Source organism: Haliotis rubra, unplaced genomic scaffold, assembly GCF_003918875.1.
Source record: "Haliotis rubra isolate DU_JTF1 unplaced genomic scaffold, ASM391887v1 Scf1507, whole genome shotgun sequence".
NCBI classification, from domain to species: Eukaryota; Metazoa; Mollusca; class Gastropoda; order Lepetellida; family Haliotidae; genus Haliotis; species Haliotis rubra.
Window position 1 is genome coordinate 76846 of NW_025765456.1, and position 72089 is coordinate 148934.

At 40.6% G+C, this 72089-nt stretch overlaps 4 protein-coding genes and 1 long non-coding RNA gene across 9 annotated transcripts in view; 4 read left to right on the plus strand and 1 right to left on the minus strand.

The window, feature by feature from the left end:
- The first annotated feature begins 3977 nt into the window (after positions 1–3977).
- On the plus strand, positions 3978–18449 carry LOC124270310 (sialate O-acetylesterase-like). 3 transcript variants are annotated; one of them, XM_046705351.1, is made up of 9 exons: positions 3978–4113; positions 4704–5035; positions 5395–5533; positions 6748–6871; positions 7045–7133; positions 13180–13310; positions 14321–14475; positions 16758–16950; positions 18137–18449. In XM_046705351.1, exons 1-9 carry the CDS (start codon positions 4044–4046, stop codon positions 18434–18436), a joined length of 1533 nt encoding a protein of 510 aa, XP_046561307.1. In that variant the 5' UTR covers positions 3978–4043; the 3' UTR covers positions 18437–18449. The 3 variants fall into 3 exon arrangements, with proteins under 3 accessions (XP_046561307.1, XP_046561310.1, XP_046561309.1); XM_046705354.1 differs by having other exon boundaries at positions 14321–14466; XM_046705353.1 differs by having other exon boundaries at positions 7048–7133.
- Positions 18450–24850: 6401 nt separating this feature from the next.
- Positions 24851–32992, plus strand: LOC124270306 (aromatic-L-amino-acid decarboxylase-like). Its single transcript, XM_046705348.1, has 12 exons — positions 24851–25074; positions 25798–25911; positions 26759–26878; positions 27827–27961; positions 28611–28754; positions 29528–29594; positions 30130–30224; positions 30395–30462; positions 31185–31275; positions 31970–32068; positions 32159–32260; positions 32684–32992. The coding sequence occupies exons 1-12, from the start codon at positions 24874–24876 to the stop codon at positions 32990–32992; spliced, it is 1545 nt and encodes a 514-aa protein (XP_046561304.1). The 5' UTR covers positions 24851–24873.
- Positions 32993–34055: 1063 nt separating this feature from the next.
- Positions 34056–41720, plus strand: LOC124270311 (sialate O-acetylesterase-like). Its single transcript, XM_046705355.1, has 9 exons — positions 34056–34141; positions 34819–35158; positions 35526–35664; positions 36624–36786; positions 37391–37476; positions 37833–37963; positions 38712–38866; positions 39338–39536; positions 41241–41720. Exons 2-9 carry the CDS (start codon positions 35072–35074, stop codon positions 41505–41507), a joined length of 1227 nt encoding a protein of 408 aa, XP_046561311.1. The 5' UTR covers positions 34056–34141; positions 34819–35071; the 3' UTR covers positions 41508–41720.
- A 1796-nt stretch (positions 41721–43516) lies between these two features.
- LOC124270312 lies at positions 43517–56790 on the minus strand. 3 transcript variants are annotated; one of them, XM_046705356.1, is made up of 4 exons: positions 56712–56790; positions 46606–46929; positions 45043–45816; positions 43517–44578 (listed from the first exon to the last, which is right to left on the minus strand). In XM_046705356.1, exons 1-4 carry the CDS (start codon positions 56733–56735, stop codon positions 43751–43753), a joined length of 1950 nt encoding a protein of 649 aa, XP_046561312.1. In that variant the 5' UTR covers positions 56736–56790; the 3' UTR covers positions 43517–43750. The 3 variants fall into 3 exon arrangements, with proteins under 3 accessions (XP_046561312.1, XP_046561313.1, XP_046561314.1); XM_046705357.1 differs by lacking the exon at positions 56712–56790 and adding an exon at positions 55650–55783; XM_046705358.1 differs by lacking the exon at positions 56712–56790 and adding an exon at positions 55194–55294.
- A 10697-nt stretch (positions 56791–67487) lies between these two features.
- LOC124270313 overlaps positions 67488–72089 on the plus strand; it is a 17664-nt gene continuing 13062 nt past the window's right edge. Inside the window, exon 1 of the long non-coding RNA XR_006896722.1 lies at positions 67488–67716. This is a non-coding gene — a long non-coding RNA (uncharacterized LOC124270313). The remainder of the gene's footprint in view (positions 67717–72089) is intronic.

The following is a 72089-nucleotide window of genomic DNA, read 5'->3' on the forward strand; positions in this document are numbered from 1 at the left end:
GGTGCACGCGTACATCCTAGTGTCCGCTGTGTAGATCGACGTTACTGGTGCACGCGTACATCCCTAGTGTCCGCTGTGTAGATCGAATCGCACGCGTTAGTGTCCGCTGGTGCGTTACGCGTACATCCCAGTGTCCGCTGTGTAGATCGACGTTACTGGTGCACGCGTACATCCTAGTGTCCGCTGTGTAGACCGACGTTACTGGTGCACGCGTACATCCCAGTGTCCGCTGTGTAGACCGACGTTACTGGTGCACGCGTACATCCGACGTTAGTGTCCACTGTGTGCATCCGACGCTTTCACTGGTGCACGCGTAAATCCATTGTCCGCCCGGCATGAACTGTTAAACACTCGCAGCTCGTAATGTGTGTCAACAGCTTCTCGGTTTTCGTCCATATCCATTGGTAATGTTCCATTTCAAGATTCAAGATTGATCATTTTCTTTCATCCAGTTCTGAATAATTTATTTCTGCGTTTGGATTGTGAATTCATTTGTGGCAAATTTCAGTGATGTCTGTTGACGACGTTTTCCCCCGGTCATGTCTGTGTTCTTTCTAGACATGTCTATATTGTCTTCCTTCACACTTTAGGGTAGCCTAGTGGTTCAAGCGTTCGCTCGTCACGCCGAAGACCCGGGTTCGATTCCCCGCATGAGTATAATTTGTGACACCCATTTCTGGTGTCCCCCGCCGTGATACTGCTGGAATATTGCTAAAAGAGACGTAAAACTAAACTCACTCACTCACTCATTCACCCAATTTCTTGAAGCATTTGTTTCCAGTCCATCATGATTTCCTCACTCCACGACATGCTCGACAGGACGATACGTTGTGGCTGGCGCGATCCTCTGTGATGTCTATTGCTATCAGTCATGACAGTCACGAGTATTGAAATTTACACCGTGTGTAAGCCTACCCACGTTCTGCATTACGTTCCAATAATGTGAACAACTTGGCTTTAAACTGTTCGAATTGAAAATGAAACGTGGCGGTTTCGAAATTCTGTTGGACACTTCGGTACAAAAAATGTACATTTCTTTCTGAGAGTGTTCCTGGTGCTTGAAGCGTCAGTTCATATTCAGGAAGTTTTTTTCGTTATCCGACTGCGTACAATCTGTTTTTGTTTGCGATCTCTGCTTGCAGGGTTATTAGAATTCCTACACCGACAAAGCATAGCCTTGTCCCACCAACTTCAGTTCAGTTTATTGATTTCAAGGCCTTGTTCTTACTTTGTGTAGTCCCATTCGCATTTGCAGGAGAGGCATCAACTCAGTAGTGTAATTAAGCCGTCTTAATTTTCCGTGAGTCCAGGCTTTAGGGGATCCAGGAACATTGGCGTCTTTTCGCGTCATTTTTTCTGTTTTATGAAATTGACACCCACAATAGGGACACACACACACACACGTATTATTTCATTTTGAGAAAACCAATTTTACTCGTTCATATATTTTAGAGTTGACAAATAACTACTAGTAATAACTAGTAGTCATTTGAGATCATTGGTGTACCCTAATTACTGCAAATAAGCATCATGGCAAACGGCGACAGTTAAGCAAGGCGTCCAAATGTACATTGGAATGCCTCAGCTGTGGTAAAATGCAACATACATTTAAACCTTAAAGTTGTCGCGTTTTGTTGACTGTTGCTAAATATCAGAATTTCTTGTTATAAATACGAGGAGGCCGACACTGTGATAAGATGACATTATCATATCTCCTTATTTCGTAAAGATAGTTTGTGACAATATCAAATACTTACAGCGAACTAGACCTGTAACGCACGACGACTCGGTTTCTAGGAGAGAGAAGACACAGAAATTATATCTTTCAAAATTATTTTAGAATCTGAAGAATATTATTTCTTTATGACGCCTGTCTTTAAAGGAAGTCATTTTCTGTAACATATTATAGAATGTCAAAGTGCTGTGTGTCATCAATTATGTACAATTATTTATTTGATGTTTTAATTAAGTACCAAGTTCATCTAAATCCGACCGTGTTAAATTGGAGAAAAGGCCACAGGTTACACAGTTCTTCAGACACCGAGGAAAGAAACTGATCCTATTTGGAGTATTTCCTCGTTAATTGATGAATTGTTTTACAAAACATATCTCCAAAGTTGCTGAAGCGTATAAAATGCCTCAGCTATGTACCAATAAAACACTTATTTCCAGTATCAGGATTGGTTTGATAGTGGTGACAATTATCCCAGTAGTTTCTCATATTCACGATGGTTCGATTGACACGTGTGGTGCCATTTTTGTGGCCCCTACTTGACCTTCACATTTGCACCTCTATCCCATATGACCCCTAACAGATACCGCTTTTGACAGTTGGCATTAATCTTGGGAGATATCATTGTGTGATAAACTAAAACATATCTACCATAAACATAGACGCTCTGAAATCATATGCTATGTCGAAAAACCATATCTGTCGATGAGGTCAGGGCACGATTTGGTTGGCTGGTTTCTTGTTCATTACTCAGCAATATTCCAGCTTGACCAGACCATCCAGTGACCAACACTTGAGCATCAATCTGCATAATTGGGAACCGATGACATGTGTCAACCAAGTCAGCGAGCCTGACCACCCGATCCCGTTAGTCGTCTTTTACAACAAGCATGGGTTACTGAAGACCAATTATTCTAACCCGGATTTTTACGGGTGTCAGGGTACGAAATCTCAATGCCATATGAACGTTGGATACTGAATTAATGTATATCAACCTACCGTTCTCATCGTTATCCGCCCTTTGCTTCACGAACTGCTTATAACCAAACGAGGTCTTCATAGAGGCTTTGTCTTCAATAATCGTGTCCAAAAGCCAACACTGTTTCGTCAGTTTGCGATAAAACATGGACACGCAGTTTTCTCTTAGTGAGCACTGAACTGCACAGTGAAGTAGATCAACATCCCTAAGTTCTGTATGAGTGGAATTTTCCACAAATAGATTTACAGAGAAAAGCTGGAATACAGATATTACCAACATAGCTACAGTTTGTGCTATGAGCTTCGGCAAGTTACTGAAGCGTGGGTAACTCGGAATTTTGTACATTTAAAAATGAATTGCCTGGGATGGCTACTACAGTTTTAATTACATGTCTTGGGTTTACAATTGATCGAAATTTTCAGTTCCTTAAAGGTTAAACTATAGTAAGGTATTCTTATCTTACGAGATAATTATCGTGTATCATATGGACTTTCTGTCAGTTATACGATACTTCCCAAAGGCAATGCATCTAAAAGACATGTGTGATGGGTATTACTGATATCACTGTCATTCTACTTGACTTTCCCGTGTGAACTTAAAGCTATATTATCCACAATATTTAAGGGGCTGTGGGATAGCCTAGTGATTAAAGCGTTCGCCCGTCACGCCGAAGACCCGGGTTCGACTTTTGTCGATAATATGGAATTCTGTTTCAACGCGGGCGGTAGGGTAGCCTAGTGGTTAAAGCGTTCGCTCGTCACGTCGAAGGCCCGGGTTCGATTCCCCACATGGGTACAATGTGTGAAGCCAATTTCTGCTGTCCCCTGCCGTGATATTGCTGGAATATTGTTAAAAGCTGCGTAAAACTAAACTCACTCACTCACTCCACCCTATCCAAGTTACATTGAGAAATGTAGACACAGAATATACGAATGTGGTCTTAATTGGAATATCTATTTGTATATCTCTGTGGTGTCTCTGGGCAGTAAGAAATGTCAGCGCGTCCCAAATGCGTTGATCGAGGCTAATGATATGGATCACTGGATTGTCTGGTCCGAATATTTACAGACCGCCGCCATATAGTTGTGGCGTTAAACCTATGTAATGATGAAATTGTGAAATGATTTATAAAGAAAGATTCTTAAATGCACATGTGATTCATCTAACTCAAGGTAAAGTATTTACCGACAATAAATAGAGCCTAAATATATAGACATATACCAGTGTTTAGTTAAGAAAATATAAATATACCAGCAAACACATCCACCTGTTGTGTAGATAGTTAACAAGGCCGCCTATGACGAAACATGTGGCGGTTTCCCACAAACTAACATGGAAGATAAAACCAGGTTGCACAGCGACGCGAAATGGACGACGTTGTTATTGCTAATACTTCTAGAAGGTAAAGTTAATTTTCTTCCTCGCAGCTAATTTTATAACGCGTAAGCCTGTAATTGTACTTCCGAATTTCACATTAGAATTGCTCCTCCATGCTTGTAGTAAGAGGTGACTAACGGGATCGGGTGGTCAGGGTCGCTGACTTGGTTGACACATATCATCGGTTCCCAGTTGTGTAGATCGATGCTCAGGTTGGCAATCACTGGATTGTCTGGTCCAGACCCGAAAAAATACATACCGCCGCCATATAACTGGAATATTGCTGAATGCGACGTTTAACAGCAAACATAGTACCGAGAGGGGGCCTGAGACCTGTGATGGCCGAGAAGGGACATCTCGCCTTCAATTACGCCTTCTCATCTCCTACTATCGCCTTCTCGTCTTGTGATATCGCTTTCTCTTCTGGTGTTAGCGCTTACTCCTCTCGTGATATCGCTCTCTGTTCTGGCGGCCGTGCTTACTCCTCTGGTGATATCGCTTTATCGCTTTATCGAGGTCACAACGGAAGGCGATATAGCGATGTCGCTTCATGACCACATATAAAGGCAAATGCGTGTAATTGTTCATGCTGATTGTGTAAATGTTACGTTACAGAGACAGCTGGCCTGGAATATGCTTCCTATTACCAGGACCACATGGTCCTCCAGAGGGCGCCCCAGAGAGCCTTACTATGGGGATATGGAAGACAGATTGGAGATCCGGTTACTGTTGATGTCTCTGGAAAAGGATCTGTTCACACAAGAATCATAAAATATACGAATGGAACTGGTGGTGTTTGGCAAGTTAAGCTACCGGCAGTTTATGATGCAGGACCTTTCAACATAACTGCATTCTCCCCAGAAGGAAATGTATCAATAGATGATGTTTTATTCGGAGACGTGTGGATGTGTTCCGGACAGACTGACATGGCCTTCCCAATGTCCAAGGTCGGTACAGATGAGCTTAACAACTAGCCTTCCTAAATATATTCTTGTTAACAGATGGCAATATTTTGCATTTTTCAAAGTATTTCACGCACCAAAGAGAATATTTAAGGTGTTTGAAGAAAAATAACAATATTTTGTATGAACTGAAAGCACAAACTAAACCTTTAAAAAGCAATGTAATTGACGAAACATTTTACTTCGGGCATCTGGAACAAGCAACAGGTGCTTTATAATAATTCAAGATACGGTTCTGGTCCAGAGTGTTATTGATAAACACTTTGCATTATATGTATACAATCACGTCATAGAAGACTATGATCATATGTTATATTCACTTTTCGTTCCCCTTTTATCACCAGGTTACCAACAGTACAAATGAGATCCATCGGTCAGCTGAATATAAGGACATCCGGATACTTAAACCTAAAGAGTATCAGTCTGCCACTGCTCTGGATGATCTTAAAGGCTTCGACATCAATTGGGCAGCCCCTTCAAATGGTACCAGTTCTTTCATGGTGACCACGTGAACATCCTGAGTTTGAATTGGTGCCAGGCAACCTACGCTAGGAGTAAGATTCTTGAAGGATGGGGTGGTCAGATTGATTGTGTCATCGGTCATTGGTATAGATTATTGGAACCAAAGGTTGGTCTTCAGTAAGGTTGGATGGTTGGTTTGTTGTTTGACGCCGCACTCAGCAATGTACCAGCTATATGGCGGCTGTCTGTCTGGACCAGACAATAAAGTGATCAACAGCATGAGCATCGATCTTCACAGCGTGCCGCGTGCCGCACCACCCGATCCCGTTCGTCGCCCCGGCGGCGGTCTGTAAATAACGGAGTCTGGATCAGACAATCCAGTGACCAACAGCATTAGCACCGATCTACACAACTGGGATACGATGACATGTGCCAACCAGGTCAGCGAGTCTGACCACCCAATCCCGTTAATCGCCTCTTAAGGCAAGCGTGGGTTGCTGAAGATCAATTCTAACCCGGATCTTCACGGGTCGGAACCAAAGGATTTTTTGTGACAGGTCATTCAGTAACAGAAGGGTCTATCACACGTGTTTGAGCATGTTTATATTTGATAAGCTCAAGATAGGTTTTAGGTTGGCTACAACAAAAGTAATGTCATGCAGTTCAATACATATGGCACAATAGATATGCCGTATGAGCCAATAAACTAAAGTGGGAGACACAAAGGAAAATAATCTGCAAACCCTCTTGTCTCTAAAATTATTGACAATTGTCCTAAAATGGACAAAACTTCTCTGTATTGTTGATGTTTATTCAAGTTGGTTCTGCAAACCCTCTTATCTCTACAATCATTGGCAATTGTCCTAAAAAATACAAAAATTCTCTGCATTGTTGATATTTATTCAAGTTGGTTTGTTGTTTAACGCCACACTCAGCAATATTCCAGCTATGTGGCGGCGGTATGTCTGGACCAGACAATAAAGTGATCAACAGCATGAGCATCGATCTTCACATCGTGCCGCACCACCCGATCCCGTTCGTCGCCTTCTACAAACCTGGGTTGCTGAAGACCAGTTCTAACCCTGATCTTCACAGGTTGATATTTATTCAAGGACGACATTTGACATATTGATAAGCGGAAGAATGTGTCAGTTTTTCGGAAACATGTGATATGTCAATGCATAACCAAAAATGAATTCAGTCTCTGTTTTCTTTCTCATATTCTTGAATTGTAGAGTCGTTGTACAACTTTTCGGCAATATGTTGGCTCTTTGGCGAATACCTCTACTCCCAGATAAGACACCCCATTGGACTGATCCAAGTGTCATTTCCTGAGGCCACACACTTTTCACCTGAGAGGTAAACTGAATGCTTCAAGATGAGACAGTTTACAATAATGTTTAAGTATGACGTACAAAGGCATAATTTAAACCCTTACAAACAACTAAGATACTTTGTTATCTTCTGTATTTTTAATTTAACATATTTGTAATTGTTATTTATTAAAAGATATTTTGTCCTGACATTTTCAGTAGTATTCCACCTATAGACCAGGAATCTTGGAATGGCATGATCTACCCGCTGTCGCACATGGTTACGTATGGTATCATATGGTATCAAGGTATTATTTTCATCACAGCTAATTCATTTTTATTGTGGGCAGTGGGGTAGCCTAGTGGTTAAAGCGTTCGCTAGTCAGGCTGCTGAAGGCCCGGGTTCGATTCCTCACATTGGTAAAATATGTCAAGCCCACTTCTGGTGGCCCTAGCCGTTATATTGGTGGAATATTGCTAAAAGCGGGGTAAAACCATACTCACTCACGCATTTCTATTGTCAAGTTCAACAGCAAAAAGGTAAAACGGCGTCTTTACGAAGAAACGTTATTTCAGTCAAGTGGTGTCTCGCTTTGTCACAGTTAAATGTCTTTCTGCGTACACAGATGTTGTTTTTTTCTCCGAATGTCAAAACTAATAGTGCGGAGGACAGTTTGGGATAGTACTCACAATATCAACCACCGGTTCTTTGTCTGGCACGCGGCAGAGGGTCAACCTATTGGATTTAGCGTTCTCTCGTCACGCCGAAGGCCAGGGTTCGATTCCCCACATGGATACAACGTGAGAAGCCCATTTCTGGTGATCCCCGCCGTTAAATTGCTAAAATATCGCTAAAAGCGGCGTAAAACCACAAGCACTCATTCATTTCTATGGTCATATTCAACAGAATAAAACGACAATATCTATGTCTATGATATTAAAATTGATGATTTTAGATGTTGTGTCTTTACAAAATACATCGTAGATATCGTAAAAAAAATACTTATACATATATTACTGTGTAAAAAGCCAATTCTTTTTATAATTCACACTACTGTGATATTCTCCCTCAATGTAACGCTTCACAATTTGCATATTCCAAAAACCAGGAAGTTTGAGAGGAACATATGTACAGTAGTTCTCTCATATCATGCCAAAGCTGCAATAGTGAGTGAGTGAGTGGGTATGTTTTTACCCAAATTCCAGCAGTATCACGGCGGGGGACACAAGAAATGGGCTTCACACAATGTACCCACTTGGGGAATCGAACCCGGGTCTTCACGGATCGGCGGTACGAGTCACCCACTAGGCTACGCCACTTCCCCTAAAGCAGCAATAATAATAAGGATGGGAGGAAAGGCTGCAAACTAGCTGCGCTATGTGAGAATATTTTTTCCATACTGAATAAATAAACTGACAAGCGCTTAATCAAACAAACAAAATGTTGAAGTTCTTAGAGTGATCTGATAATGAACTGACGAGAATAATTCTCTAACATCCTAGACGATCTTTGAAATGCCAAGAAGCAATTTTGTATATTTATGAAACGGGTTTCGAATATGTAAAAATCGATTTTCTTCTGACGATAAAGGTATCAAACACGACCAGATATAAGAGACAAATCGAACTTGTCCCAACTCGATATAGCCTATATGCCACTTGAGACGGCTTGAATTTCTCGTTAAACTGTTGTGAAAATACATTATTAATAAACTCAAGATAAATAGGTCCAGATAAACTTGACAACTGTCAATATTTTAGTAAAAAATATTTTCTTCTTCATGTAAATTATTGACGTGCCCTAAATGTGTTTTTTGTTCTGTTCATATTGTTATTGACTTTATGTCGGTTTTACTTTGGTAGATATTTCTGAAAACAGCTAATGAATGAACGCAAAACGCATTTCAACGGGTGATTAGTCTCATAAAACTAAGTGCATGATCAGGTATGTCTGTAACACATTCATTCATAGTAAAGGGACTCTTTGCATTCACCTTGTGGGCCTCAAGTTTGTGTAGGTAGGACTGAAAGTTGTATGTAATTAAGGAAAGTTGATTTAATCAGATCCGCAATACGCAACAAAAGGCAGTAACATAACTATTGGTTGGTATTGTTTCAGCTTACAGAGTATATGTAGGCGCGTGCCTGCGTGCGTGTATGTATGTTCAAGTGCTCTTAGAGATGCAGCGTTGATATTTGAAGCAAACCATCTACTATAGTCATTTGATCGAATTCAAACTAAATTCGAAATCGTATTAGTAGCTGAATTCTGGTGTCCCCCCGCCGTGATGTAAAAACCGGCGTAAAACCATACTCACTCACTCACTTTTTCAACACCGTTTGTGTGTACATAGTTTTTTGATAATAAGCTAAACATGACGGGCGAGCTGGAGTGAGTGATAATGTGTGTGTGTTTAGTATTCATGTCAAATTGAAGCATTGTATCTTAAGGGATTGGCTATATTACAGTGACTAAAAGTGAGTGAATGAGTTTAGTTTTACGCCGCACTCAGCAATATTCTAGCTATGTGGCGGCGGTCTGGAAATAATCGAGTCTGGACCAGACAATCCAGTGATCTACAGCATGAGCATCGATCTGCGCAATTGGGAACCGATGACATGTGTCAACCAAGTCAGCGAATCTGACCACCCGATCCCGTTAGTCGCCTCTTATGACAAGCATGGGTTACTGAAGGTTCATTCTAACCCGGACCTTCACGGGTAAGTGCCTAAAAGTCCTCCTTAATACAAGAAAACACGTATACACGTGCATACACATCGCGATTCTTTCTTCCACCTAGCCCGGGGCGGTGGGGTAGCCTAATGGTTAAAGTGTTCGCTCGCCACGCTGACGACCCGGGTTTAATTCCCCAAATGGGTATTATAGGTACATTTCTGGTGTCCCCAGCCGTAATATTGGGATATTGCTTAACGCGGCGTAAAACCATACTCACTCACTTTTATCTAGCCTAGTGAAGAGCATAATTAAGTATGTTGTTATCACATTGTCTTCCAAGTACGGATATCATGCGTTGCATAACACCCTCGGAATGTTCTCGAAATACTTGACGTCGGTAGTGAAAGTGATATTCACTCCTGAGAAGATACAGTCGTATTCAAGATAGTTCCGCAAGTGTTTACGAAAGTAAGATTGCTGAAGATCAATTCCAACCCGGATCTTCACAGGACCTTAAATTACAAAGACGGATTCATCTTGATATGTTACTCAATACATTAGAAATACAGCTCACTCTACCCCTATGTTTTGTGTAATAAAGTCCACTTTGAGGGTGGTTGTGATGATAAGTACTGGTTATAATGGACGAAGACATGGCGGATGTGGTTAAGTTCGGTTTCTAGGGCTTCCGTTGTCGAGCAGATGTTCTTAGCTCTCCGGGTGAGAGTGGATATGATGCCTTTCTTAACCTGTAGCGGGTGGTTGGAGGTAAAGTGAAGGTATTGGTCGGTATGGGTGGGTTACCTGTAGACAGTAGTGGAGAGCTTGTTGTCTTCTTTCTTTACTAGGACGTCGAGGAAAGGGAGCTTGTTGTCAGATTCTTCTTCCATTGTGAACTGCATACGGGGATGTTGGGAATTCAGGTGGTTGAGGAGGTGTTCAGGGTTGTCGTTGGTGTTGAGAACTACAAAGGTGTCATCTACTTTTCTATACCAGCAAATTGGTGCAATGGGTGATGTCAGCAGAGGCCTTGTCTTCTCTAGTTCCGTCATGTATATCTCAGTGATGATAGGGGAGAGGAGAACCCATGGGTAGCCCATGGCTTTGCTGGGTAAATCTTATCTGACCAGGTACAGTAGGTTGAGCTGATGCAGGAGTTGATGAGGCGGATTATACTGTCGATGCTGAGGTGGGTGTCTAGGTCAGGGTGGAGGTCTTGGAGTCTTTTCCGAATGATGGTAAGGGCTTCCTCTCTGGGTACATTGGTAAAAAGGTCTACGACGTCATAGCTAATTAGTTTGCCAGGCTGGGTGATTGAACTGATCTTGGTGCAGAATTCGGCGGAGTCGGAGACAAAGGATGTGGCTGATTTACCAAGGGGGGGCGAGGAGACGGGCAATGTGTTGGGTGGTGTTGTAGTGGACGGTGTTTCTGGAGCAGACTACCCAATGTACATCAACCTTGTTAATTGTATATACTCACTATGCAGCTCTGTATATATTCTCCTTGCTTCAGTTGTTGTATCACTTGCTTGATAACGGTGTTAGTACCTACACCGAAACGTATCATTCAAGCACTTCTAAAATGCCTTCAAAGAAACGTTATAATGTTCAAGATGTTGAAAGTTTCACTGGTTGATTTGAATCAGAAATCTGTTGCGAAGAATTCAAACACAGTTTGTTTCTATGTAATTGTCATGTTTCATATGAGCATCCAAGCTGTGTAGAAAACATTTGCTTACTGAATTTGATCTCTGTAATTATCAAATCGCGCCTTTGCATCGTGTAATTATCACGTTTGTATCAATGAACTCAGTCTCCATGTTGATCCATCGTCAATAAAAGCTGAATAGTATATCAGCTACGGTATCGATACACATGCGTGTAATCATTCAATCAGATTACAGTAATGAGATAATTGAACACCTCTTTCGACCTTGAAATAACAGCCTCCGGTAGAATGCATATGTAGTTACACCCTTGTTCAAAGGTTTGTCCCGTGACAAGTGTAAAATAAACAGATGTGCTGTTATATCATTGGACAACTTGCTTTATGGTGTCACGCCCCTCTCTGTAATGTTTATGCATGCATGTACATCTGTAATCTTATGAACCTCGTTTGCATTCAGTATAAATATAGGCACACCCACCTTCATAAATGTTGGGGTGGGGGTGGGGTGTCAACTGCAAGTTTATACACTATAATGATTCAACATAGTGTCACTTCGTGAATTCCGCAATACGTGTACTTTAGTTTGGATATTCATTCCTATCAAGGTGAAGATTATATTTACATGTACAGCAAACCATTATGTTTTATGTACTAGTTGTGTGCGTAAAATGTATATGAAAATATATACTATCTCTACTCAATGGTTGGATTTCAATCGCTCTGTTTTAATTATCGGAAAACACTAGAATGAGGACAAATAAACTCGCCAAAGTGTCTATCTACTCCTATTTGTCTTATGTGTATATTTGATAATCGTTACCAGTGTGTATGTTTACAAGACACAAACTGTTACATGATAGCTAGAGTTGATAAAGCCGAAACCCAGCATATCGACTGGTCAACGATATAGCCAATAATCAATCTCTACCCCAGCTGTTGAGTGACCAAACGTGCTCTTCAGAAACTTCGCCCGCGCCCCATCACCTGTCCTTTTCTTTGTGACAGGTATCTCATGATACGATTGGTCACAGATAACATATGACCAGCCACTATATTGAACAGTTGAGATACAGAACGTTCTATTCGGGAAATTTGATGACGCCCTATCACGTGACTATTTGTTTTATGTCTATGCAAGGAATATGTAGTATACATTTTTTATATGTATGTTGGTATGGTCACGTATGTTTTCTGCATTAAATCTAGATGAAACAAAGTGCCAATCGATGAATGTGTTGTATGTTAGTCACCGACTAGCGTTATTTAGTACTTTCATTAAAATAATTCGTATACACTAGAAATGTATAGGCAAAACGCAATTTTCGTCGAAGATTATAAAGTATGTAAGTAAATTCTTCTTTATGTCATTGTCATAGATGTTTTGTAAATTAAACCTCACACAATGATATGAAAGAGGGAATTTGTTTATGTGTGTCTCATCTCTTACATACAAAGAATACATGCATATTGTGACAAAATATAAATGTACAAGCCGCCAAAGATCTACAACAGAAACTTTCAATAAAATTACATAAAACTGAGCAATACACGATATGTATTCACACCTGCTTTCTTTCAACATTTATCTTTACGACACAATCAGGACTTGTTTGTACGACTAGACAGTTTCCTGTCATCCCCGAAACCTGCCAGGGAAATCAGGTGTGATTAGCACTAATTAGTCTCGGCACAGCGAGTGAGCAATCAGCGAAGGGTTCCAGGTGTTGAGTAGTGAGGTGGCTCTCGGGCTTAATGAGTTAACTAACAATTCTAGTTCAGGGCCAACAGACGTGCTGTTCTAATGACGTGTCTCTCCCCCTTCGTTAAGACGCATGTTACCAGAAAAAACAAATGGTAAACAATTTGATCTAAGAAATGTTTCTGAAGAAAACGTTTGTACGGAATCCTATAGGTAATCTGGTCCATCATACATGTCGGCATCGCATTGTCAAAACAATATTTCCATGTTATCATATATAATATATTATTCATATTCCATATTTCAGGGTCGGGCAATCTAAAGTCAGATTACAACTATGGCTATGATTTCATAGTCATGATGTCCAACATCAGAAGTCTCTACAGATCCAAGACTCTCAACGAAACAAGCAGCAGCATGCCTTTTGGAATCGTACAGGTCACTGAAACATTCTAATTGTACATTCACATTTTGCTATGAACATTGTACAAACGCACCAATGCAAAATTATTCACACTGTTTCACATTTTTTGCTCATCCTTCATCTAAGTGTCGCTGACGTTAGATTGTTGAGGAAACGGTGGCGTAGCCTGGTGGGTAAAGTTTTAATTCGTCACGCCGAAGAATGAGTGAGTTTAGTTTTACCCCGCACTCAGCAAATATTCAAGCTAAATGGCTTAACGCCGAAGATCCGGGTGCGTTTCGTAAACTGGGTACAGTGTATGAAGCGCATTTCTGGCCTCCCCTTGCCGTGATATTGTGGGAACATTGATAAAAGCGGCGTAAAACGGACGTCACTCACTCACTTGATGACTGCCCAGCGATGAATCTCGTCAGTATATCTCCCATTCTTGGTGAGCAAAGGTGTCGCGAATGCATTCCCATACAGAGGGCATGCGAGCTGTACACATGGATATTCTCTTTAGTGCATAACAGATTTTAAATACAATCTAAACAATCACAAATTTAATTTTTCGAGTGTAAGCATTAAGGTAACGTAAGAGTTTTTAGTTTATACCCTGTGGCCTGTGTGATTTGTCAAATTATAAACAAACGTTTTCTTTTTCCTTTTTCTGTTTACCGTTGCTCAAGACGTTACGTCGGTAGGGCCGGACATGCTCAACCTTTCCGGAACACCCGGTGTCACCAGTTATTTCAGTGGTCTATTCATATCGTTTTTACAGCTATTTTTCCCTGTTAGACAAAACTAATTTTGCGGATTTTCTTTTGCACTGACGTTTTATATTCAGTACATCAATAACTCTCAGTACATCACTTACCTCATTGGATCTGACAAGTTCTTTTTTAATCTGTGCTAGATTAGACGCCAAGCTATGTCAATTTGCTTGAGAATTGCCTTCTCAACGTACGACATAGAACTTGAAATATATGTGCAGTTTTCATGTAATCCGTACGTCTTTAAATGAGAGTTCTGTTTATTATTGTAGATGGGACCGATAACGGTACCTGCGTATGCCGGCCAAGCAGCCGACTTCAGGTGGAGCCAGAGTTTCGACTATGGTGTAGTTCCAAACGGAAGACTGACTGGCGCTTTTATGGCTGTAACAACGGACCTGGTTGATCCGCAGTCTCCGTATGGGCAGTAAGAGTTTATAAAACCCACGATACTATGGAATCCGAGAAGGGACATTGTCGCGTTGTCGCATTGTCGCCCTCTCAAAACAAGTAAAACTGAGGCAAAATAAACCAAAACGCGACACGCGACATCGCGACAATGTCCCTTCCAGGATTCCATACGATACGCAGCAATTTACGGTATCTGGTAACATGTCACAGCGTCCCGGGCCAGTTAACCTGGGGGCGATATATTCTGGCTTCAGTGTTAACAGGGTTTTACCCGTCAACCTATGTTGTTACTGTCCCCTGCTCTTCATGAAGTGAGCGGCGGGATAGCCTAGTGGTTAAAGCGTTCGCTCGTCACGCTGAAGACCCAGGTTCGATTCCCCACATGGGTACAATGTGTGAAGCCCATTTCTAGTGTTCCCCGCCGTGTTATTGCTGGAATATTGCTAAAAGCGGCGTGAACCATCCTCACTCACTCACTCACCCACTATTGCAACTACTCTACATATGTACCTCTCAAATTATGGTTTTTAGAATATGCAGATTGCTAAGAGTTACACTAAGGTGTTAAAAGCGGAGTAAAACGAAACTCACTTTCTCATTCACTCACATTTCATGAAGGAAACATTATAACATAGCATTAGCACATATGTCTTATCACGTACTACACTTAAACAACAGTAGTCAATAGAACAGCCAAACATGACACCCTTGGCACAGGACTGCAGTTAACATTCTTCGGGAACACCTAGTGTCATCACTAATTTTCAGTTATCCATTCATATCATTATCTCTTTATACCAAACAGAATGTGTTTCTGAGGATAGTCAAGATTGGGTATTACTTTGCACTGACATTCTGTACTTAAGTGGTAGATCTACTATAGATCTAGTTCCTACTAAAGATCCACAACCCGTGAAGGTCCGGGTTAGAATGAACCTTCAGTAACCCATGCTGGTACTCTGTGGTCGCCAGTGGTGGTTCATACAATCACAGCAATCATTATTTGAGAACTGTGTAACAATCAGATTGGTGAAGTAGTAATGGTGACCATACTTTCCGGTATTGTTGATATTCCTGTTTGTGTAGACCCCTGAAGGTCTGGGCCAGAATGAACCTTCAGTAAGCCATGCTGGTACTGAGGTGGTCGCCAGTGGTGGTTCATACAATCACAGCAATCATTATTTGAGAACTGTGTAACAATCAAATTGAGTAATGGTGACCATACTTTCCGGTATTGTTGATATTCCTGTTTGTGTAGACTAACGGGATCGGGTTAGAGGTGACTAACGGGATCGGGTTGTCAGGCTCGCTGGCTTGGTTGACACATGTCATCGGTTCTAATTGCGCAGATTGATGCTCATGCTGTTGATCACTGTGTTGTCTGGTCCAAACTCGATTATTTACAGACCGCCGCCATATAGCTGGAATATTGTTGAATGCGGTATAAAACTAAACTCTCTCACTCACTAAAGATCCACAGATACGGACTTGGGTTGCAGTGGTTGGTGATATAGATGTCAAACAGATGTGTCGCGCCAAAGGCAGCAAGGCTGCACATATGTGTCATAGATGTTGGCAGAATTGCCTGACACAAGTTGCTTAAGACTTGAATTAGACTAACGCTGGGTCTCTGAAATATATAATTTTGATAGAAATCCATAACTCTATTTACATTGAGAAAGTGTCCAAGTGAGGTTGAGTACAATCTTAGTGCTTTTGCATTACAGGAAGAGCCAGGAGGAAGCATATGGGATAGGGTCTGTGAGAGATTCCAGAGATGAATACACATATTGCAGTTGTCGCCTGGGCGGCCTGATGCATCTTCTTGTTAAGCTTTAATTACACTGAAACAGACATTGTGTAAGAATGGACCCGTGAAGATACGGGTTAGAATAGGTCTTCGGCAACCCATTCTTGTCATAAAAGGCGACTAACGGGATCGGGTGGTCAGGCTCGCTGACTTGGTTGACACATGTCATCGTGTCCCAATTACGCAGATCGATGCTCATGCTGTTGATCACTGGATTGTCTGGTCCAGACTCGATTATTTACAGACCGCCGCCATATAGCTGGAATATTGCTGAGTGCGGCGTAAAACTAAACTCACTCACTCACTGTAAGAATGTTAGGTAACGTTATCCTACAACTTAGTTTACGATAGATATAATGGAGTTATTATACAGTACCATCCGTACACTTAAATGTCCAAACATGACGAATATGAAGTCAATATATTTGAGTGTATCTACTTTTGCTTTTGGATCATGTATCCAACCATGTCAAATATGATACTTACAGAGATCATCCACGATGCAAGCAACCCGTGTCAGCCAGATTAGTGTTGGGAGCACTAAACATCGCCTACGGTGATAAAGACGTGGAATTCGAGGGTCCATATCCAAATGGAATAACTTTTGTCAGGAACGCAACCAAGTTGATGCGGATACAGTATAACCAGATCATTGTGGTGCGATCAAGGTCTGGATTTGTGGTATGTAACCACACCATTATTAACGAATGTGAAGGTCCGGGTTAAAATTGATCTGTAGCCTTCCATGCTTGTCGTAAGAGGCGACTAACGGGATCGGGTTATCAGGCTCGCTGACTTGGTTTACACATGTCATCGTATCTCAATTGCATAGATCGATGCTAATGTTGTTGATCACTGGATTGTCTGGTCCAGACTCGATTATTTACAGACCGGTGCTATATAGTATGAATATTGCTGGTAGCAGCGTAAAACAACCAACCAACCATTATAAACGGTCCAAGAAAATTTCAAAATGCATTCAATTTTTCATACATTTCATATATCACATATTATGCTTAGGACAAAATTAGATTACAGGCCACAATAAAAACATTGTTCAATCTTTTGCCCAAAACAATATTTAAGCTCATTATTTTAACTGAAACAGTATGTGTTTTTTTCAAATGTTGTTGAAAGAATATCCAATTTCTATACAAAATTCCCCCTTCAGAATATCAAATATCGGTTCCAAAGTGATTTGTGTATTTTTAAAAAAATCATCTATATCGCTAGTTATACCATATAACTGGATTGTATGATTACATTTGATTCAGTCAGAGATCACAGGGATATCTTGCTCTGACATGAGCAAATGAATAACACAGGTATGCCAGTTGTTTTTAGAACTAATTATATTAATTTTGATTCTGGGCATTCCATTTGGACGCCGAAAACACTAAAGTTCATGGTACATATATATGTTACAGTGAATATGTAAAACCAGGGATTATGTGTAATCACTGAAATTTTCAGTGATGTATAATGTCTGATTCACTCAGTGATTATACATAACCACTGAAATTTTCAAGGATTATACATAATCACTCAATAATAGACTATAATTTTAGACATTTTCCCTGAAATCACTTCTTGTGTAGTTTGAGGTATATTCATCCCAAAAGATGTTAAAAATAGACTTTTGTATTAAGCAGGATAGAGACGTTTTCTTTTGCTAAAAGTATATATATTCAGCATAAAGAAATTTAGACATGTTTCATGTACATAAGGAAATGAACGGTGGACATGTTTAGAGAACATCAATTCAATTTGTATATTGACAAGACCTACTGGATTAACGATTGCATTTTAATTGCGACTACACTAGCGACTATGACATGAATTTGTACATAACCGCAAATGCTTTCAGTTCTGCTGTTCGAGTGAGAGTTCGGAGAAATGCTACGACACAGACAAGCATATTCCAGCACCCATCCTGTTCCATGACCAGACATCTGTGACAATATCGTACGCTGACTGCGGGACTGACTGGGTTGTTGGCATCTCCTACGATTGGTCCGGAAGTCCGTGTGAGGCCTACGAGCAGTGCGCCATCTACAGTAGAGACTCGGGGTTACCTGCCCTCCCTATATCAACGGATGGCCTTGGTATACTCGGCCTACTTGAAACAATATATTTGTATCCCACAGGAAGACAAGTAGTGTTTTAAATGTGTTTCTGTCTATCTGGTGTTATTAACTGTTTTTAAAATACTGTCTCATATTTCTAATGTCTAAAAACAGTCCCTCGATTCCTAAAAGCAATCGAATCTGTGTCAGACAAAGTGAGTGAGTCAATAGTTTTACGCCGCTTTTAGCAATATTCCAGCAAGATCACGACGAGGGATACCAGAAATGGGTTTCTCACATTGCGCCCATGTGGGAAATCGAACCCTGGTTTTCGGCGTGACTACCGAACGCTTTAACCGCTAATTATATAAGCTACATGTACTTCACCGCCCATGCCAGACAGAGAACCGAAGTGGTTGATAATGTGAGCACTATCCCAAACTGTCAGGACTAATATTTTTAACATTTGCAAAACAAACATATGTGTTCGCAGAAAAGTGTCAAAAAGCGAGACCTGATTTAAAATGCGTATCATTGTTACTACGCCGTTGTACGGTTTGTACAACGTTGGATGTTGAAAGCAAAATAACTCAGTTTGTTATGCAAAGTATGTAGCTTAATAACTAGCTGGGAGTAGTTGTATTACACATAGACAGAGATATTGATTAATACACCCTCCATATACTGACGATCGGTGAGTGAGCGAGTATGGTTTTACGCCGCTTTTAGCAATATTCCAGCAATATCAGGGCGGGAGGCACCGGAAATGGGCTTCACACATTGTACCCATGTGGGAATCAAACCCGGATCTTCGGCGTGACGAGCGATCCACTAGGCTACCCCACCGCCCTTTGCTAAAACTGGCGACCGTTCAACTTATATGAGGAAGTACATGCGTTTGGTTGGAAAAGTAAGTTCCAGTCTATGAACATTATAGTGTCTTGGTGAAGAATAAATACACAGGAAAATTAAAGACAATGAAAGCGACAGAAATTGATATTATAATGCCAGATCCTATGAGAAAACGTACGACGCTGTAGATAGCACTTTTTGTTCATATACAATTTAACATCTACGTTTCGGTAATGATACCTTGAGGATTGATTGCCAATATGAGGAGGTGACTGGCTGATGCTACGTATCCGTGCGATGGGTAGCTAGCTACACCAGGTATTGATGTGGTGGTTCATACAATCACAGCAATCATTATTTGAGAACTGTGTAACAATCAGATTGGTGAAGTAGTAATGGTGACCAAAATAAATTGATTGTTCCTGTTGTTGAATCAGAATTCTTTAACCAATGCTGGTACTGTGTGGTCGCCAGTGGAAGTTCATACAATCCGGGCTGAGAATGTAACAATCAGATTGGTGAAGTAGTAATGGTCCCATATGCGGGCATAAGATTTCCTGTTTGTGTAGTACCCCTGACCCGTGGGCTAGAATGAACTTTAACCCATGCTTGTAGTAAGAGGCGACTAACGGGATCGGGTGGTCAGGCTCGCTGGCTTGGTTGACAAATGTCATCGGTTCCCAATTGCGTAGATCGATGCTCATGCTGTTAATCACTGGGTTGTCTGGCCCAGACTCGATTATTTACAAACCGCCGCCATATAGCTGGAATATTGCTGAGTGCGGCTTAAAACTCAACTCACTCACTCACTTCTGTTTGTGTGTATTCCCCACAGACTGCAAATAAATTGTTACCAAACTTCAATTTCATTTCTGATCAAAATAAATGAATTGGACCTAATTTTGTATCAAATGCCTTAATCAAATCATGTGTAATATGATTGTATCCCGGGGCTGTATAGTTGGGATATCTGTCTCCACGAACACAGAAGGCCATCAGTTGGTCCACAACATTGTATTTGGTGTCAAATGTACAATTACATGATAGTGCAGCAACGGCCAGGTAGCATCCCAGAGGGGTTTGTTGGTCTACCTGCCTTGTCGTTGTCTTGTCCAGTTGAAAACAAGAATTCTTCATTATATACTCCCTGCCAGGCATCCTTCTGTCGTATGTACAATACATGTATGGTCAGTCTGAAGTATCATCCACCATGTTAGCTTCCGTGGCCAACCGGACATACTCTAAGCTTAATTATAGTATGTTTGCATTGAAAACGTACCGATGAATTTCACTTTAAAGAACAAAGTAAATCGAATAAAGTGAAATTAAGATTGCGAATCCTCATAATTTTACCTTGCCAACTGAACATTTAAATCCTAGAATTTTATTCAACTTATGATAACAGTTGTTTAACAAACGATCATAGAGTCAAATCGCTATTATTGGTTTGTATTACAAGGGTGTATGCACATTAAATGAAACACCGAGAACAATTTGTATTGGTCTAAGTTAACGCTCATCACGAACCGCACGTGCACTTGCTTCACTGTTCCAACTACTGCGCTTACCCCCTTGTAATCCAACATAAATAATATGAGAGATGTTTTAACATTTATGCTTATTAATCAAAGCTAGTTCCCACAGTCTGATTGTTTTACAAGGCTCCCAGATAAGACAATATCTAGAGAGAGCCTCTCTTGCTGCAATCTGGTGACACAACAAACTCTCATAAGAATCACAAATTTTGGATTTGACAACATCATTCCATTTTGCTTTGGAGCATACAACACATGTTGTGATATATGTATTAACAACGTCAAACAAGCCATATTTGTTTACGAGCTTAACCATGTAAAGGATAGGTGACGGGGATTTACCTATGATGGTCATACATCTGGATTCAAATAGACGATGAAGAAATACTAGTAATTGCTTAACAACATAGGCATCGTTTAGACGGCAGATTGTACCAAACAAGATTTTTCTACATACCCTTGAATTGGCAGTAGACCCAGGGTATCTAGAACCACAGGAGAAGCAGTGCGTTTAGGCAGACCTTGTACCTTGTACTTCCCGCTATCTTGCTATTAGATCCCAAGAATGATCAACGTACCCGCTTCTCTACATTTCACAAATGGTAACTGACCAATATCGTCATATTGCAATGTCGATGTATCGCCATATCGCATTCGCTCAATTTTATCGCAATTTCGCGTTGTGCTATCACGATATCGCGTCCTGTTATCGCTATTTCGTTTTTGGCTGTCGCCATATCGTATCGTGTTGCCATATCGTAATATCGTGTCGTACTATCGCTTTGTTGCGATTTCGCCTACATTTTGCAGGGCGACAAAGCGATGGCCCAAATCAGCCACCATAGTTTTTGGGATGATATAATAATGTTATTAAATTATCCAGCATCTGTCATACATTACTAATCCCTACCTTTGCACAAGTGTTATTTAATATGTATGATATAATATGTATGAGAGTTCACATTTTTGGATTTATTAAGTAAGGTTCAAATTGTATTATTACCCACATTTTACAGATGATTAGTATATGCAAATAATTACTCTTCCAAATGTCAACAATCACATTTCAGCAGATGTAAACATAGGGTTATATTTGTTTTGTTTGCAGATATTTTCCTAATTTTACTTCCAATTTCAACAGATGTCGCCTAATGGCGTTTATATGTGGAAGTTAAATAATAAATAATTAGCACAATAAATTTGGTTTGTAACAGAATATTCCTTTTAGAGTGCTTTACTGAGTGTTATTGACTTTCAGTTTAGAATAACCAGTTTAGAATTTAATAGCAACACACACTAGACATGGTACTAACAAACTCTCGCCCAAAATGACTTAAATGACCTCAGTATGACTCCAGAAAGAAAGTTAATTGTGCTCGCCCAAAACGCAAACCTCTCAAACCGCATGAGAACTCGAAAAATGCAAACTAGAGACTGATTTGCATATCACTGTCCCCTTGTCGCATTATCGCGTTGTCGTTGTCGTTGTCGCAGCAAAGCGACCATGTCCCTTTAATGATTCGGAACCATACATTTAAATGGACAGATGACATTACAGTAAATTGAAATAGGTTGTATGTTTGTTGGTTAGGGCAGCTCTCAGCAATATTCAAGATGCGTGGCAGCGGGCTGTAAGTAATCGGGGCTGGACCAGACAGTCCTGTGATCAACATATTGAGCATCGATCTACGCAATTGGGATACGATGACATGTGTGAACAAAGTCAACAAGCCTGACCACCCGATCCCGTTAGTCGCCTCTAACGACAAGCATGGGTTACTGAAGACCAATTTTACCCCGGATCTTCACGAGTTGACACACGGATAGGTAAATAAGCAAAATACTTACATCAACAGTAGCTTAACAGACGTTTCTTATCTCATTCTCCCCTTTACCCCTTTAGAGACACATCCATGATTAGATAGTGAAGTGACAACAAACAAAACATGTAGTTACATCATACTCATGCCTTTGGAACAAATCAGGATTTGGGTGTTATCTATCCAGGTACATTATACCCAAATTGTTTCCAAAACACAACAACCTGTCGCCGGAACAATGTCCCTTGTCAGCTTGTCCATATCGTACTTGTGACCGCTCCCTGATAAGATAGTCCTGTTGACGCTGTTGTGTTTCCTGAACTTTTGTTCCATAAAAAGAGTCCAGCATGTACACGGTGTATACACACACAGAGTATATATATACCTAATATATACAGGCCACGTATATAGACACCCGTCAGAGTTCTCTTGACTGTACAACACTGAGGTAAGTCAGTAACATTTCCACATATCGTGAATATATATGTACATCATATGAAAGATATAATGGATTCGTGATTGAGAGAAGAGATTTTGCCATATGGTCGGTAAACTGTACCCAAACATACGACACACGAAAAGGGAACTACAGTGTGATTTATGAAACATATATCTATCGATCCCCAATACCGTATCTACAGATACGCATATACCATATATTGTGTTAGATCTTGTTTTCTTGTTAAAATAATTTAAGTTAGTATAGGGAACATGAACCTCATCAATGTAAACCTTCAAAGGACAGAATATGATACAGGCATTTTGATCGGAGTTAATATGTGATAGACCCGTGAAGGTCCAGGTTAGAATATTGGCCTTCAGTAACCCATGCTTGTCGTCAGAGGCGACTAACGGGATCGGATGGTCAGGCTCGCTGACTTGGTTGACACATGTCATCGTATCCCAATTGCGCAGATCGATGCTCATGCTGTTGATCACTGGATTGTCTGGTCCAGACTCTATTATTGACAGACCGCAGCCATATGGCTCGAAAATTGCTGAGTGCGGCGTAAAACTCAACTCACTCAGTCACTTATATGTGACAATCATAAAGTAATTAGAAAGGATACTTTACCTGTAAGATGTTGGAAACATCCAATCAAGGACAAGTTCAATGATGTGCAGAGGAAACACATATCTCATTAAGTAAACTGCTGAATATATTAAGAGGAGTTTTTAACAGAGAAAGTGAAGCTTAAATATGTAACCAGTTATTATTACCTTTGCCATTTAATAGAGTTAGTATGGTTTTACGCCGCTTTCAGCAATATTCCAGCAACATCACGGCGGGGGACACCAGAAATCATGTGTTTCACACATTGTACCCATGTGGAGACTCGAACCCGGGTCTTCGGCGTGACTTGCGAACGCTTTAACCACTAGGCTACCCCACCGCCCCACATTTAATAGAAAGTGATATGTGTTCATCTATGCTTGTGCACAAGAGCATGTTCTATTCATGTATTTATAATAAATAAAAGGACTGATGATATGACACAGGGTATTTTTGCCCAACAGATCTGCAAAATCATTCAAGAAATATAAAACAAAAGATTAAAATGTGTAACTGATATGATCATGTGAGTGGTAAATCGACTTATGCATATTTATGACTTTTCATATCTTTGACTCATCGAAACATCCAAACATTAGCATACTATTAATACAATGTTTTTCGTAACTTCATAGTTTGACATTTTCCAGTGTGCCACAAAAGGTCCTTTCCAACCACATCCTTTCAGTGATAACCTTTGTACTTACCATTGTATTCGTTGTATTCATTCTTCGTCAAAACGGAATGTAAGACCAACTGTTGTTACAATCCATTACTAAGCCAGTTAAAGTATAGCTATTGCAACATTCGTGACCAACTGTTGTTATTCTGGGACTGGTTTCCGTCTATGTGCAAACGGAATTGGCAGCTTTGTTAGACTACTTTGCGTTATGATTTACATATATTATTCTCATATATCATATATATTGCAGATGCTATTTTAAACACATAGCCCATAACAAGATAAACAGTACGAGTGAACACAAGAGTACATGTATCTTAAGTACATGTTTGATACACGACGTATGTATAACTAAAACTTAATGCAATGGAATTTTTCCCCAAATACATAAATTATTACGCGCGTTCTGATTGGTTTATCTTGCTTTGGGACATAACTTCAACGATAGGTGGAAGTCCATCGTGTCTTGATGGAGGTTACGGAAAGGGGCGAGTGGTGACGAATGTATTTTGCAAACGTGTTCCATGTTTCTTTAAAATTGTTTTATGTTTTTATGTCATTGATAGGGACATTCTTGGAGTCTTTATTGTTAAAAATGAATGCGGACGAATTTCGAAAACATGGCAAAGAAATGGTGGATTATATCGCGGACTACTACGAGAATATACGAGATCGTGACGTCATGCATCGCGTCAGACCAGGGTATCTGACGTCATTGATGAGAGAGGAAGCACCGGAGGCACCAGAGACGTGGGAAGACATATTTAAGGATGTAGAGGACATCGTGATGCCTGGGGTACGTCATCTGGGGAGTTGGGGCGGTGGGGTAGCCTGATAGTTAAGGCGTTTGCTCGTCACGCTAAAGACCCGGGTTCGATTCCTAAACAATGTGGGGTACAATGTGTGAAGCCCATATTTGGTGGAATATTGCTAAACAGCAAATACTAACCTCACTCACTCACTCACTCACTTCCTAGAAACCGAGCTAACATTATCTGGAGATGCGGCTTAACGGGTCTTGTTTTCTTCAAAACTCGGCAAGGTTACATGCAAGTTCAGACAATTACTTGACATCGCGTACAATAATGATGATAGGACTCTCCACGCATTTTTCAGTTTGAAATATATTTCAAAATCATTTTCCTATATCTATTTTGAGACTTTTCTTGAAAGAGAATCCCATAAGCGATTCTTCAACCGTAGTTAGAAATATACCTATGAAAATATAAGGTGAACAAGTAGTAATAATTGTGTTAGAATATGCTTTTGCAAATCATCATCGTCATCATCGATGTCGCCGTTGTTGTTGTTGTTGTTGTTGTTGTTGTTGTTGTTGAAAACATTAAAATACTTTAAAAGCAACAATTTTCAAGTTATTCCCTAATGTTCATTTCAGTTGCTTGTAAACAGAAATAGAGTTGGTGTTCCTGTTTGAAGTACAAATCTTCACACGCCAATATGAAATCCTTCCAGAGAGGCATGAGTGAAAAGATCCTTACACCCACAACTTCTGTTTTAGGTCACCCACTGGCATAGTCCCCGTTTCCATGGTTACTTTGCTGCCGGAAGTTCCTATCCGTCCATCTTGGGTGACATGCTGGGAGACGCAATTGGTTGTATTGGTTTCTCGTGGGTAAGGCTGTTTAGTATTTATCCAAGGAAATCTGGTTTTAATAGTCATACAAATATAACATTTGCATTGATGTTAACAAAAAGGTATTTCCTTACTACATCAGATACCCTGTTGAATACAGCAGGTTCTATTGAAACCTACTGCTTCAATCAAAAATTACGTTTGAGTTGACGAATTATTCAGGATCATTGTACCCGCAACCCCATAACAAAAGTGGGCATAAATATGGTACATAATGTTATTATTGTAATATCACTTAGTTTGTAGAACAAACATTTATCGTTGTGAATTGAGGTACAATAGCATTACCATTCTTTTTCACGGTGTGTTGATTAACCAAATTATGAGTGAGTGAGTGAGTGAGTTTGGTTTTACGCCGCTTTTAGCAATATTCCAGCAATATCACGGCAGGGGACACCAGAAATGGGCTTCACATATTGTACCCATCTGGGGATTCGAACCCGTGTCTTCGGCTTGACGAGCGGACGCTTTAACCACTAGGCTACCCCACCGCCCCACCAAATTATGAACTGAAACCAGTACTGAGTTGTTCAAGTATTACTAGAACCGGATTAGAATTGGTCTTCAGCAGCCCATGCTTGTCGTAAGAGGCGACTGACGTGATCGGGTGGTCAGACATGATGACGTGGTTGATACATGTCAGTTGCGTAGATCGATGCTCATGCTGTTGATCACTGGATTGTAAGGTCCATATTGTTTAGTCCGCCGCCATATATTTTGAATATTGCTGGGCGTGACGTTAAACAACAAACAAACACACAATCACGTACCGCTAGCTTGTTTCAAGTTATATTTATATGTCAATGAGACACATTACTGACTGTAGGCGGCCAGCCCCGCATGCACGGAGGTAGAGATGGTGACAACTGACTGGTTGGGGAAGATGCTGAACCTGCCGGAGGAGTTTTTGCATCAGCGAGACGGGCCCGGTGGCGGTGTCATACAGGTAGGTTATACAGAAGGCGGTGTCACACAGGTAGGCTATACAGAAGTCGATGTCATCCAGGTAGGATATACAGAAGCAGTGTCATTCGGAAAGGTTATCCAGAAGGCGGTGTCATCCAGGTAGGTTATACAGAAGGGTAAAACGTCAGTATGACCTACTCGGCGACAACGTCATTCGGGCAGGTTGTGTAGGAGCGGTACGACGCATTTGGCGGCGGTGTCATAACCGTAGGATATCACACATTATGCGTCAACATGACGACCTAGTTGATGACTAGCAGACAGCCTTTCATCGTGGCTGTCATTCCGGTGCGTCAAAAGAGTTGTGTATGCCGTATCACCGCCTAATATTGGCGAATATGACTGACTGTGGGCTATCAGATAACTAGCTGATGTGGCGTTTAGCAATGTTTACTCACTCTCTCTCTTTACTCACAAGATAATACACAACATCAATAGAAGGAAGCGACACGTAAAACTCTGGCATATTTTCACTAGTTTATTTCTATTAAGGGTGTGCCTCAAGGTTTCATTTTAGGTCCCATTTTATTGTATTTTATCGTTGTTATTGATATTTCAACAATAAGCCTCGGAGTCCGAAATTCATCTCTGTCCTCAAAGAACACCGTAAAACCACTGTAATTTCAGTTGCTAAAGAGGACTCAAGAATCTGGAAATGCCGTGCAGAATGATTTTCGAAAAGCTCAATCTTATATCTATTTGTGCTGGCTTCTTCAGAAATGTTCAGGTCTTAATACTCCATGCGGAATCATAGCAAATATACAGTAATACATCCTACATCAACGGCCTGAAGTATGGTTGGGTGGATATAGCCATGGACAAGACAACGCCATGCAGTGTATATAATGACTTTGGGTACGCATATGTAGCAGCACTGATTGTTACAAGGATGCAGTTATTGTGTACATGTCTGTGTTCTGTGTTCTAGTCGACGGCGAGTGAGACAGTGTTTCTGTGTCTGTTAGCTGCTAGGACCAAATATGTCAAACGCCTGAAAGAACAAGATCCGAACCTCCGAAACGTGGACGTTATTTCAAAACTGATTGGCTACACATCTGATCAGGTAACGTCAGCAATAGGTTGATTCCATCTTTTCTTACTACGCATCTGATCAGGTAACGTCAGCAATAGGTTGATTCCATCTTTTCTTACTACGCATCTGATCAGGGAACGTTAGCAATAGGTTGATTCCATCTTTTCTGTTTTGTGGGAATTGTCAATTTAGTGCAATATCCACACACTGTTGTCATGTTTGACTGAAGATCTACCGAAATTTGGACTGATCGGAATCGTCGGCTGAGGTGTCAGTGGTATTAAGGACCAAGTCCGCAACAGCGATGACATCGTTTTTTGAATTAAGTGACGAGTCAGGCATTTTTGCTTCTCCGTAGAGACGAAAGACGTCGTGTGTACATCGTTTCTTTTTTTGCAGAGTATATATTAAAACTATGTGGGAGAACATTATTTTGAGAACATATTTTGCAAGCTTACCGTAACAGATCGATATCATTGAGCTGAACTGACACCACTGAACCTAGGTAACGAAGCACGTGACACTATGTCGTGAAAGAACTCTACATTACGGGAAGGTAACGATGCTCACAATTGTAATGCTCATGCTGTTGTGGTACACATATTGTCACAACGTCGTGTTTCAACTACCTCAGTATGATTTGTACAGCCTTCAATAATTAGCCCCACTGTCCCACCAGGCCAACTCATCTGTCCATCGGTCGGGGCTTCTGGGTGAGGTGAAGATGAGGAAGCTGGCGACGGATGACAACTACAGTCTGAGGGGGGACACGCTGAGGGCGGCCATACAGGAGGACAAGAAACAAGGACTGTTGCCGTTCTTTGTGAGTATCTGACGCTTGTCCTTAGTCTGTCTCCAGTACGGGGCTGTGGGGTAGCCGATTGGTTAAAGCGTTGGCTCGTCGACACGCCGAAGATCCGGGTTTGATTCCCCACATGGGCACAATGTGTGAAGCCCATTTCTGGTGTCCCCCGCCATGATATTGCTGGAATATTGCTAAAACGCGGCGTAAAACCATACTCACTCACTCACTCACTCACTCACTGTCTGCAATACCCCAGACAATAAATTTAAATAGGAGTCCAACTCACGTCTAATATGGTCGGGCAAGTCACAACCAGCTCACAACCCTTGACAATGAATATATGAATTCAGTTCAGCTCAAGTCTAGAGAGGGTGGTGGGATAGAATAGTGGTTAAAGCGTTCGCTTGTCACGCCGTTGACACGGGATCGATTCCCCACATGGGTATAATGTGTGAAGCCCATTTCTGGTGTCTCCCGCCGTGATATTGCTGGAGTATTGCTAAAAGCGGCATAAACCAAACTCACTCACTCACTCACTCACTCAAGTCTAGAATCATCGGACAAGTCTAGATTGCCTCAGCTCTCGAGCTGCTCCCCTTTCTAATCGCGGATCGCGAAATTGAATCCTAGATTCGTACTGTGTATAGGCCTTGATTTGTCAATATCACGCAGTAATGTGCTTCTGATAATCATCTCCGACTTCAATCTTTTCTCATTCATTAAACTGTCACGCCGTATAACTAGCACTTATCCACATTTGCAGGATATATACTGATGTGGCTCGTTTCTAGGTGTGCGCCTCCTTAGGAACCACTGGAACGTGTGCTTTCGACAACCTTGAAGAAATTGGTCCAATATGTGAGTTCATGCTTCCCGTTTATGATTGTCTGCAGTGTGTAGACTGACAACATCCCATTGATAAACAACTTCTTTATTACAACCAAGGCGACGTGTCGGTGTGGATTCGAACATCTTGTTAGACCCCCAACCCAAACAGCGGATTATTTGTAATTCGAGAGTTATAACAACGTGTCATTGTTCTGGGGCTCCTTTCACGAAGCAACCTTTACTAAGGTTAACCTTAACTCCCATTATTTAACATTGCACTAAGGTTACCTTAGTGACTTACGATCACCTTAGTGCTTTGTGGAAGGAGACCCCTTCCTTATAAGTGAGACCTGTGAAGATCCGGATTAGAATTGGCCATGGCATGTGTCATCGTATCCCAATTGCGTAGATGGATGCTCATGTTGACCATTGGATTGTCTGGTCCAGACTCGATTATTTACAGACCACCGCCATATAGCTGGAATATTGCTGAGTGCGGCGTAAAACAACAAACAAACCTTGTAAGCGTGTTCGTTATAAGGGAAGTTTTAAACCAACATTACAGGTGAGGAGGAGGGTATATGGCTACACATCGATGCTGCTTATGCCGGAAGTGCCTTTGTTTGTCCTGAGTTCCGGTCATACATGAAGGGTGTCGAGGTAAGAACGATTTCTTTTTTCATAAAAAGAAGCTAAAAACACCAGTTTCCTTCAATGCGCACAAGACGGGCAGCATAGATGCGGTTAAAGGCAATTTACGGTGCACGTCTTAACATGACGTGAGGTTTCAGATTCTGTATACTGATTGCAATATCTTTACTTGGTTTCAGTACGCCGAAACATTCAGCATGAACCCTCATAAATGGCTGTTGTGCAACTTTGACCTGTCAGTCATGTGGTAAGAAAAAGGAGAATATGCTGGGCATTACTTATATTTTTCTGTCATTATCCTGGACATTATCGATCGTTAGCTGACATTATCTCATGACTAGTTATTCAATCTCACTATTGGCATCAAGGAACCAAGGCTTTCTCGAACGAACAGTGGATTGGGTGCAAATAGCAAAGGACATTGGGGGGAACCAACTGCCAACCTTTTGCAGATGAATTGATCATGCATCAAATTGCATGTGCAAATATCGTGCATGTGAACAGCTGCGGTTTGGTGTAATGTTTTGTTAAGAATTCGCCAATTTTCACTGATTTTTATCAAGTATTGAACTCTTGAAAATGATCTTTTCAACGTTACGAATTTTGTTTACATTACATCAGTGAATGTGTCAAGAGTACCTTTTAAAAGTAGTATCTTTTTTTAGTTTGGAACAGTTGCCTGAAGTAAGTGAGTCTAAACTTTTGACAGGAAGTTTATATGGACCGTATCATTACTGCATATGATGCTATGAAATGTCGCTGTAACAAATTTTATTATCTTTTCTTTGTATCCATCTTTGTTGTACGTGGACTTCGTCAAGAATATACAACTTTTTTCAATTGACAAGTGTATTCTTAATTGTGCCCTGATGATGTGGATCGTTGCTTATAATACTGGTTTACCTGGTCCAGACTGATGTAAGTGGAATGTTGCTGTGTCATTTAGCATTGACTTGAACACTGTTTCAGGATCAAGGACAGGAAGCTGCTGGTGGACGCCTTCAACGTCGACCCGGTATACCTTAAACACCAAGACCAGGACAAGGTGCCCGACTACAGGGTAGGAACATCCCTCACCATTTGAGGAAATTGACTCTTGTCTGCAACACATGGCTTTCCATTTAAACATTTCTGACATGGGTGTACAGTCGTCCAAGGCACGTTCTTTTAGACATACGAGAAAATCATTTGTTCCGATCCCCTTTCGCGTGGGATTACAGCTACAGGTTTTCCTGTACCAAACTCATGCTGGTTGGGTTCACGTAAATGCTAAGAGGCTTATACCTGCATTACCTCTTGCTTTCTTCTCTCATCATGCTGCAACGCTATGACATGGAATACTGTTCCAAGTGTCATTAAATGCAGATTTACTTAGTTACTCATACCTCAAATATATCATCGTGAACCGCAATGTAGTCTTCATCAAATAAAAGTGGAAGATAATTTGTTGTGACGAAAAGCATCACATGGACTTACTCCCTGTTGCATTTATCACTTGGCAATGATACAGCAAGCACTATGATGAAATCAGCTTTTTCAAATCTATCCAGTCGCCCAGACCGTAGGGGGCATTTTTAAAAGGAGTCCAACGTAATTAAAAAATCATTGGTCACGTCTAGATTGCCTCAGATCTTACTCAAATTAAGAATTGATCTGGGCTCGTTTCCGATTGAAATGTTTTGCGTACAATTGGTATATATTTGGGTGAGATACCAGTATTTCTGGAACTAAATGGCAGTATAATGATGTTCCAGCATTGGCAGATTCCGCTTGGCAGACGGTTCCGATCCCTCAAACTCTGGTTCGTCCTCAGGTCCTATGGCGTTTCTGGTATTCAGCAATACATAAGAAAGGTACATTCTGAACACCGCTTATTTCATTTGCTTACAATCATGAATCTAGTGAGACATTCTAATTACATGTACTACAATTCTGTTTTCCAGCATGTGCGTCTTGCGAAGGAGCTTGAGAGTATGGTGGGCAAAGACGACCGCTTTGAGATTGTAGCAGAAGTTATCATGGGTTTAGTCTGCTTTCGTTTAAAGGTAAATCATTTCGTCTCTAACCCTCAATTGTACAAGTAAGTGAATGAGTGAGTGGGTGCATGCGGTTTGTTTAAGGGTGCTCAGAGCAGTATTTCAATACCAACACGGTGTGTCACAGACTGGCGTCGGACGAAGCTCGAAGAGTTACAGGTATTTTTTCATGTTGTCTAAAACCATGGGCATGGTGCACAGCGATTCAAGAAGTGCTAGTCGAATGGTACAACTTGTACTTTGTCGAAAACCATTATTTTCAGTATTTGTAAATAATACGAACGGTACCAAAAACGATCATAGAATTGTATTTAATATAATCTGAGGATTGTACTTTACAATAGGTTTCAGTTCGTGTGGTAAATAGAGGGTTTTCAGGTAGATTAAAGTCATCCAACTTAAAATCTCTCCTCACATTATTCATTTTTTCAGGGGCCAAATCGACTGACTGAACTCCTTCATGATGAGGTACTGACAGACGGCCGGATATACATCATTCCCGCCATCGCGAGAGACATCTACTTCCTGCGCGTGGCTGTATGCGCACAGGCAACTACTTCCGATGATATACGATTCACGTTCAACGTGTTCTTGGAGTGTACAGAACGTGCTCTGGGCAAATTTAGGGAACACAACGGCGTGGACTACACACCTGGGATCGACATAGACGGACCTTTACCTAAATATGTCACCCCGACCACCACCGATGTTGATGTCAATCATAATTCCAACAAGGTGTAGGAAACTGCTGTGTAGGAGTGGTCTTCAAACATTGCAAACTCGCTTCGAATCGAACTCACGTCTTCGGCGTGACGAGCGCATCAACCACCAGACTACCTCACTGCATTAATGAGAATCGGTGTTAGACGAATACGTTGTAGTGAACTACGGGTAAAATTATACATTGTTTGTTCATGGTATACAGGTGTACGGTTTGGAACACCTGGCAGGAAATCATTCTACAGATTTAGTTATTTCAAACTGTGATTTATTTAAAAACTATATATTATCCTGTTTAGGGCCTGTATAGGTGGGGATGGGGTACCAGTGTTGTTTGTAGGTTTTATCCTCCACGTGGACATCCCAGTTGAGAGGCTAGATGGTGTGCGTGTCATGCACGGTGATATTCTAGCGTGTCTCTGTACCCCAACAGCATCTGACTTCAACAATAATATTCATCACTTGTTTTCCGATCCAGAGATCTAGATCCTTATAAGGTCGCCGTCACATTGTTTGAATTTTGCTGCAACTTTCACACTCATTTAATTTAGAACGCACAAAATATTGACTGTGATTTTTATCTTTATTATTCCCTACCATCTTCCTCATTTTTGACAACAATGGATAATGATGTATATGTTTGTATTAAAATTATTTTCCATGCACCTCTCTGTTCTTTATTTATTCATCACAGTGCACAGATGCTTATTATTTAGGTTCATGTGAAACCCGAAATATATCAAACATAAACAATTTGGAGGAATTTTGGAGGAAACATGTTTTCATGAAGGTTGGCTTTCACAAATTTCAGGAATGCGTTCGTGATTAGTGATTTCACTTCTTGCTTGCTCGTAAAGTTATTAATTGGAAAAAGATAAAGCTAAATTAAAAGTGTATTGTTGTTCTAGCCAATGCTTGTTAAATATTAGTCGTGTTCAAATGTACATTGTGACTGTGTTAACATGAGAAACAATTGTACTTCAAGTCAACCCAGTTTACATTGTGTGAGAGATATAGCTGTCCGCGGTGATCGTGCATTGTCTTGACACGGAACCTTATCAATTATCTGTTTAACAGAACCAAACATCTGCCGTTTGCCATTGTTCTTTCGTAGTCATACCGATATGAAACTGAATATAGTCTTGGTGATTTTTGCTTTCCTGCTTCCAGGTAAGATCCTTTTCTGCATGAAAACATTAACAATTCATAACTGTGCCTTTGTCACAGTGTAGTCACAGTGATCTAAAACAACTGATTGAGAGTCGGTTTGGCCCTTTATTTGTCTTTGTACAGTAGACCCGGGGTTGACTCTGAAATTGTTCCGTCTCTACCGATTCTGTCCTCGACCCCAAGAAGATCCGGGTTAGAATTGGTCTTCAGCAACCCATGTTTTTGTAAGAAGCAACTGATCGGACGGTATCCTATTTGTGAAGATCGATGCTCATCACCGGTATGTCTGGTTCAGACTATGTTATCTACAGGCTTCCGTCATATAGCTGGAATATTGCTGAAAGAACCACATTCTATTTCAAGCAATAACTCGTGAAGATCCGGATTAGAATTGGCCTTCAGTAACCCATGCTTGTCATAAAAGGCTACTAACGGGATCGGTTGGTCAGACTCGCTGACTTGGTTGACACGTGTCATCGTATCCCAGTTGCGTAGGTCGATGCTCATGCTGTTGATCACTGAATTGTCTAGTCCAGGCTGGATTATTTACAGACCGCCGCCATATAGCTGGAATATTGCTGAGTGCGATGTTACAAAACAACCCAACCAACTATTTCAGACTGAAAATGGGCATTATGATCAGTAAACAGCCGTATTCATTGTTTTCCAATTCACAGTATGCGCAGCTTACCTAAAGTTCGCTACATACTACCAGGACCATATGGTTCTTCAAAGAGGTCCCAAACAGGCAGTGGTTTGGGGAACCTCCAATAAGATCGGAGAAGCCGTGGTGGTTGAAGTTAGTGGTGGCCATGGTAATGTATCCACCAAAGTCGTCGCTGACCCCAGTGGAGAGCTAGACGGTGTTTGGACAGTAAAGCTCCCTGCAATAACAGACCCCGGACCTTTCACAATAACAGCCTCATATCCATGGGGAAATGTCTCAATCGGGGATGTCCTTTTGGAGACGTATGGATTTGCTCTGGACAAAGCAACATGAATTTTTACGTCAGTCGGGTATGTCTAATATTACATCATCTACTATGTTAATACCATTCTTTACATATACTCGAGTAGTGGTCAATCTTTACATCGTAGGCCTGGGTTCGATCCCTACATGCGTACAATATGGGATCCCTAAAGTTATTGTTATTTGTTATGTTTATGGGTAGAATATGTGGTGACCCCCGCCCCAATATTTCAGGTAATATTGTTAAAGGCGTTGTAAAACCATACTCATTAACTCCTATTAATATGACCAAATACACAATAACGGTTTTATGAATCTCCATTTGCACAACTTGAAAAAGAATAAGTATTCCTTATGAATATTTTCTCTCTGTGTCTGAACTATTGAAATATGACAGAATTAATCTCTGTTCAGCTATTTGACCCCGCTAAAGCTATAGCAGAGGCAGAGAACTTCACGGATATCCGTGTATTCAGAACTCACACCCTGGAATCCAACACCGCCTTCCATGACCTCCATGGCGCGGCACTCCACTGGTCGAAACCGTCACAAGGTGAGTGAGTGAGTAGTTTTAGCAACATTATAGCAATATCACGGAGGGGGGGACACCAGAAATGGGCTTCACACATTGTACCCATGTGGGAATCGAACCCGGGTCTTCGGTGTGACAAAGAGCATAACCTCTAGGCTACCCCTCCTCTCCCATCACAAGGTGAACCAATGTTATACTTAAGCCACATACCATGAATATAGGTTTTCTTAAGTAACATGCGTCTGCCATTTTTGTGTATGACGTCCGTCTGTTGCTGGAAGAAACCGGTATTGTGAATGGAGGGTTTGTCTTAAATTCGCTTATTTTTCACAATGTGTCTCCCATGTGACGGAAAACGTGTCACTATGGGAAACTGAACTATGTACTGTTTTCCAATATTTGAACAACATTTAAAATTTTGCAAACACTATCTTGTGCCAGAAATATGCTACGTCTAAGTGTTCGTGTCAAAATAATGAGATACATATAACACGTACAACTTTAGGAGACATAAGTTTTCTTGCTCTGAATTTGAGATAATTATATCTCTAATCATATTTTCAAAATCGATAAACGCAGATTTAAAACCCCACAAAACGTGCCTTGTACTATGCGCTGTACAGGTCAATATCAATAAGCAACAGAGATCTAGAACGCCTGTCACATGCATCATGCAAAGATGATGATTATATTTATCATATTATCATTATTCTTAGTTGGAAATTTTACGATCGCTTCCCGACATTTTGCACACGGCAAAACAATCCTTTACCGCTTCAAACGTTTTAAACAAAAAGGGTTTTAAGTAGGATACCTATGTACTTTGAGAAAAATTATTCTTGCAATTCTGTCGGCTCGTGAACAAGAACCCTCAGAATAGAAATAACAGAATTTGTATTCAAAATATAAAATTTAATTTGCACCAATCTATATTCTACTATTCTTATAATACTAACTATTAAATTTCGTTTTACGTACAGCATCTCTCCAGCTGTTTTCTGCTGTGTGCTGGCTATACGCACAATACCTCTACCCTCACCGCAAATATCCCCTTGGTATGGTGGAGTCGGCCTGGGGGGGTACGTCCATCGAGGCATGGTCATCTCCCGACGCTCTCCAAAAGTGTCCAGTGAAAGCAAAGAGGTAATACGTCTTATGTCAGCCGGTCATGGGGCGGTGGGGTAGTCCAGTGGTTAAAGCTCATCACGCCGTGGACCCGGGTTCGATTTCCCACATGGGTACAATGTGTGAAGCCCATTACTGGTGAAACATACATCTTTATGGATGACAACTTCTTATTTATTGCATAGAGCGACGTTTCGATGTATATTCTTTCTTTCTCACTTTTAGCTTGATAACAATGTAAGAATCTGCATCGAAACGTTGCTGTATGCAATAAATAAGAAGTTGTCATTCATAAAGTTGTATGTTTCATTTTTGAGTCACCAACTTCTAGAATGCCGATCAAACAATTACTGGTGTACCCCGCCGTGATGTTGCTGGAATATTGCTATAAGCGACGTAAAACTAAACTCACTCACTCACTAATTTTATGATATTTCAAGTCAACATGCTGTTTTAAAACTCTATATGTTATGTCTTATGTATAGCGCCTATTGCTTTATAATTATTTGATCGCTAAAGTATGAAACTAATACATTAACCGTAATCCACCACAACAGTAAACTGTACCACTGAATTGTAAGTTAAAGAATGAAATATAATCCTTAACTATGATTTCTCTCAGGGGACCGAATTCCGACAACGTTCTGTGGAACTCCATGATGAATCCTTTAACTTACATGACAATCTACGGCGTCTTGTGGTACCAAGGTTATCATTGTTTTACGTTTAATATATTCTCAAATAAACACTGATATTTCCATAATTATAACTGCAGATATAAGATAAAACACTCCGTAATTATGATTCTTTCCTTCACAAGAATACCTCCAGTTACAATCAGATGATGATGATGGTGATGATGATGATGATGATGTTATTGTTATGTCCGTCGTGCCATTTAAACTTGTCTTTGATAATATTTATTTTGAAACATTGTTCATACGTTTTTGTGTTGCCCAGCATTGTATATGAACGGCAAAATTGTGCCTAAATTTTATTGTTCTTTCATTGTATTTGAGCTTAAATATAACGTGAAATAATATATACATATATATTATTGTTAGGAGAAAACAATGCGCGCCATCCTGATCGCTACGCCTGTGAGTTCCCTGCTATGATAGCCGACTGGAGAAGTAAATTCCATCAAAGATCTTTGGGAGAGACACAAGCAGATTTCCCCTTCGGATTTGTTCAGGTAACAATATTTATATACGATATATTTTAAACCAAATGTACATGTCGGTCTTCACCTGCCAATCACAAATCAAGTTCTAATCACTACAGCAGACGAATGAATTTACAAATCTCTCATCTCGAATGAGTCAAAATAGCTAACCTATTTTAATATACCAGCTAGATATAATCTAAATCATGTACCAACATTGCCAACAGGTCAGATGATCACAAAGATAAATCTGTGATCATAACGTTTTTGTCAGCTTGAAAACACTTGAACTTATATAGTCATATGATTAAATCATCCTTTGTCTGCAATAATCACAACATTTGGCATTGTTTACATATATATATATATACATCAGTATTGTATAATGAACGTTAGTTAGTTATGAAATGTGACTTAACGTGTGCATATATAGAACATGTGTTAGGTTAGGAGGTATTTCAATCTTATCTCACGAATGTTGTAATATGGGAGGTTGTCTCCATGTATTACCTTAACCCGTGAAGATCCGGGTTAGAATTCGTCTTCGGCAACCCAGGCGACTAACGGGATCGGGTGGTCAGGCTCGCTGACTTGGATGACACATGTCATCGTATCCCAATTGCGTAGATCGATGTTCATGCTGTTGATCACTGGATTGTCTAGTCCAGACTCGATTATTTACAGACTGCCGCCATATAGCTGGAATATTGCTGAGTGCGGCGTTAAACAACCAACCAACCAACCAGCCATGCATTATCAATTCCTGCTCTGTTGTCAGCTTGCTGCCAATAATAACGTCACGTACGTCGGCTCGTTCCCTGCTCTGCGTTGGGCACAGACGGCTAATCTTGGACGTGCACCTAATGTTAAAATGCTCAACACGTTCATGGCAGTCGCAATGGACCTACCGGATTTCGCATCCCCATACGGAACGTAGGTTAATATTATCCATTAAGTATAAATGATTAAATTAACGTTTCCATTTTACTTGCACGTTTTCCAACAACATATGGGGAGGTTGGGTAGCCTAGTGGTTAAATGCTTGTCACGTGGAACACCCGGGTTCGTTTCCAACCTGGGTACAATGTGTGAATGTGTGAAGCCCATTTCTGATGCCCCGTCGTGATATTGCTGGAATAGTGCTAAAAGCGGCGTAAAATCTCACCCAACCACCTACTCGCTTTAGTAATTCAATTCGTAAGAGGTTTTCTAAGTGAATCGAATGGTCAGGTTCATTAACATGCTGATCATTATATTAACAACTTGATTGGTTTGTTCAGACTCGAACATTACACTCAAACACTGAACACTTCAGCGTAGAACAAGAAACAAACAAGCCATTTGCCGTTATGGCCTCACCCTACTGGGTGTTGATGTTGCTGATCACCGCATCTTATTCTACAGTATCCACCCTCGGTACAAGGAAGATGTGGCAAGGAGACTGGTGTTAGCAGGGAGGGCCGTTGCCTACGAAGAGAAGGGTCTGAACTACCAAGGTCCTTTCTCCTCCGGTTTTGGTGTCAACGATAAAGATCGACTTCTTAAGATCGAATTCAACGCTGGAAACACACCATTAGAAGTCAGGAATAACGACGGGTTTGAGGTAAATGGTCAAAAAACGACACAATTTTATAATCACGTGCACTTATATTATTTATCCGGAAAAAGATAAAATTCATATTTCAAGTCGGCAGCTAGTTTAATGGGTCATCGCTGGGAGTGCAAATAAAAGCAGCAAACCTTTTCCACATCCACATGAAGCATCTGCCAAGAACTGAGTTGATTTACGATTCTGATCATGAACCTGCGTTAGTTAATCGGTTTACCCTCAGCTAGCTCAAAAATGGTTCACTGGATCTCAAAATCAGTCGTGTGTAACGATGCGGTAAATTAGCATTGCCCGAAAAGTTCATCTAATGAAACTGAACAAATACCATACAGTTATAACAACAGTTAAAAAAATCATTTCACAACTTAAAAACACGAAGTGAACAAATTCATCAAAATGAAAGTGAACACAGTTCATAACATCAAACTTTATTTACCTGGTGAACTCAGTTCGGTTATTTGAGCTAGCCTACACTAAGTGAACATAGTTCAGATACAGACTATAATCCCCTAGCCCTAATCCCCTTAACCCCCTTGAATTTCAGTTTTGAGCTAGCTGAGAACACCCAGTAAGTCACTATCAATTAGTGATGATACTATAGCTTGGGGTCCCGAACATGTGGCCACCGGTTGCTTCTGTCGTAAACACATGCAAAGTCTAGTGTTTGACATCCTAGAGATGTTTTCACTCCAAATCTTACTGCATAGATCTAAACATGAAAACAATGAAGGGTTGTCACTGGCGTACTCTATTTCAAGTTGAGGTTGATACATGAGAGGAAGGAAAATGATTTTGCCAACCCGTGCATATTTTCTGATTCATATGCATTAGGAAACAGGCATATCGGCAAGGAGGGAGGGGGCACAAGTGGTCGTTATGGGGACGCCTACTTTGGTCTAAATATCTACCCCAAAATTTTATTTGAATTCCACATATTGTTTCCTCAGTGAACCTTCAGTGTTTTGCTATCATTTCTGACAAATTGTCTTGAACTGCTGAAGACAGCTATGTAACTATGCCTATGCTCACCTTGTGCTCTAACAAATATCCCATAGATCAAGGAATGATGTTATTCTTTTGTAGATAGTGGTGTGCAAAGTTAAAAATGAAATGATTTTAATAGAACTGAACTCGGTCCTTTTCTGAGATTGTAAAAACTTACGCATAATTCTTTGAAGTTTTGGGAATAGACATGCCATTAATTCCACTTGTCTCATATATGTTCTGTGAATATAAAGACAGTACTTCCTTAATACTACATATGGATTATGGTTAATCTTTAAGACAGGGATTTGGTGGTACATTTCATAGGTCCAGCAATATACCTATCTTCAAAAGAGGTATGGGCATGTCTTCAGGTTTCAGTGTCAAAGAAAAGGTTGATAGAACTTATGAAGGCTCTTGGCCCTGGTCTTCCCAAGATAACATACTGGCCTTATCGGTGGCATGTTTTACCATTTGGTGTCAGAATTTATAAAATTAGAAAACATCAAACTGGTAAGAGATTTAAAAAAAATATGTACTTATTATCAAGTCGTATAATAACCTTGAAACAAGCATTACCAACCGATCCATATATGAAGTCGTAATAAGATTCCCTGACATTACGAAGTAAAACTTTGATTTTCTCAGTCAGTGACGAATAATGTAACAGTTCATTCACTTCTATATTCGTATTAATCAGATTTCAATTGACAGGTTTGTTGCTCGAGCTCAAGTACTTCGACGTGTGGTGCCCATGACGTCTGGGTTGCTGCACCAATCACGACGCACGACACAAAATCTGTGATGGTCTCGACATCCGGTTGTGGTAGTCGCCATCTTGTTGGCCTTCGATACGAATGGCGGACCAGCCCTTGTCCGCTCCGGAAGTGCGCCGTGTACGGGAGAGACAACGACCTGCCAGCCCCTCCCTTCATCAGGAGTCACGCCGTCACCGACAGCTCGTCTCACATTATTGGATAGGCCACGCTACACCTATTCTTGAATTACTTTCAATGTTTGATTTTCAGGTACAGATGTTGTGCAGTGCTGTATTGTGTCATCTCGACAGCTGGATGGACAAGCTTGATGTAAACATTCTTGTTTGAATGTTATGAAGGAAAGTGATGTTAAATGTGTTTGCAAAACCAGGTCTAAAACAGCTTAAAACGAAATCAATAAATTACATGAGGAGCAGTTATGTGCGTTTGTGATGCTTTCGATCGTAGCTCGAATCCGATATTCACATTAATTATGTTAGTTATGTTTGAGGTTTTATTTGGAAAACTCTGGTGCTAGTTTATCGTCAGAGAACTGCGTCACTTTGCAACCATTGTTCCAGGCGACGCCTTTTGTCCACATTCTGTGTATCAGGCTTCTCAGTTATCTGATGCTATTCCATCATCACGAGACACATTTCCACAGTGACTTCATATCATTTCTGAGCGACGTCATTCCTGCCTCACAAGGCACAGGAATTTGAAACAATCATCTTTTTCCACAGATTCCAAGTAAGTTCCCAATTTCAAATGTTCAAACAAGGCTTCGAATCCGAAACATCACAAAAACACTCTGACGAGTGTCTAAAGGTTAGAATTCTTCCCACTACATGAGTGCACTTTGACGTCATCATCCATACGCCTTCAGGTCTGAATCAAGCACATAATTTCACTGTACACATGATATTTCTGGATTCGTCTCTTTGTAATCCCTTATAAATATTTGCAAGGTTACGTGTTCAAGATACTTGTCCATTCCTGATAGGATGGTGGTGTAGCCAAGTGTTCACTCGTCAGTGTTAAGGCCTGAGTTCGATTTCCCACATAGCTACAATGTGTGGATTTGGTTTCTGTGACACTGCTTGGGTGTTGCATTAACAGCCGAACTCCTATTCAATCACTTACTTGATAGGGATAGTTATGAGTTGTTACTTTGCGCACAAGTATTTTTTTAAAAGACTGAGAAACATTCCCCGTATTTTATTTGGACACACTAAAATATTACATGTCTCACAACATATTGATATTTTGAAGAAAACGTAAATCATTAATTATGATTTACATTTTTGTTTTTTTGTATGAACCACAAACTAGATTCCTCTCGTATCATTAAATTTCCTGCTAAAAGCCTTGGCATCACGCCTTGAAAATAATAACAATCTGTAACGAGTTAAACTGCTTTCATACCAGGATGACAAATTGCCTTAATTCATTACTGAGGTTAAATAACAGATACAAAAGAATTGCACATATCAATACCTGAAACTAGATTAGACTATACATACACATAAAACATATTACAACAGTCACAAAAGGCAGATACTCACATTAACATAGGATTGGACCACCGGGGATATTGGTACACATTACAATCAGTATCACACATTTACAGAGTACCAGTACTGTCCAAGAAACAATACAATCTAATACCAATAACAATACTTTGGTCAGGTTCGCTGACTTGGTTGACACATGTCATCGTATCCCAATTGCTCAGATCGATGCTTATAATAATAATAATAATATGGACATTTGTAGAGCGCAGTATAGTAGTAACTCCACACCTCAAGGGCATGCTCTTTGCGCAACAGTAAATATGTACACTATATACAGGAAGAAGTTTTATAAGATTTAGTTGTGCTTGAACAAGAATGTTTTGAGTCTTGATTTAAAGATGGAGATGGAAGGAGATGACTTGACATGGAGAGGTAGTGAGTTCCAGAGGGAAGCTGAGTGAACGCTGTTATGCTGTTGATCACTGGATTGTCTGGTCCAGACTACTTTTTGGATTACTTACATCAACATGCATATATATTATTGCAGCATAATGCGGGGCGGTGGGGTAGCCTAGTGGTTAAAGTGTTGGCTCGCGTCACGCCGAAAACCCGGGTTCGAATCCCCACATGGGTACAATGTGTGGAGCCCATTTCTGGTGTCCCCCGCCGGGATATTGCTGGAATATTGCTAAAAGCAGCGTAAAACAAAACTCAGTCAGTCAGTGCAGCATAATGTTTTAACAAGTGCATATTGCGTATTCACGGCATGACTGTAAGCGAGGTTTCGTGCAAGATCAAATGGCTTCCCTGGGGATTCTGGGTCAGAGAAAAGACTAAATGGATTAGGTTGTCATGGATTAGGTGACGTGGCATCGGTTCCTGATGGCGTTGGGACGTTGCTCATCATATCAATCACTGTTGTTTGATTGGTATATGTAAATTAAAAGTCGTATCAGATTTCAAAAAGCTCGGCCAGCTTGGCTCCCACTCGTCCTTCCCTATCCTGTGAAGGCTGCACTAATTCTTGAGCGTTCCCCAGAGAGTCATTTAAAGCAAATGCAAGGTTGTCGTCTTCCTCCACTTCAGCCATCAACCTCTTGCTGAGAACGAAGTAATCGTTGCTCAAAGTGGTGTGGCGAGTTTTCACTTGGACCTTGTCGATCACCTGAAGGAGGTCACTCTGCGCTGCCTGCAGCTCGGAAGGTGATATCAAATCTTTACGATTAATGAATACACATCTGTTGCCACATTCATCAAGGAGATGCGCCAAAGTGTCATCCTGTGCTTTTGCAGTCTCGATGGAATTAGAAAGTGACGCTTCCGAACCTGTTTCAAAAACGTCATCATGAACAAGGGCAACAGCACCATAAGTCTTGATCATGTCACTTCCAAGGACACTTCTCAGAAGTTTCAGTGTATTGCGGTCATGTCTGTTCATATTTTGGTCGATGTATATCACAAAAAGAACAGCATGGAATCCAAGAGGGGCATAGGCAATGGAGGTGCCGATATCACTCAAACATTGCCCTTCCGACGATTGGGTAAATATGCTGGATGCTCTCACTAAAGTAGTGTTCTCACGGGCAGTCCTGGACACAGGTGCCCCAGTGATGGGTTCCAGACTGGGGTCTGAAAACAAAACCTGTCCCAATACACACGACTCACTCGATCCGCCTTTCTCCAGAACTAATACGCTGAGTCCAGTCTCTTGTTCAGTCAAGGAGCCTGTGCATCCTTCAGACGATGCACCCATGTCTGTCTTGGGATATTCATCAGTGAGCTGGAAGAAAGGACAAAATAAAAGTAAAATAAAAGATTCACGCATGACATTTCACACCGTAGGTGTCTTAACCTGTCTCCTGTTTTCAACTTATACTTTTTACACTGACCATTTCTAATTAGGAATTGCTATCCATACATATATTAATAGAGAACTTCAATTAAGAAATATCTATTAAGATGTTGAAATTCTATTAACAATATTTTACCATTACAGACACTGATAATTGGTATTCCTGATGCCTGCCTGACATTTTACTTGAAGAATCACTGAGAAACTGGGTCTTTGAATGACACTTAGAAATGTACACATAAGGAAGAGAGCTTTATGGATGCCAACATATTTGTTATAAAAAATAAAGATAGACATAATAAAAAAATGGACTTCCGTAAAACTCTCTTCCTCCTGGAGAAACTTACAGAATTATCCACGGGGACTATTATACTGTCTAGCATTTAACGTACCTGAGGACACACGGTGCTTTCTTCTGGCTTGTGTCGTTTGATAAACAGAGTCACTTCCTTTTGAAACCCACCAATCTTCTTCTTCTCCTTATAAACAGACAGAATATGAGTAAACTGACTTGGCCCATCTCCAGACAGGGTCATGTCCAGTCTGCTGATGACATGATGAAACTCGTCCAAAACATCATCAATACGACCTTCAAGCTCTTCATATTCTTTGGACAGTGTCTCAGTCATTTCAAGACTCGGGTTCTCGACAAACCTCTCCAGGTGCTTTTTCGCAAAGCGCAAGTCATCAAATTTCTCATCAACCTGTACCAGGAGCATGTCAAGACTTTTATCCTTTGTCTGGGTTGGGATCGTTGAGTCCAGGACACTCAAAGGAAGAAGTTCACACTTACACGGTACACCCTTGCCGTTGTTTATTTTCAACACTTCCCATTTAAATGAATTCAAAACTCTCATCAGTTCTTCTACATCCCGAGGCATCTCGCAGTCCACGCTTGTCGAGAGATATTCAATCTCTGTTTCTATATCATCTCGAATATCCTTGTGTCTTTTATCCAGTGTTAGCTTAGCCTCGGGAAGTTTGAATGGACCGATATTTCCCTTGAGCTTTGCCTCAACATCCTCAATCTTGGCTCTGTCTGAACCCCTGATGCGGATCCTCACCAGTAAGTCTCCACCATATGTTATACTTCGTATGAAATGACTGCCAATGAGGTGTTCACCCCAGGCGCGTCTTGGGGTTAAGTCTCTTAGAGTTTCTGTAAGCTGCAAGAAAAGCCATGAATTCATTTACAGGGTAAAGCAGAATCGCAGTGGACATAACCTTCCCATTATACATTTTGAATAGAGTAGTGAGTGAGTTTAGTTGCACGCCGCACTCAGCAATATTCCAGCTGTATGGCGGCGGTATGTAAGTAATCCAAAGAGTAGTCTGGACCAGACAATATAGTGATCAACAGCATAAGCATCGATCTGAGCAATTGGGATACGATGACATGTGTCAACCAAGTCAGCGAACCTGATCACCCGATCGAGTTAGTCGCCTCTTACGACAAGAAAAGGTTGCTGAAGATCAAGTCTAACCCGGATCTTCACGGGTCTGAAAAGTAATGGCCTCGTTGAAAGGCGTCAAGTATTCTAACTTGGTCCACTTGCACGAAGCTATCTTAGGTGATTGTGACACCCATACATAGGCTTACATAGGGTTACGGTCATCGTAGCTTTGTGCAATGGATAAACAATGGCGCGCATGTGTCCTAGTTGTTCATGGGTGCCATAGGTTGAGTTAGGTGCCTTACAGCTATGTCAAGTCACAGGTATTCGTGGTTATAAACCAATAATATTATGATCATTACCCATGATTTGACAATATATGAATTTTGATTTACTCGTGTTCATGGTTTGAAAGAGACACATGTACACGGTTTTAGGAACTATTATTTCAACATGCCTTAGACGCCGTGACGTACTGCTCGTAATTGTATTCAAGCCATATACACGCCTCCTGTAAACCTCCACTAATGCACGAAACTTCATTTTCTTACACAAACTTACAGTTTCAACGTGTACTCTCACGAATATTTCTGTGCATTCGTCTTTGATTTTATCCTCCTTTACATATGACGCCATCCCCTCTACGTTCAAGATACCAGCTTTAATCTTGAGAGCCACTTCTCCAGAAAGCTCCAATATATTGTTGATGTCCTGACTGTTCTTTATGACTCTGTACTTGACGGTATTGTAATGGCTTTCTATGATTTTGGGATTGTCAACCAAGTCTTCTGGGAAAATGTCCAAACCGTTCCCGTAGGTCCGGAGATCAAAGGTTCTACCCAAGGACATTCCAGGCTGATAGAAGACTGTCTCACTCATGGCTAGCTGAAATGTAGCATAAGAAAAACAGCTAGAAGATTGTCTCACTAATGGCTAGATGAAATGTAGCATAAGAAAACGACCTAGAGCACTGTCTCACTAATGGCTAGATGAAATGTAGCAGCAGAAAAACGGCTAGAGCACTGTCTCACTCATGGCTAGATGAAATGTAGCAGCAGAAAAACGGCTAGAGCACTGTCTCACTCATGGCTAGATGAAATGTAGCATTGTGAGTTGCATTAATGTAACTAGGGATATACGGATGTGGTAGGGTAGTGTAGGGTAGCTGAAATGTAGCATTGTGAGTTGCATTAATGTAACTAGGGATATACGGATGTGGTAGGGTAGGGTAGCTGAAATGTAGCATTGTGAGTTGCATTAATGTAACTAGGGATATACGGATGTGGTAGGGTAGGTAGCTGAAATGTAGCATTGTGAGTTGCATTAATGTAACTAGGGTAGCTGAAATGTGAAGCATTGTGAGTTGCATTAATGTAACTAGGGATATACGGATGTGGTAGGGTAGGGTAGCTGAAATGTAGCATTGTGAGTTGCATTAATGTAACTAGGGATATACGGATGTGGTAGGGTAGGGGTAGCTGAAATGTAGCATTGTGAGTTGCATTAATGTAACTAGGGATATACGGATGTGGTAGGGTAGGGTAGCTGAAATGTAGCATTGTGAGTTGCATTAATGTAACTAGGGATATACGGATGTGGTAGGGTAGGGTAGCTGAAATGTAGCATTGTGAGTTGCATTAATGTAACTAGGGATATACGGATGTGGTAGGGTAGGGTAGCTGAAATGTAGCATTGTGAGTTGCATTAATGTAACTAGGGATATACGGATGTGGTAGGGTAGGGTAGGGTAGCTGAAATGTAGCATTGTGAGTTGCATTAATGTAACTAGGGATATACGGATGTGGTAGGGTAGGGTAGGGTAGCTGAAATGTAGCATTGTGAGTGGCATTAATGTAACTAGGGATATACGGATGTGGTAGGGTAGGGTAGGGTAGCTGAAATGTAGCATTGTGAGTTGCATTAATGTAACTAGGGATATACGGATGTGGTAGGGTAGAGGTAGGGGTAGCTGAAATGTAGCATTGTTAGTTGCATTAATGTAACTAGGGATATACGGATGTGTAGGGTAGGGTAGGGTAGCTGAAATGTAGCATTGTGAGTTGCATTAATGTAACTAGGGATATACGGATGTGGTGGTAGGGTAGGGTAGCTGAAATGTAGCATTGTGAGTGGCATTAATGTAACTAGGGATATACGGATGTGGTAGGGTAGGGTAGGGTAGCTGAAATGTAGCATTGTGAGTTGCATTAATGTAACTAGGGATATACGGATGTGGTAGGGTAGGGTAGGTAGCTGAAATGTAGCATTGTGAGTGGCATTAATGTAACTAGGGATATACGGATGTGGTAGGGTAGGGGGTAGCTGAAATGTAGCATTGTGAGTTGCATTAATGTAACTAGGGATATACGGATGTGGTAGGGTAGGGTAGCTGAAATGTAGCATTGTGAGTGGCATTAATGTAACTAGGGATATACGGATGTGGTAGGGTAGGAGTAGCTGAAATGTAGCATTGTGAGTTGCATTAATGTAACTAGGGATATACGGATGTGGTAGGGTAGGGTAGGGTAGCTGAAATGTAGCATTGTGAGTGGCATTAATGTAACTAGGGATATACGGATGTGGTAGGGTAGGGTAGTAGCTGAAATGTAGCATTGTGAGTTGCATTAATGTAACTAGGGATATACGGATGTGGTAGGGTAGGGTAGCTGAAATGTAGCATTGTGAGTGGCATTAATGTAACTAGGGATATACGGATGTGGTAGGGTAGGGTAGGGTAGCTGAAATGTAGCATTGTGAGTTGCATTAATGTAACTAGGGATATACGGATGTGGTAGGGTAGGGTAGCTGAAATGTAGCATTGTGAGTTGCATTAATGTAACTAGGGATATACGGATGTGGTAGGGTAGGGTAGGGTAGCTGAAATGTAGCATTGTGAGTTGCATTAATGTAACTAGGGATATACGGATGTGGTAGGGTAGGGTAGGAGTAGCTGAAATGTAGCATTGTGAGTTGCATTAATGTAACTAGGGATATACGGATGTGGTAGGGTAGGGTAGGGTAGCTGAAATGTAGCATTGTGAGTTGCATTAATGTAACTAGGGATATACGGATGTGGTAGGGTAGGGTAGCTGAAATGTAGCATTGTGAGTTGCATTAATGTAACTAGGGATATACGGATGTGGTAGGGTAGGAGTAGGGTAGCTGAAATGTAGCATTGTGAGTTGCATTAATGTAACTAGGGATATACGGATGTGGTAGGAGTAGGGTAGGGTAGCTGAAATGTAGCATTGTGAGTTGCATTAATGTAACTAGGGATATACGGATGTGGTAGGGTAGAGTAGGGTAGCTGAAATGTAGCATTGTGAGTTGCATTAATGTAACTAGGGATATACGGATGTGGTAGGGTAGGGTAGCTGAAATGTAGCATTGTGAGTGGCATTAATGTAACTAGGGATATACGGATGTGGTAGGGTAGGGTAGGAGTAGGTTAGCTGAAATGTAGCATTGTGAGTTGCATTAATGTAACTAGGGATATACGGATGTGGTAGGGTAGGGTAGGGTAGCTGAAATGTAGCATTGTGAGTGGCATTAATGTAACTAGGGATATACGGATGTGGTAGGGTAGGGTAGGGTAGCTGAAATGTAGCATTGTGAGTTGCATTAATGTAACTAGGGATATACGGATGTGGTAGGGTAGGGTAGGGTAGCTGAAATGTAGCATTGTGAGTTGCATTAATGTAACTAGGGATATACGGATGTGGTAGGGTAGGGTAGCTGAAATGTAGCATTGTGAGTGGCATTAATGTAACTAGGGATATACGGATGTGGTAGGGTAGGGTAGGGTAGCTGAAATGTAGCATTGTGAGTTGCATTAATGTAACTAGGGATATACGGATGTGGTAGGGGTAGGAGTAGGGTAGCTGAAATGTAGCATTGTGAGTTGCATTAATGTAACTAGGGATATACGGATGTGGTAGGGTAGGGTAGCTGAAATGTAGCATTGTGAGTGTGAGTTGCATTAATGTAACTAGGGATATACGGATGTGGTAGGGTAGGGTAGCTGAAATGTAGCATTGTGAGTGGCATTAATGTAACTAGGGATATACGGATGTGGTAGGGTAGGGTAGGGTAGCTGAAATGTAGCATTGTGAGTTGCATTAATGTAACTAGGGATATACGGATGTGGTAGGGTAGCAGAGTAGCTGAAATGTAGCATTGTGAGTGGCATTAATGTAACTAGGGATATACGGATGTGGTAGGAGTAGGGTAGGGTAGGGTAGCTGAAATGTAGCATTAGGAGTAGGATATACGGATGTAGCTGAGTACTAGGGATATAAAGGGATATACGGATGTGTAGCATGCATTAATGTAACTAGGGATATACGGATGTGGTAGGGTAGGAGTAGCTGAAATGTAGCATTGTGAGTTGCATTAATGTAACTAGGGATATACGGATGTGGTAGGGTAGGGTAGCTGAAATGTAGCATTGTGAGTTGCATTAATGTAACTAGGGATATACGGATGTGGTAGGGTAGGGTAGGAGTAGCTGAAATGTAGCATTGTGAGTTGCATTAATGTAACTAGGGATATACGGATGTGGTAGGGTAGGAGGGTAGGGTAGCTGAAATGTAGCATTGTGAGTTGCATTAATGTAACTAGGGATATACGGATGTGGTAGGGTAGGGTAGCTGAAATGTAGCATTGTGAGTTGCATTAATGTAACTAGGGATATACGGATGTGGTAGGGTAGGGTAGGGTAGCTGAAATGTAGCATTGTGAGTTGCATTAATGTAACTAGGGATATACGGATGTGGTAGGGTAGGGTAGCTGAAATGTAGCATTGTGAGTTGCATTAATGTAACTAGGGATATACGGATGTGGTAGGGTAGGGTAGGGTAGCTGAAATGTAGCATTGTGAGTTGCATTAATGTAACTAGGGATATACGGATGTGGTAGGGTAGAGTAGCTGAAATGTAGCATTGTGAGTGGCATTAATGTAACTAGGGATATACGGATGTGGTAGGGTAGGGTAGGTAGCTGAAATGTAGCATTGTTAGTTGCATTAATGTAACTAGGGATATACGGATGTGGTAGGGTAGGGTAGCTGAAATGTAGCATTGTGAGTGGCATTAATGTAACTAGGGATATACGGATGTGGTAGGGTAGGAGTAGGGTAGCTGAAATGTAGCATTGTGAGTTGCATTAATGTAACTAGGGATATACGGATGTGGTAGGGTAGGGTAGCTGAAATGTAGCATTGTGAGTGGCATTAATGTAACTAGGGATATACGGATGTGGTAGGAGTAGTAGCATTGTAGGGTGCATTAAGCTGAAATGTAGCATTGTGAGTTGCATTAATGTAACTAGGGATATACGGATGTGGTAGGGTAGGGTAGGGTAGCTGAAATGTAGCATTGTAGAGTAGCATTAATGTAACTAGGGATATACGGATGTGGTAGGGTAGGGGTAGGGTAGCTGAAATGTAGCATTGTGAGTTGCATTAATGTAACTAGGGATATACGGATGTGGTAGGGTAGGGTAGCTAGCTGAAATGTAGCATTGTTAGGTGGCATTAATGTAACTAGGGATATACGGATGTGGTAGGGGTAGGGAGCTGAAATGTAGCATTGTGAGTTGCATTAATGTAACTAGGGATATACGGATGTGGTAGGGTAGGGTAGGGTAGCTGAAATGTAGCATTGTGAGTTGCATTAATGTAACTAGGGATATACGGATGTGGTAGGAGTAGAGGATAGCTGAAATGTAGCATTGTGAGTTGCATTAATGTAACTAGGGATATACGGATGTGGTAGGAGTAGGGTAGGGTAGCTGAAATGTAGCATTGTGAGTGGCATTAATGTAACTAGGGATATACGGATGTGTAGGGTAGGAGTAGGATAGCTGAAATGTAGCATTGTGAGTTGCATTAATGTAACTAGGGATATACGGATGTGGTAGGGTAGGGTAGGGTAGCTGAAATGTAGCATTGTGAGTGGCATTAATGTAACTAGGGATATACGGATGTGGTAGGGTAGGGTAGGGTAGCTGAAATGTAGCATTGTGAGTTGCATTAATGTAACTAGGGATATACGGATGTGGTAGGGTAGGGTAGGGTAGCTGAAATGTAGCATTGTGAGTTGCATTAATGTAACTAGGGATATACGGATGTGGTAGGGTAGGGTAGGGTAGCTGAAATGTAGCATTGTGAGTTGCATTAATGTAACTAGGGATATACGGATGTGGTAGGGTAGGGTAGCTGAAATGTAGCATTGTGAGTTGCATTAATGTAACTAGGGATATACGGATGTGGTAGGGTAGGGTAGGTAGCTGAAATGTAGCATTGTGAGTTGCATTAATGTAACTAGGGATATACGGATGTGGTAGGGTAGGGTAGCTGAAATGTAGCATTGTGAGTGGCATTAATGTAACTAGGGATATACGGATGTGGTAGGGTAGGAGTAGGGTAGCTGAAATGTAGCATTGTGAGTTGCATTAATGTAACTAGGGATATACGGATGTGGTAGGGTAGGGTAGTAGCTGAAATGTAGCATTGTTAGTTGCATTAATGTAACTAGGGATATACGGATGTAGTAGGGTAGGGTAGGGTAGCTGAAATGTAGCATTGTTAGTTGCATTAATGTAACTAGGGATATACGGATGTGGTAGGGTAGGTAGTAGCTGAAATGTAGCATTGTGAGTGGCATTAATGTAACTAAAGGATATACGGATGTGGTAGGGTAGGAGTAGTAGGGTAGCTGAAATGTAGCATTGTGAGTTGCATTAATGTAACTAGGGATATACGGATGTGGTAGTAGTAGGGGAGTAGGGTAGCTGAAATGTAGCATTGTGAGTTGCATTAATGTAACTAGGGATATACGGATGTGGTAGGGTAGGGTAGCTGAAATGTAGCATTGTGAGTGGCATTAATGTAACTAGGGATATACGGATGTGGTAGGGTAGTAGGGTTGGGTAGCTGAAATGTAGCATTGTGAGTTGCATTAATGTAACTAGGGATATACGGATGTGGTAGGGTAGTAGTAGGGTAGCTGAAATGTAGCATTGTGAGTTGCATTAATGTAACTAGGGATATACGGATGTGGTAGGGTAGGGGTAGGGTAGCTGAAATGTAGCATTGTGAGTTGCATTAATGTAACTAGGGATATACGGATGTGGTAGGAGTAGTAGGGTAGGGTAGCTGAAATGTAGCATTGTGAGTTGCATTAATGTAACTAGGGATATACGGATGTGGTAGGAGTTAGGTTAGGTAGGGTAGCTGAAATGTAGCATTGTTAGTTGCATTAATGTAACTAGGGATATACGGATGTGGTAGGGTAGGGTAGGAGTAGCTGAAATGTAGCATTGTGAGTTGCATTAATGTAACTAGGGATATACGGATGTGGTAGGGTAGGGTAGGATAGCTGAAATGTAGCATTGTTAGTTGCATTAATGTAACTAGGGATATACGGATGTGGTAGGGTAGGGTAGCTGAAATGTAGCATTGTGAGTTGCATTAATGTAACTAGGGATATACGGATGTGGTAGGGTAGGGTAGGGTAGCTGAAATGTAGCATTGTTAGTTGCATTAATGTAACTAGGGATATACGGATGTGGTAGGGTAGGGTAGGGTAGCTGAAATGTAGCATTGTGAGTTGCATTAATGTAACTAGGGATATACGGATGTGGTAGGGTAGGGTAGGATAGCTGAAATGTAGCATTGTGAGTTGCATTAATGTAACTAGGGATATACGGATGGTAGGGTAGGGTAGGGTAGCTGAAATGTAGCATTGTGAGTGGCATTAATGTAACTAGGGATATACGGATGTGGTAGGGTAGGGTAGGGTAGGGTAGCTGAAATGTAGCATTGTGAGTTGCATTAATGTAACTAGGGATATACGGATGTGGTAGGGTAGGGTAGCTGAAATGTAGCATTGTGAGTTGCATTAATGTAACTAGGGATATACGGATGTGGTAGGGTAGGGTAGGGTAGCTGAAATGTAGCATTGTGAGTTGCATTAATGTAACTAGGGATATACGGATGTGGTAGGGTAGGGTAGCTGAAATGTAGCATTGTGAGTGGCATTAATGTAACTAGGGATATACGGATGTGGTAGGGTAGGGTAGCTGAAATGTAGCATTGTGAGTGGCATTAATGTAACTAGGGATATACGGATGTGGTAGGGTAGGGTAGGGTAGCTGAAATGTAGCATTGTGAGTGGCATTAATGGAACTAAGGATATACGGATGTGGTAGGGTAGAGTTTCGTACATTACTGATGCCATGTAGTTTAATATACAACGTATGTGCAAAGGAATATGCGATCCTCACATCCTAAGAAACAAATATAATTAATTTTGCTGTGTTGGGGAAAGGAGCTCTTAAAATTATATGAATAGATCACTAAAACTTAGTGAGGCGAGGTAAAATTGGGTTTAACGTCGTGCTTGACTAATAATTAGTGATGATACTTGTAAGGTGTTCACAAAAACGGTAACTGTCCTAACGGTAGCATCCGGCATTTTAAAAAATGCTTGAAAAGTAAGTTCATGTATATATATCTGCCTCAGTTCTGCCTTAACAAGTCTATCAGAAAGGGGTGGGTTAATGAGGTGCCTTAACATGTCTATCAGAAAGGGGTGGGTTAATGAACTGCCTAAACATGTCTATCAGAAAGGGGTGGGTTAATGAGCTGCCTTAACATGTCTATCAGAAAGGGGTGGGTTAATGAACTGCCTAAACATGTCTATCAGAAAGGGGTGGGTTAATGAACTGCCTAAACATGTCTATCAGAAAGGGGTGGGTTAATGAACTGCCTAAACATGTCTATCAGAATGGGGGTGGTTAATGAACTGCCTAAACATGTCTATCAGAAAGGGGTGGGTTAATGAACTGCCTAAACATGTCTATCAGAAAATTATCTGAATAATGTTCTTGATTCTCATTTATTCTACTTCTTATTACAATTTCTCGCGTACTTTGGACTTGCGGCAGCGACTGATTATAAGATAAACATTTTATATGACGAGGCGGTGCGTTTTAGGTTCGAGTCGGCGGTGTTTTTGCGGGAGTCGGCAATAAAATTAGAAGGGTCGGTTGATATATGAGAAACACATAAAATAAAAATGCTGTCCTATTTAAGAAGGACAGGTTACCAAATATATGTATATACACGTATATAATTTAGTACCTACCTGTTATCAGCAGACGAGTAGCCGTCAAATTTATAGATATAGCCATTCCATGATTGTAATGTACACACAACACAATGAGCATACACCACCCAAGGTTTCTAATCAAAAGCCTGTCATCGATATGGCTGGACCCGCTGGGTTTTCTCAGAACTTGAACTATTTATAGCTTGGGGAAAACCCGAGGGGGAGTCCCTGAGCAAGTTCGCGATATACCGCCAGCACATACTGTTTTTGTCCATGACGTAATTAACGACATTGAACAGATTTGAAAGCTGTAATTAATTTAGTATATTACTATAAGATATTGTGGCTTGATCGCATGCATCAAATATCGTATAGATATTTACACGAAAAGCACAAGATATAACGAAAATGGATACTACCATTACTGGATAAGCTTTGTTTGGAGAAATGTTTCACATGTATATGAAATATTGCTTGACAGGGGCTACTCACCGACGGATGTGTGACCTTCGTTGGGTAACTAACCGAGTCTCAAAGTCCGTAGTTGTTCTGATAACTGAAGCTTAGTCAACACCACCACAAGTGACACAGAAAATCTCGCCATTAAACAAGGGAGATAAATCTCTATTTTACCCACGGAATTCCCTTCGACATTTTTGTAATATTTCATGTAGGGTTCGAATCGTCATTCAAAACACATAGCAGAATAATATTTTTTGTGTATTTATCTTGTGGTAGACTATATGGTTTACCGGAACTCGTGCAGATCCATATTACTAAGAAATGATTTACTAAATGTAGCCTAGGATATGTTACATATCGAATTACACTTTCTCAGTAAAGTACAGATTCTGATTGAGTCTCATCCCAGACAACCTTACAAAAGTTCTAGAGTCTAAAAAGGTCTTTAAAAGTTCTCTAATGAGAAAGGTAAATCGCAAATTTAACATATGTGACATTTGACCATTTGACCACTAACTTAATGGCATTATGCTACCATAGCCTCAGATTCGCGAATAGTGTGAATCAAGGATTTAAATAGTCTCAAGTGTTGCGTACACAGTATTTGTCGTACTGAAGCTATTTAAACATCAAATATTAAATCATCAGTCTCTCTCTCTCTCTCTCTCTCTCTCTCTCTCTCTCTCTCTCTCTCTCTCTCTCTCTCTCTCTCTCTCTCTCTCTCTCTCACACACACACACACACATACATTCACATATACTGTAACATATCTTGGTGGTTAGACTGAGGTTCAACAGAAAAACAAACTGATGAGTGAGTGTAGTTTAACGCCGTATTTAGCAATATTCCAGCAATTTCAGGGCGAGGGACGCTAGAAATGGGCTTCACACATTGTACCCATGCGGGGAATCGAACCCGGACCTTCGGCGAGACAAGCGAACGCGTAAGCTACTAGGCTACCCCACCGCCCCAACAAAATAATGACAAACAAAGAATACGCAGGAACCGAGCTTCTACTTCGACACATCAAAATTCGACACAACGATATTTGACAGTACTACAAGTTTCTACATTTGTAGCGTTCACACTTACCTTTCTGAGCTTGACTATGTGCATAAATAATGAAAACTACGAAGTGAATCACTTAAAATAGTACACAGATAAGAAAAGGGCTTCTTAGAAATCGAAACCAAAAGTGGTGGGAAATGAGCTATACGTAGTCTAAAATTGATATATGACGCATTCTGGCAATCATAAGTGTATCATACGCGTCCTCACTAGAGTTGTCTCCCTTTTTGATGGTTGGTTCGGAGGTTCGTCCTGATAAGGTTTCTTGCTTTGTTAGGCCATGCCTATATTCTATACTGGGTCACACAGATATCTCTGAGAGCTGTGTTCTAACATTGTGCTGACACGCCATGATACAACTGAAATACTGATATCAAAGTGGGGTAAAACACAGCTGACTCATTTCATCCTCACGAGATTTTCACCTTGTTTTTACCTTATCATTGTTCTTCTTATGTTTCTGGGGCGGTGGGGTAGCCTTGTGGTTAAAGCATCCGTTCGTCACGCTGAAGAGCCTGGTTCGATTCCCCACATGGGTACAATGTGTGACGCGAATTGCTGGTGTCCACCGCCGTGATGTTGCTGTAATATCGCAAAAAGCCGCGTAAAACCACACACACTCACTCTTATATTTCTATATATGTTTGCAAAATAGACTTCTGTTTATTGACTAACTTCATATTTGGGATTACGCTTTCTCTGTACACTGCAGATTGCAGTACATTTTTTGGATTAGGGCCCCTCCGGGAATTGAACTCACACTCTCAGAGTCAGGCACCTAATCGCCAGCACGCAAAGTCAGCGATCTAACCTACTCAGCCAACGCCCTTTCACACAACATTGAAGTCGAACAACTGGTAGCCTAGATAACGTACCCCCTGACAAGAGTAAATGGACAGGGTATTCAGCATTACTACTACTATAGTCCGTTTGGCTCAACTCGAAAACTACTAAATATATAATACTCAACGAAACACTGATCATAATCAAAACATCAGACCAACTCTGCGATTTCTTTGCAGAATTTATGTCTTAAAAATAAAAAAGTTCTTTCACAAACTATCATTAAAATTTTGACACAGTTCACTATTTGTTACGAGGGAGGGCTGCAAAGAGAGGAACAGCCAGGTGTACGCGGAGCACGTGCACAAGTGCCGACAATGTTAATCATTTACCTGTGCTGTGCTGTCTCCATCCTTTCTCGCACACCTGGCTATTCCTCTCTTTGCATCCCTCCCTCGTAACAAATAGTGAACTGTGTCAAAAAATTTAATGAGAGTTTGTTAAACAACTTTTGTATTTTTAGGACATAAATCCTGCAAAAGAGTCACGGAGTTGGTCTGATGTTTTGATTATGATCAGTGTTTCATCGAGTATAATATGTTTAGTAGTTTTCGAGTTAAATTGCAATTCATCGGTCCCAGTTTGAGCCAAACGGACTATAGTTACAGTATACACCAGAACACTGTGAAGACGGCCCCACAGTATGTATTGATTTATATCACCGTGAGCTATTAATATGTCTCCTTGTCTTACACCTGAAAAATGCCACATAGCACCTATGTATAAGCGAACAGTTTATATTGATTAATACGACCGTGAGCTATTACACTGAGCATTACACTATGTCAGCTTGTCTTGACCCTGTAAACAATCCACAGCCACACAGAGATACACACATACATATCATACATACACACACACATATCACACACACACACATACATACATACATACATACATACATACATACATACATACATACATACATACATACATACATACATACATACATACATACATACATACATACATACATACATACATACATACATACATACATACATACATACATACATACATACATACATACATACATACATACATACATACTGTATATGATTGATAGAGGAACTGTGGCTGTCTGTAAGGAGACAATTAGAACTGAGCTGTATGCAATGGGTTGGCAGAAAAGTCGAGGAATTCCATCACCGATCATGAAACCTGAACAAAAGGAGCGAAGGTTGAACTGGTGCTTACAGCATAGAAATTTTAACTGGGACAATGTGATTTTCTCAGATGAAAGTTCTCTGTGGCTGTTTCCTAATACACTGAAATTCTGGACCAAACAAACTGATAAACCTTTGTATCAGCGCCCAAAGTACAGTCCGAAATGTAACGTGTGGGATGGCATATCTGTGTTAGGGGCAACGCCCCTCTGTGTATTTGAAGGTAATATGAACAGTGAGCGGTACACAGGTATTCTCGAGGGACATTTAGTTCCATCTGCTCACGTGTTCGTTCGAAATGTTTGGATTTTCCAGCAGGACAACGACCCAAAACATCGTTCAAAGCATTCACAGGCCTGGTTTCGGACCCAAAATATGACATTATTAGATTGGCCAAGCTATAGCCCTGACCTAAATTCAATAGAAAATGTTTGGGGACTTATGAAGGAAAGCGTCAATAAGAAAAACCTGACAAATATTGCTGAAATGAAAGAAGAGGTGGTCCGATATTGGGAGAGCATGGACCACGACTTTCTAACTTCTTTGATCAGTAGTATGCCCCGCCGCATTGAAGCCTGCATTGCTGCCCATGGTGACTTGACAAAATACTAACTGTTCACCTGTCTTTGAATCTGGAGTTATGTTCTGCTAATATTCACATTTAATACGTGAGTAATGAGTGAAAAAAATATAAAAAATTACAATCTTTAAATTCTCAATAATTTCTGGTTGTACATACATACATACATACATACAAACATACATACATACATACATACATACATACATACATACACACACACACACACACACACACACACACACACATACATACACATACATACATACATACATACATACATACATACATACATACATACATACATACATACATACATACATACATACATACATACATACATACATACATACATACATACATACCTTTTAATCCAAGCAGACTGTGGGAACTAGCCTTGATTAAAAAGCCTAAATTTTACAAACTCTCTCATATTATTCACATTGGTTGTAAAAAGATTGAATCCAGAGAGTGTATATGTGGAATAGTAGCTTCTGATATTGTTAAACATGTTATTATGTCCTGTACACATCTTAATGATTTGAGAAATGAAATGTTTGAAAGGATTTGTGATATTATATCAATATCTGATTTTGTTGACTTTTGGGAAAATGATGACGATGTAATAATTGCTGATTTACTTGGTGGATCTTGTACAACACTTGGTAACTTAAATATGACAGAATGGGCGGAAGTTATGTTATTAGTGGCTGATTTTATGTCAGTCTGTCACTCTAAAATATCTGCACAATTAACTGTTTACTGAGTCATTGTATAATTAATTTGACACTTTGTTGTAACATGAAACAATCTTCATATTTTTGGAGGAAATAAAGATAATCTATCCATACATACATACGAGTCTCTTTGGCAATTAGGGTAAGTGGCGAGAGTGACGAATGACGTCGGCTAGGTGATGTAACTCGTTCAAGACATAGACAGAGTCAGTATATCTAGGTGTAAAGGCAACACAAGTGGGTTCGAATCTCGATTTGAAATAATTTTTGTAGGTTTTTACTTAGGTCTGAGTAGTAAGACCACATTTTTATCGCTAATGAATAAGGTTGTTTGTTTGTTTGTTTGGTTACAGACGAAATATAGGTATGCCAGTGAAAACATAACTTCAAGCAGTCATCATGGTTTATGTCGATTTTAGTCCAGGCTGTCTTCTCCGACGTCCGCATATTGCGTCTATTAAACTGGCGTCACACAGCTACTGCTCTATCGATGTTCGGAGCTCGTTGGACACAGGCGTACCCTCAACTCGCTGCTGTCTCTCTCTTGCATGTTGTTTAGAGGATACTGACTCGTTCTAGTTAAATTTTCAGATTTCTGGACAGTGTTCAAAAGGATTGATGTCACTATCCATATGGCCCGATGAGAGGACCTTGCTACATATTGTAGAGGTCAAAGACTACGATGGGGATGATATTCAGGCACCTTCTACCAGTGCGAAGTTCAGAGAGTAGATGTCAGAGATGATGAGGTGTAGGAAAGTAGAAACTGTCCTGAAAATCAGAGCAAAATATCCAGCGACCCAACCTGGCCATGATTCTATAAAGACAGCACACAACACAAAGCTTGTGTCACTGGCTCCCTTGGAATGCATGTTGGGAATAACTCAGCTACCCACGGTCGGTCGATGAAACTCTCCCCCTGACCGCCCTTCTTCCGACCACCACATGTTTCCAGCCTCTCGTTTCTCAAATCCCGTCTTGCGCCACCCGTTTCCCGTCTCTTCTCGCGAGATCATGTCAACATGGCCTAGCACGGGATGGCCGACCACGAGACCCCCCAAATCGGAAATGCTGATCACGTGACCGGAAGAGTCAGAATCTTGAAAAAGAATGGGTCAGCTCGCCCGATCGCGCCTGCATCTAGAATGGACGAGCAATTTCTCGACTTCCACGTTCATTTTCAGCCGTGGACAGACTACCTCACACAACAATGACCCGACATACTGGTGTCGAATGAAGGGGGTCTCGTTATATGCGAAATGACTTCAAATTATTAAGAAGTAAAAACATGTTTATATTGAGCAGTTGGTATTCATGCTTTAGATTGTTCCTTTTAATCCATTTGTACATCTATAAATTCATTCATTCATTCTTTATTTATAGATGTACATTTTTACCACATTAAAGTACAACAAACAATACCACGACCCGTGTCTTCCCTTTTCTCTGTGGTGATTGGTGGTTTCTTGTTTTATGCCGCACTCAGCAATATTCCACCTATATGTCTGGACCAGACAATGTAGTGATCAACAGCATGAGCATCGATCTATGCAATTGGGATACGATGACATGTATCTACCAAGTCAGCGAGCCTGACCACCTGATCGCGTTAGTCGCCTCTTACGACAAGAAAAGGTTGTTGAAGATCAATTCTAACCCGGATCTTCACGGGTCTGAAAAGTAATGGCCTCGTTGAAAGGCGTCAAGTATTCTAACTTGGTCCATTTGAACGAAGCTATCTTAGGTGATTGTGACCATCCGATCCCGTTAGCCGCCTCTTACAACAAGCATAGATTGCTGAAGGCCAATTCTAACACGGATCTTCAAGGGTCTGTCTGTGATGAGATTGAACCTGCAGGTTACTGTTAGGGTAACGCTATTGACATGAAAACATACACCTGCGCCATACAAGAGTTGTTTGACTGTATCAGTTGAGTGACACTCTCATTGAAAGGACCAGCCTATCCAAACCATTGGTTTACAGGATTGCTATTCAATGCAATACGGAACGTTCTTTCTTATATTGTAACACATATAAAAGACGAACGCTATACTGACTATGATAGTGTTTAGAGCCTTGTATCCAAAGCTTTAATAAGTCATTTACCACATACAACATACACTTGGTGCGGACAATGTGTACATATCGTCACAGAATGCTTATGGCTGTCCAATGACTGTTCTCGTTTGTTCCATGTGAACAAGACATACACAAACACAAACACTTGTGTACCATACCGAACAGTTATCCACACAACACTGCCAGATAAACATCAGGTGTATGCACTCGCCTTCAGCATGACCTACCAAATGCATGGTTCTGATTCCTGCGAACTCGTTGAAGTCTGGTTTGAGCAGTTGCTGGATCAGCTCCAAAGCAACCCCTATCAGTATGAGATCGGTGCCACGAATGACTTAACGTCAAGGAACATCAGCCACGACGGGCCAGTGTTTTCAAAGATACAATACGCCGTGGTTGAAAATGTCCAGGAAGCTGAGCAGAAACTTTTGTCTCTGTTGCCGGAAAACCATCCTTACATGTTTAAAATGGACGGCTACTATCCTTACTCTGGAGGAGGGTACGTGTACATCATTAGTTAAGATCTCCGTGGGACAAGAGGCACCATATTCAAAGATGGCCAGGAAGGGTCACCATCATGCTTCATATTACCTGTTTACACATGTACCTGGATCAGCTAGCTGTTGCTTTTTCTAAATATCAAATATATAGATTTGTGTCATACTGCTTACGTTTGTATATAAAAAGAATGATAGACGGATGTGCTTACTATGGACAGGGGAAACTGGGAAACGCCCACATCAAGATTCCATAGGAATGTTTATGAAAGTGATTTTAACATGTGATGTTAACAGGTTACTGGACAGCTCTTAAAGAGTAAGTAGTTTACAGAGTAACATTTTTACATCATATGATACAAGAGGGAAGTGAAGAAGTGAAAGCACAGTGGTTACTGCGTTGGATCGTCACGTTGACCACCGGTGTTCGAATCCCTACGATGCCTCTTTTTTATGTCAACGGTCGTGATATTACTGAAATATTGCTGAACATGAGAAAAACCCAGCTAATTCACTCAGTAGGAACAGAAATCGTCTCACATGCAGTGTTGATCTTGGGGACACCAGCTCGACATTATTCAGTCATGGATACAAAGAGCCTGTGAATATCTTCCCTTTGAGCAATCTTCCCTATAACGCCTTCGTTATAGGACAATAAAAGACAGCTGGAGAGCTTTTCAAGTCGAGTGTAATGTGTGGGCATATTGATATAAACCGGAGTGGTAGGCGATATCTATGATATCCTGGAGATACAGCTACAGTGAAACACCGGTGTGTCGAAGTTGAACGGACCTCTGGAAATACTTCGAGTTAACCGAAGTTCGACACAACCGGAAAACGACTTAATATGAAATACGCAGGGACCAAGCTATTACTTCGAGAAAATTGACACATCAAGGTTCGAGACAGCGGTGTTTGTACACCTGTGGCTTGTGTCTACGCTTTTGTGTCAGACATCCCTGACCTACTTGTTAGGGTCTACAGTCATGGACACAGGCTTCACAAAGAAGTACCAATCCGACCCACTCTGTGTTATGAAAGGAGACCGACGAGAAGGCTTACCGCTATGGCATAACTCAACGGTGTGTGAGGGTACTATTAACGTATATACCCACCAGCCTGTTGCTATAAATATAACCAGTGTATCACCCGTATCGACATGTAAGCCGCAGTCAGTAATGTATGCTCGTTAGCCTGTATCATCCATTTCGACCACTTCGCCGCAGTAATACATGTCACTGTCATTCAGTTAAGTTCGTTGAATTCAAGGCTGAATGCCCACATATATATGGGTTACATAATTATTCAATGAATTTGAGTAACGAATATACATGTTCATGTATGCTGTTAACAGGAATTTGCCAAGATAGCTTTTTCAAACAATTTTCACCAGTGTGTAATAACTGCATTATTAGTATCCATTATAATAAAACAGTATTGTGCCAAATTACAATTTTCTCTATATTTTAGGTAAATATTATTTTGCAAAGACATTTATCAAATATAATTAGACAAAATTTAATAATAGATTCGATTTTCTTTGGTGATTTTTTGTATGCGTCCATAATCTGTCCGTGGCCATGCCGCACCCTTTCGTCATAGCTGGATGATGGGGTAGCCTAGTGGTTAAAGCGTTCGGCCGTCACGCTTAAGACCCAGGTTCGATTCCCCACATGGGTACAATGCGCGAAGCCCATTTCCGGTATTCCCCGACGTGATATTGCTGGAATATTGCTGCATGCGGCGTAAAACTAAACTCACTTACTCTTGGCCATAGTGCTAGATGCTCTCTTAAGTGAATTACACCATCATTCATAACACAAGCTTCAGGGTATAACTGATGTTTACAAATGCTTTCCTTCACTTTTGAGTGCCATTCCTGAAATGAGAATTCTTTAAATTCATTTGACGGCATTTTGAAAGTATTCAGTATTCCTAACATCTTGACAGACCCATGCATACCAGAGAGCAAGTGTAGTGTTGTATGATATCCCCAGTAAAGCTATTTTGTGTATGTCTTCACTTTAGCATATCGTAATCTTTTTGTTGAAGCCGATTATTTGTCATATGTATGAGGGACAGCAAGTATTTGATACTTATCTTTCATTAAACACTAGGGATTGCTAAACAGATCGATAATGGGAAATATTATACGAAGCATTATTCATGATTATCGAAGGAAAATTTGTGTTATCGACAATATCATACATGAACGTTTGTGATAGAATAAAGATTAATTTTTAACCCACACAATACACAGTGTCAGGACTTTATTCATGAGCTTCTTAATTATGTTGAGAACGCTGTTTTGTTAGTTATCCATGCACAAATATGTCACCACTCACCAGTGATGTGTAATATATTCATTTGTTTCAAATATGTTTTGGTATTTTTACTCAAAGTTACTTCTCCGATATTTATCTATAATTGATCAATATTTAGCTAAAGTCTAAATCTAAGTAAGTGATTATATATGCGTGAACTACTTACATAAACATTATATATATACATACATATTATAGATTATATATACTCATGCCAATGATAGCTGTCACCCCCCTTCAATTTTACTAAAAGGCTGGGGGGGGGGGCGACAACCATTATTGGTATGAGTATATGTGTGTGTGCGTGTGCGTGCGTGCGTGCGGGATCTTTAGTGTGAGGATATATATCCCCTTCAACCAGGACTTGTACTCAGGCTAAACTTGTGTTTCTTGTTGTTTCATTCTTTAAGTGCAGTTAACGTGCCACGGGACCAGTGTCCTTAAACACCATCGAGTTATGTCCCTTACACCATACACAGATACACCTTTTTCTGTGATCAAAAGCATTAGCATTGGGACACGATGACATGTGTCAACCACGTCAGCGAGCCTCAACACCCGATCCCGTTTGTCGCCTTTCACGACAAGCACAGGTTGCTGAATACAAATTCTAACCCGGATCTTCCCAGGTCGAAGCATGAACTCCTAACTGTGAGATTGCATGCCAGCAAGACGTAACATCACCTCACAGATTTTATGATAAGTGTTTTTCGATCTGTCTATGTTTGTTAAGTCTCGAACATTACCTCACGCAACAGGTTGAGTCTCCGTGGGAAACGAAATCAATGGTTGTGTTGAAACTAACACACTCAGGTAGTGATTAACAACTCACGTGCATGCATTGTTAAGAGGAAACATACAGACAGATAAATAAACTGACATACAAAACAAAGTACACACCTGGTGTTTTGGGATTATTTGAAAAGTGTTGTGATGTTGCCTGGCAACTTCGCAATTGGGCACGATATCTGTGGTGTTTTGGCAACATATTAGGAAAGTCTGTGACTTAGATGTCACTGTAAAAACTCTTTTCAAAACATTTACTTCGCTTTTTGGAAAGTAATCCAAAAGCACCGGGTGTGTACTTTCTTTTGCACGTCAGTTTAGTTAGTACTCGCGTTTAATAAAGGGCAAGTTTTCAGGTGGAGCGTTTGGTACCTTGCTGAGATTGGGACGTAGACCCCGTTCGGGGGACGAGGGTCCGGGGTTCGATTCCAAACACACTGAGAAATAAAATACTACCCATTCTTTGTGTCTCCTGTCAGAGATTCCCCACATGAGTACAATGTGTGAAGCGTTTCAGGGGAAGTATGAACCTTTGGTTTTACATAATGACTAATGGGACGGTGGGGTAACAAGGTGTATAAGGTGTTCGCTCGTCACGCCGAAGAGCCGGGTTCGATTCCCCAAATGGTACAATGTGTGGAGTCCATTTCTGGTGTCCCCCTCCAGTATATTGTTGGAATATTGCTAAAAGCGGCGTAAAACCATACTCACTCACTGAATTCTACTCAGATGTTAATGGATGAAACACAATTCACAAACACTATCACGAAGTAATATATGGTTTACACGATCTCCTTGCAGTACCCCCAGTTTGCAGCTTCATCTCCATCCATTGTGCACGCTAACTCTTCACCAAATGGTGCTCTAAAGGTAACTAGGATTGGATCGACGTTTCAGTGTAGTGAGCGAGTTTAGTTTTATCAATATTCCAGGGAGTGGGAGGGGGGACACCAGAAATGTGCTTCATACATTGTACCCATGTGTGGAATCACACCCGGGTCTTCGGCGTGACAAGCGAACGCTTCAACCAATAGGCTATTCCACCACCCCTTTGATGTGCATGTGAATATATTGGGGGTCCAATTCGAAATTCAGAGTGAAAGGTGCAAGTGTTTTGCTGTTCATTTCAGTGATAAATTCCATGTACAAGATTACATAGCCTGTCTGACCCTACTTGTTTGTAGTTGGCCTGTTCATGTGTCATCGTGTGGCTCTTTCCCATTTGCATTTTTTTTAAGATTAACCTTTGGCCTTCGACGAGGAAGTTACACCATGTCAAAGCAGGCGACATGTTTATCACTACATGAAATCGATATATCGCCCCATGTGAGTGTATGGCTATCAGCTTGTGTTTCAATATCATGCACATGCTCATTCTCGGGAAACTGTACGTTGAGGAAGTACCTCTACACCATGTCGCATTTCTTTCGCCAGTATTATAAATATGGTTGGCTGTTTTCACGGGATATATTGCCATTGCACAGCAAAGAGAAATCACATTATAAGTGAGAAATTAAAGCAATGTTAAAGCATTTTTTTTAAATGGGTTGAAAGCAAATGTATCATTAACTTACACGCTTTGCAACCTTACCTATATCACGATCTTACAAATATAATAATAAGAACATAAAATCATGTGATTTCACAGACTATTTTTTAATTACAAATCTGGAACTTATATTAACGTGCCAGGAGTACATTATATTAACGTGCCAACAGTACATTATATTAACGTGCCAACAGTACAGTATATTAACGTGCAAATAGTACATTATATTAACGTGCCAACAGTACATTATATCAACGTGCCAACAGTACATTATATTAACGTGCCAACAGTACGTTATATTAACGTGCCAACAGTACATTATATTAACGTGCCAACAGTACATTATATTAACGTGCCAACAGTACAATAAATATATTAACAGTGCCAACAGTACACTTTAACACATGTCCATCAAGATGAATGAGTATGTATTAAACAAGAGGAAAATAACATATGTGTATAGCCAAGTTTCGAATAATCACAGAAGGATTCCAAAGCCCCAATGAAATGTTTCACATCAAACCTGTGGTTACATTTTCTTCTTTCTTTTCTTGCTAACATCCTTTATCGTTTTCATGTCCCTTTTCTGGCCTTTTTCTTTGTCTTTTCGTCTCTGATCGTGGCCATAAATAAATGGCCGGCATACATATTCAAAATATGATAACAAAAGGTTACTTTCATCAGAAAACTTATCTGCATTGGATTCAGGTGAAATCAGCTTCTTCTGCTCCATTGGTTCAGTTCCTAATCCGTTTCGGCATGGAAAACATTATTCCAGCACAAGTATGTCATAAAGGGTCCTTTGATTCAAAGAAATGGCACACAACTACAAGAAGCTCCAGGTCACATCTCTGCATCTATTTCTAGTTCATATCGATGGCATACACAAAACCATCACCAGGCGTGCTGTAGTTGCTCACTTTTGAACGTTGTGTGGATGATTTGCGGGAAGCATGCTGAGGAGTTTATTCTCTTTCTTTTGAGGTTTCGATGACGGAGCATAGTAAACCGTCCTGTCATTGTATCCTTCAGCCTTGTAATCAGACATTCTTGAAGACATGTCATTTGTGGCTCCAACTCGATATCTACAGGGATCATGCTTGACTTTTCTGAACAGATAATCCTGAGACACTTCTATCAGATCAAATCCACACATATCGAGAATTAGTATTCCGCAACACTTCAACCCGGGAGACGGCTAGTGACAATGAAAAGAAGGTAGTGTCGCGTGAAGTCGTGGTCCAAGAAACAGAGTCGTACTTTCGATTCAGCTTAAATACACAGCTAAATATTCAGCTTAAATACACTTCAACTCGGGAGACAATGAGTAACAATGAAGAGGAACTAGTGTCGTTTGAAGTCGAGTTCCAAGAAACGAAGTTGTACTTTCGATTCAGCTTAAATGCTGATAACGAATTATTTTCTGCACCTCCGATATGTCCTACATAGATAAAGTTACAGTGCAGGGATATCAATGTTCAGTTACATGTGTTGACAATGTACAAGCTGAGGTGCCAGAAATACCTTACTTGTGTGTTTGTGTCTATGTCTATGTGACAATTTTCTGTGTATTTTAGTCTAATACTATTTTGCAAAGACATTTATCAAATATAATTAGACAGATAACAGATTCGATTTTCTTTGGTGATTTTTTATGTATTTTTTTCTGTTCGTGGTCCTGCCCCGCCTTTTCGTCATAGATGGACGGTGGGGTAGCCGGGGTTACGGTTGCTGAAGTAATCCACTGTTATTACAAGCACGCCGGTTGTATCAAATTTGAATGTACAATTTACATTTAGGGGTTAGTAATGGTACTTGTATTACTAAGGAAAATGAAAGAACAATAGATGTGACATTTTATTCATGTAAAGCAAAGGACATATATCATCTACTTGAACACCAAAGGACATCGTTAAGAAATGTGCACATCTAAGGCAGTAACATTTACAATACACATCTACAGGCCCACATAATGGGATGCAGTATATTGGTTCTGTTCCCGAGTGATCTGTCCATTCATGAGGCGACGTTCAGCCAAATCCAGGGCGTTGTCAAACCAGTTCAACCCTGTCATCGCCTTCTATCGCACGAAGTTCTGTAAATCTATGTGACAGGTGTGGCGTCTTGTCTGATAGTAGAAGGAAAACTTTCTACGGCGATGTTGGTTTCATCTGCAGGATGGTCGTGAGACTGACCTAGCTTAGTCACAAGATCATCGTTCGTGTTGACAGATGCGGTGTAGTCTGGTGTTGAGCATGTCCAATGGATGCTATTTAATTGCAACCTGTGATGCGGAATTTGTAGCCACCAATGACTAAAGTTCGACCACCTCTTCTGTTTGCAATAAACCGTACACTTACTTGATCATTAGCCCTTGTGATATGATAGAGTAACAGTAAGGTGACTCATATATATATATACCCCAGAGTGAGTTGTGTTTACTCATATATTCAAATACACCATCATGAAAAATTGAACTTCGCTCACTCAAGACTAAGAATACACTTTGAGCTCTCGCTGAATTTCGCTCAAGTAGGGTTAGGCAATGCCCCCATAATCCCCATTATCTTCCACTTAGCATGATTCACTGCTTTACGTACCTAAAACAAAGGTGCCGGCATTCCGGGAAGACGCCGGGGTTAAAGCGTTCGATGGTCACGCTTAAGAGCCAGGTTCGATTTCTCACATGGGTACAATGCGTGAAGCTCATTTCTGGTGTACCCGCAGTGATATTGCTGCGTAAAACTAAACCTACGTAGTTTTATTCATTACAGTATCATTCATAGCACAAGCTTCAGGGTAAAACTGATGTTTGCAACTGCCTTCGTTTGATTTGCATGTCATTCTTGAAATGAGAATTTTTTAAAATCCATTTGACGACATTTAGAAAGTATCCAGTATTCCCCACATCTTGATAGATCCATGCATAACCAAGAGCAAACGTGGAAAGTGTAATGTATGACATCCCCTAAGCAGATCTCTCGTGTGTATCCATTCTGTAAAACACATCGTAAGCTTTCTGTTGAAGCCGATTATTTGTCATATATATGAGGGACAGCCAGTATTTGGTACACATCTTTCATAATATGATTACACATTAGGGCTGGCTGAAACGATCGATAATCGGAAATATAATCGATAGGAAAAAATTATTGGGGAAATTTGTGTTACCGATTATATCGTACATACATTTTGTGATAGTAGAAGGATTTAATCTACTCAATATCAAGCGCAAGCTCATTCTTGGAAACTGTGCTTTGGTTATGCATTAGGTTACTGATTTGTACAGAAAGAGAAGTACGATAAGGAGAGGAGTGCAGACGAAATGTTTTCCGGATGAACCTGTAAAAGATATCTTTACGATAATTAGTCGAACAAGTTCATAAAAATAAACCTGGACTTAGACACATTATATGATTAAAAAATAAATTAAGTAATTTTAATTTCTTTGTTATTGGTATATTTAATACATAATTATTGTTATCCTCATTCAGAATTATACAGATGATTAAGAAATATATATTGTGAGTATGGTTTTACGCCGCTTTTAGTAATATTCCAGCAATATCACGGCGGTGGACACCATATATAGGTGGGGAATCGAACCCGGGCGTGACGAGCGATGAGCATCATTAGTATCTGCCTGAGCAATGGGATACAGGTAATGGGAACGAATTATTTTCTGCACCTCTGACATGCCTACATAGATAAAGTGGCAGTGGAGGGATGTGTGTGTGTGTGTGTGTGTTTCTCATTGTCTTTCATAATAGGTATAATTAAGACACAACATGAATAAACAACGTGTAATACGACTGATGTTTTCCCACCTGACGAACATAACCAAGACTGGGCTGATAAATGGCAAATGAAATTTAGTCCTACCAAAACTGAAGCCATGCTATGTTCGACTAAAATTAATTCTAGTCCTAAATTACCTCTTGGAATGAATGACGTTCTTATACCTGAAGTAAGTGATCATAAACACCTAGGGCTGGTTCTTCAGGAAGATGGAAAGTGGCACAAACATATTAATTATCTTGTCCGTAAAGTGAGCCCACTAATTAATTGCTTTGCGTAGTCTAAAATACAGGTTCAATCGAAGAACCCTTGAAATTATGTACAAATCTTTTTATCTTACCCATATTTGACTACTACTGCGATAACATTTGGGATAATTGTAACAAAGAACAAGTAAAAATGCTAGAAAACCTACACTTGGATGCTCTTCGAACAATATGTGGAGCAGTACGAGGAACTAGTCACGAAAAGCTTTACAGGGAAACGGGTTGTTGCTCATTATCTGACAGACGACATTATCATAAATTATGTATATATTACAAAATGGTCAATGGGCTGACTCCTAAATACCTATCATTATGGGTCCCACCTAGTATCTCCAGCATAACAGGATACAACCTTCGTAACTCCAACGATTTTCAGACAAATGCAGGGCGCTTATCCCAGTATAACCGATCTTTCCTGCCTTCTGTTGTTAAAGCATGGAATGCACTTGATATCAATATCAGAAATGTAGATTCCTATCTAGGTTTAAACAATTGATTTCCACAGACATTCAGATTTCTTCAAATTTTATATACATTGCTAGTTATGGCCAGCGACAATACCAAGTGATCCTATCCAGAATTAGGCTAGGTTGTAGTGATTTAAAAGCACACTTATTTGACAGATTCCCTGATTGATGATCCCACTTGTTCATGTGGCCACAACAGAGAAGATGCTATCCATTTGTTTCTGTCATGTCCCCGCTATGGCCAGTTTAGACTCGACAAATACTTTGTCCTTGGTAAAATGCACTTGGTATCTTGTTCTTTTTTTTTTT

Excerpts from the sequence above, each read along its gene's own strand:
- LOC124270310 (XM_046705351.1), top strand. The coding sequence starts at position 4,044 with ATGGAAGATAAAACCAGGTTGCACAGCGACGCGAAATGGACGACGTTG. Across the intron at positions 6,872-7,044 it reads ACACACTTTTCACCTGAGAG|TAGTATTCCACCTATAGACC; the intron begins GTAAACTGAATG and ends TGACATTTTCAG. Across the intron at positions 14,476-16,757 it reads CCGCAGTCTCCGTATGGGCA|AGATCATCCACGATGCAAGC; the intron begins GTAAGAGTTTAT and ends TGATACTTACAG.
- LOC124270306 (XM_046705348.1), top strand. The coding sequence starts at position 24,874 with ATGAATGCGGACGAATTTCGAAAACATGGCAAAGAAATGGTGGATTAT. Across the intron at positions 27,962-28,610 it reads TTGGCTACACATCTGATCAG|GCCAACTCATCTGTCCATCG; the intron begins GTAACGTCAGCA and ends CTGTCCCACCAG. Across the intron at positions 28,755-29,527 it reads AAGGACTGTTGCCGTTCTTT|GTGTGCGCCTCCTTAGGAAC; the intron begins GTGAGTATCTGA and ends GCTCGTTTCTAG.
- LOC124270311 (XM_046705355.1), top strand. The coding sequence starts at position 35,072 with ATGGGGAAATGTCTCAATCGGGGATGTCCTTTTGGAGACGTATGGATT. Across the intron at positions 35,159-35,525 it reads TGAATTTTTACGTCAGTCGG|CTATTTGACCCCGCTAAAGC; the intron begins GTATGTCTAATA and ends ATCTCTGTTCAG. Across the intron at positions 35,665-36,623 it reads CTGGTCGAAACCGTCACAAG|CATCTCTCCAGCTGTTTTCT; the intron begins GTGAGTGAGTGA and ends TTTTACGTACAG.
- LOC124270312 (XM_046705356.1), bottom strand. The coding sequence starts at position 56,735 with ATGCACATAGTCAAGCTCAGAAAG. Across the intron at positions 45,817-46,605 it reads TGAGAGTACACGTTGAAACT|CTTACAGAAACTCTAAGAGA; the intron begins GTAAGTTTGTGT and ends CTTTTCTTGCAG. Across the intron at positions 44,579-45,042 it reads AAAGCACCGTGTGTCCTCAG|CTCACTGATGAATATCCCAA; the intron begins GTACGTTAAATG and ends CCTTTCTTCCAG.